The sequence below is a fragment of the Gorilla gorilla genome, chromosome 9, assembly GCF_029281585.2.
Source record: "Gorilla gorilla gorilla isolate KB3781 chromosome 9, NHGRI_mGorGor1-v2.1_pri, whole genome shotgun sequence".
NCBI lineage: Eukaryota > Metazoa > Chordata > Mammalia > Primates > Hominidae > Gorilla > Gorilla gorilla.
This window is the reverse complement of record NC_073233.2, coordinates 1,516,536-1,588,624: the sequence shown is the minus strand read 5'-3', so window position 1 is coordinate 1,588,624 and position 72,089 is coordinate 1,516,536.

Here is a 72,089-nt window from a genome sequence, read left to right as displayed (position 1 = left end):
GTTCTTAGAGATGGCGGTGTAGATATTTCCATGTTCATACAAATGGCGGTGTAGATATTTCCATGTTCATAGAGATGGCGGTGTAGATATTTCCATGTTTATACAGACAGCGGTGTAGATATATCCATGTTTATACAGATAGCAGTATAGATATTTCCATGTTTATACAGATGACGGTGTACATATTTCTATGTTTTTAGAGACGGCGGTCTAGATATTTCCATGTTTACAGAGATAGTGTTGTAGTTATTTCCAAGTTTGTAGAGATAGCTGTGTAGATATTTCCATGTTTATACGGATAGCGGTGTAGATATTTCCATGTTTATATAGATAGCGGTGTAGATATTTACATGTTTATAGAGATGGCTGTCTAGATATTTTCTTGTTTATACAGATAGGATTGCAGATATTTCCATGTTTACAGAGATAGCGGTGTAGATATTTCCAATTTTATAGAGATAGCGGTGTAGATGTTTCCAATTTTATACAGATAGAAGTGTAGATATTTCCATGTCCATACAGATAGCGGTGTAGATATTTCCACGTTTATAGAGATGGCGGTGTACATATTTCCGTGTTCATACAGAGGGCGTTGTAGACATTTCCATGTTTATAGAGATGGAGGTGTAGATATTTCCATGTTTATACAGATGTTTGTGCAGATATTTCCATGTTTATAGAGATGGCGGTGTAGATATTTCCATGTTTGTACAGACAGCGGTGTAGATATTTCCATGTTTACACAGATAGCGGTGTGGATATCTCCATGTTTCTACAGATAGCGGTGTAGATATTTCCATGTTTATACAGATAGCGGTGTAGATATTCCATCTTAATGCAGATTTCGGTGTAGATATTTCCATGTTCCTACAGATGGCGGTGTAGATATTTCCATGTTCATACAGATGGCGCTGTAGATATTTCCAAGTTTATAGAGATAGCGGTGTAGTTATTTCCATGTTTATAGATAAAGCTGTGTAGATATTTCCATGTACATGCAGATAGCTGTGTAGATATTTCCATGTTCATACAGATAGCAGTGTAGATAATTCCACCTTTATAGAGATGGAGGTGTAGATATTTCTACATTCATTCAGATTATGGTGTAGATATTAATATGTTTATAGAGATGGCGGTTTGGATATTTCCATGTTTACACAGATGGCGCTGTAGATATTTCTATGTTTATAGAGAAGTCGGTGTAGATATTTCCATGTTTATACAGAAAGCGGTGTAGATATTTCCATGTTTACACAGACAGCGGTGTAGGCCTTTCCATGTTTACACAGATATCGTTGTAGATATTTACATGTTTATAGAGATAGTGGTGTAATTATATCCATGTTTATACAGATAGCGCTGAAGATATTTCCATGTTTACACAGATGGCAGTGTGGATATTTCCATGTTTATACACATAGCGGTGTAGATATTTCCATCTTAATACAGATAGTGGTGTAGATATTTCCATGTTCCTAGAGATGGCGGTGTAGATATTTCCAAGTTCATACAGATGGTGGTGTAGACATTTCCATGTTTAGTCATATAGCATTGTAGATATTTACATGTTTATATAGATAGCGGTGTGGTTATTTCCATGTTTATACAGATAGCGGTGAAGATATTTCCATGTTTACACAGATAGCGGTGTGGATATTTCCATCTTTATACAGATAGCGGTGTAGATATTTCCATGTTTATACTGATAGCGGTGCAGATATTTCCATGTTTATACAGATAGCGGTGAAGATATTTCCATGTTTATACAGGTAGCGATGTAGATATTTCCAAGTATATAGAGATAGCGTTGTAAATATTTCCATGTTTATACAGATAGCGGTGTAGATATTTCCATCTTAATACAGATGGCGTTGTAGATATTTCCTTGTTCATACAGATGGCGGTGCAGATATTCCCATGTTCGTACAGATGGCGGTGTAGATATTTCCATGTTTATAGCGATGGCGGTTTAGATATTTCCATGTTTATTCAGATAGCGGTGTAGATATTTCCATCTTTATAGAGATAGCGGTGTAGATATTTCCACGTTTATACAGATGTCGGTGTAGATATTTCCATGTTTATAGAGATGGCGGTGTAGATACTTCTACGTTTATACAGGTGGCGGTGTAGATGCTTCCTTCTTTATATACATAGCGGTGTAGATATCTCCATGTTCATACAGATGGCGGTGTAGATATTTCCATGTTCGTACAGATGACGGTGTAGATATTTCCATGTTTATAGCGATGGCAGTGTAGTTATTTCCATGTTTATTCAGATAGCGGTGTAGATATTTCCATCTTTATACAGATAGCGGTGTAGATATTTCCATGTTTATAGAGATGGCGGTGTAGATATTTCTACGTTTATACAGGTGGCGGTGTAGATGCTTCCTTCTTTATATACATAGCGGTGTATACATCTCCATGTTCATACAGATGGCGGTTTATATATTTCCATCTTTATAGAGATGGCGGTATAGGTATTTCCATGTTTATAGAGATGGCGGTGAAGATATTTTCATGTTCCTACAGACGGCGGTGTAGATATTTCCATGTTTATAGATATGGCGGTGTAGATATTTCCACGTTTATAGAGATAGTGGTGTAGTTATTTCCAAGTTTATAGAGATAGCGGTGTAGATATTTCCATGTTTATACAGATAGCGGTGTAGTTATTTCCATGTTTATTCACAGAGCAGTGTAGATATTTACATGTTTGTAGAAATGGCGGTGTAGATATTTCGTTGTTCATACAGATAGCGGTGTAGATATTTCCATTCTTATAGACATAGCAGTGTAGATATTTCCATTTTTATACTAATAGCAGTGTGAATATTTCCAAGTTCATACAGACAGCGGTGTAGATATTTCCACCTTTATAGATATGGCGGTGTAGATATTTCCATGTTCATACGGTTGGCAGTGTAGATATTTCCATGTTTATACAGATGGCGGTGTATTTCCATGTTTACACAGATAGCGGTGTAGGTATTTCCATGTTTACACAGATAGCGGTGTAGACATTTCCATCTTTACACAGATAGCGTTGTAAATATTTACATGTTCATAGAGATAGCGGTGTAGTTATTTCCATGTTTATACAGAGAGCGGTGAAGATATTTCCATGTTTACACAGCAAGCGGTGCGGATATTTCCATGTTTATGCAAATACAAGTGTAGTTATTTCCATGTTTATAGAGATAGCAGTGTAGATATTTCCATTGATATACAGATAGCGGTGTAGATATTTCCATGTTCATACAGATAGCGGTGTAGATATTTCCATGTTCATACAGATGGCGGTGTAGATATTTACATGTTCATACAGATGGCGGTGTAGATATTTCCATATTCATACAGATGGCAGTGTAGATATTTCCATGTTCATACAGATAACGGTGTAGTTATTTCCATGTTCATACCAATAGCGGTGTAGATATTTCCATGTTCATACAGTTAGCGGTGTAGATATTTCCATGTTCATACAGATGGCGGTGTAGATATTTACATGTTCATACAGATGGCGGTGTGGATATTTCCATGTTTTTGCAGACAGAAGTGTAGATATTTCCATGTTTATACAGATAGCGGTGCGAATATTTCCATGTTTATACAGATAGTTGGGCAGATATTTCCATGTTTATACAGATAGCGGTGTTGATATTTCCATCTTAATACAGATGGCGGTGTAGATATGTCCATGTTCATACAGATGGCGGTGTAGATATTTCCATGTTCATACAGAGGGCAGTGTAGATATTTAGATGTTCATACAGATAGCGGTGTAGATATTTCCATGTTCATACAGATAGTAGTGTAGATATTTTCATGTTTATACCAATAGCGGTGTAGATATTTCCATGTTCATACAGTTAGCGGTGTAGATATTTCCATGTTCATACAGATGGCGGTGTAGATATTTCAAAGTTTATAGAGATAGCGCTGTAGATATTTCTATACTTATAGAGAAATCTGTGTAGATATTTCCATGTATATTCAGATAGCTGTGTAGATATTTCCATGTTCATGCAGATAGCGGTGTAGATATTTCCATATTCTTCCAGATGCCGGTGTACATATATCCATGTTCATACAGATGGCGATGAAGATATTTCCATGTTCATACAGATGGCGGTGTAGATATTTCCATGTTCATACAAATGGCGGTGTAGATATTTCCCTATTCATAGAGATAGCGGTGTAGATATTTCCATGTTCATACAAATAGCGGTGTAGATATTTCCATGTTCATAGAGATGGCGGTGTACATATTTCCATGTTTATGCAGATAGCGGTATAGATATTAAATGTTTATAGCGATGGTGGTGTAGATATTTCCATGTTTATTGAGATGGCGGTCTAGATATTTCCATGTTTATAGGGATAGAGGTGTAGTTATTTCCAAGTTTATAGAGACAGTGTTGTAGATATTTCCATGTTTATACAGATAGCGGTGTAGATATTTTCATGTTTACACAGATGGCGGTGTAGATATTTCCATGTTTACACAGATTGCGTTGTAGACATTTCCATGTTTACACAGATAGCGGTGTGGATATTTCCATGTTTATGCAGATAGCGGTGTAGATATTTCCATGTTTATAAAGATAGCGGTGCGGATATTTCCATGTTTGTACAGATAGTTGGGCAGATATTTCCATGTTTATACAGATAGCGGTGTAGATATTTGCATCTTAATACAGATGGCGGTGTAGGTATGTCCTTGTTCGTACAGATGGCGGTGTAGATATTTCCATGTTCATACTGATGGCGGTGTAGATATTTCGAAGTTTATGGAGACAGCGCTGTAGTTATTTCCATATTCATAGAGAAATCTGTGTAGATGTTTCCATGCATATGCAGACAGCTGTGTAGATATTTCCATGTTCATGCAGATAGCGGTGTAGATATTTCCATGTTCATCCAGATGCCGGTGTAGATATATCCATGTTCATACAGATGTCGGTGAAGATATTTCCATGTTCATACAGATGGCGGTGTAGATATTTCTATGTTCATACAAATGGCGGTGTAAATATTTCCAAGTTCATAGAGATGGCGGTGTAGATGTTTCCATGTTCATACAAATGGCGGTGTAGATATTTCCATATTCATAGAGATGGCGTTGTAGATATTTCCATGTTTATACAGATAGCGGTGAAGTTATTTCCATGTTTATAGAGATAGCGGTGTAGATAATTTCAATTTTATACAGACAGCTGGGTAGATATTTCTATGTTCATACAGATAGCGGTGTAGATATTTCCATCTTCATACAAATAGCGGGGTAAATATTTCTATGTTCATACAGATAGCATTGTAGATATTTCCATGTTCATACAGATAGCGGTGTAGATATTTCCATGTTCATACAAATGGCGGTGTAGATATTTACATGTTCATACAGATGGCGGTGAAGATATTTCCATGTTCGTACAGATGGCATTGTAGATATTTCCATGTTCATACAGGTGCCGGTGTAGATATTTCCATGTTCATACAGATGGCGGTGTAGATATTTCGAAGTTTATACAGATAGCGCTGTAGTTATTTCCATATTTATAGAGAAATATGTGTAGATATTTTCATGTATATGCAGATAGCTGTGTAGATATTTCCATGTTCATGCAGATAGCGGTGTAGATATTTCCATGTTCATCCAGATGCCGGTGTTGATATATCCATGTTCGTACAGATGGCGGTGAAGATATTTCAATGTTCATACAGATGGCGGTGTAGATATTTCCAGGTTCATACAAATGGCGGTGTAGATATTTCCATGTTCATAGAGATGGCGGTGTAGATATTTCCATGTTCATACAAATGGCGGTGTAGTTACTTCCATGTTCATAGACATGGCGGTTTAGATATTTCCATGTTTATACAGATAGCAGTGTAGCTATTTCCATGTTTATAGAGATAGTGGTGTAGATAATTTCAATATTATACAGATAGCTGTGTGGATATTTGCATGTTCATACAGATAGCGGTGTAGATATTTCCATGTTCATACACATAGCGTTGTAGATATTTCCATATTCATACAGAGAGCGGTGTAGATATTTACATGTTCATGCAGAATGCGGTGCAGATATTTTCATGTTCATACCAATAGCGGTGTAGATATTTCCGTGTCCATACAGTTAGCGTTGTAGATATTTCCATGTTCATACAGATGGCGGTGTAGATATTTACATGTTCATACAGATGGCGGTGTAGATATTTCCATGTTCGTACGGATGGCAGTGTAGTTATTTCCATGTTCATACTGGAGGCGGCGTAGATATTTCCATGTTTATACAGATAGCAGTGTAGTTATTTCCATGTTTATAGAGATAGCAGTGTAGATATTTCCATTGATATACAGATAGCTGTGTAGATATTTGCATGTTCATACAGATAGCGGTGTAGATATTTCCATGTTCGTACAGATAGCGGTTTAGATATTTCCATGTTCATACAGATAGCGGTGTAGATATTTCCATGTTCATACAGATAACGGTGTAGATATTTCCATGTTCATACAGATAGCGGTGTAGATATTTCCATGTTCATACAGTTAGCGGTGTAGATATTTCCATGTTCATACAGATGGTGGTGTAGATATTTACATGTTCATACAGATGGCGGTGTGGATATGTCCATGTTCGTACAGATGGCGGTGTAGATATTTCCATCTTCATGGAGATGGCGGTGTAGATATTTTCATGTTTATGCAGAGAGCGGTATAGATATTTCCATGTTTATACAGATGGTGGTGTAGACATTTCCATGTTTATAGAGAAGACGGTCTAGATATTTCCATGTTTATAGAGATAGTGGTGTAGTTATTTCCAAGTTTATAGAGACAGCGTTGTAGATATTTCCATGTATATACAGATAGCGGTGAAGATATTTCCCTATTTATACAGATAGCGGTGTAGATATTTCCATGTTTATACAGATAGCAGTGTAGATATTTGCATGTTCATAGAGATAGTGGTGTAGATAATTTCAATTTTATTCAGAGAGCAGTGTAGATATTTCAAGTTCATAAAGATAGCGGTGTAGATATTTCCACGTTTATAGATATGGCGGTGTAGATATTTCCATGTCCATACAGATGGCGGTGTAGATATTTCCATGTTTATGGGGATGGTGGAGTAGATATTTTCATGTTTTCGCAGATGGCGGTGTAGATATTTCCATGTTTACACAGATAGCGGTGTAGACATTTCCATGTTTACACAGAGAGCGGTGTGGATATTTCCATGTTTTTGCAGACAGAAGTGTAGATATTTCCATGTTTATACAGATAGCGGAGTAGATATTTCCATGTTTATAGAGATGGCGGTGTAGATATTTCCATGTTCCTACAGAGGGCGGTGTAGGTATTTCCATGTTCATACAGATGGCGGTGAAGATATTTGCATGTTCATCCAGATGTATGTGTACATATTTCCATGATAATACAGATGGTGGTGTAGATATTTCCATGTTCATACAGATTTCGTGGTAGATATTTCCAAGTTCATACAGATGGCGGTGAAGATATTTCCATGTTCATACAGACGGCGGTGTAGATATTTCAATGTTTATAGAGATTGCGGTGAAGATATTTCCATGTTTATACAGATGGCCGTGTAGATATTCCCATTTTTCTTCAGATGGCGGTGTAGATATTTCCATGTTCATACAGTTAGCGGTGTAGATATTTCCATGTTCATGCAGATGGCGGTGTAGATATTTCCATCTTTATAGAGATAGCGGTGTAGATATTTCCATGTTCATACAGATAGCGGTTTAGATATTTCCATGTTTATAGAGATGGCGGTGTAGATATTTCCAAGTTCATACAGATGGCAGAGTAGATATTTCCATTTTTATAGAGATGGTGGTGTAGATATTTCCATTTTTATACAGATGGCGGTGCAGATATTTCCATGTTTATAGAGATAACGGTGTAGATATTTCCATGTTTATGAACATAGCGGTGTAAATATTTCCATGTTTATAGAGACAGCGGTGTAGACATTTCCATGTTAATAGAGACAGCATTCTAGATATTTCCATGTTTCTACAGATAGCGGTGTAGATATTTCAATGTTCATACAGATAGTAGTGTAGATATCTCCATGTTTATAGAGATAGCGGTGTAGACACTTAGCTGTTTTACAGATAGCAGTGTTGATATTTCCAAGTTTATACAGATAGCGGTGTAGATATTTCCATGTTTATACAGATAGCGGTGTAGATATTTCCATGTTTATACAGATAGCGTTGTAGATATTTCTATGCTTATACACTTAGCGGTGTAGATATTTCCATGTTTATACAGATAGCGGTGAAGATATTTCCATGTTTATACAGGTAGCGATGTAAATATTTCCAAGTTTATAGAGATAGCGGTGTAATTATTTCCATGTTTATACAGATAGCGGTGTAGATATTTCCATCCTAATACAGATGGCATTGTAGATATTTCCTTGTTCATACAGATGGCGGTGCAGATATTCCCATGTTCGTACAGATGGCGGTGTAGATATTTCCATGTTTATAGCGATGGCGGTGTAGATATTTCCTTGTTTATTTAGATAGCGGTGTAGATATTTCCATCTTTATACAGATAGCGGTGTGGATATTTCCATGTTTATAGAGATGGCGGTGTAGATATTTCTACGTTTATACAGGTGGCGGTGTAGATGCTTCGTTCTTTATATACATAACGGTGTAGATATCTCCATGTTCATACAGATGGCGGTTTAGATATTTCCATCTTTATAGAGATGGCGGTGTAGGTATTTCCATGTTTATAGAGATGGCGGTGTAGATAATTTCATGTTCCTACAGATGGCGGTGTAGATATTTCCATGTTTATAGATATTGCGGTGTAGATATTTCCACGTTTATAGAGATAGTGGTGTAGTTATTTCCAAGTTTATAGAGATAGCGGTGTAGATATTTCCATGTTTATACAGATAGCGGTGTAGTTATTTCCATGTTTATTCACAGAGCAGTGTAGATATTTACATGTTTGTAGAAATGGCGGTGTAGATATTTCGTTGTTCATACAGATAGCGGTGTTGATATTTCCATTCTTATAGACATAGCAGTGTAGATATTTCCATTTTTATACTAATAGCAGTGTGAATATTTCCAAGTTCATACAGACAGAGGTGTAGATATTTCCACCTTTATAGATATGGTGGTGTAGATATTTCCATGTTCATACGGTTGGCAGTGAAGATATTTCCATGTTTATACAGATGGCAGTGTAGATATTTACATGTTTATACAGATGGCGGTGTAAGTATTTCCATGTTTGCACAGATAGCGGTGTAGGTATTTCCATGTTTACACAGATAGCGGTGTAGACATTTCCATCTTTACACAGATAGCGTTGTAAATATTTACATGTTCATAGAGATAGCGGTGTAGTTATTTCCATGTTTATACAGAGAGCGGTGAAGATATTTCCATGTTTACACAGCTAGCAGTGCGGATATTTCCATGTTTATGCAAATAGCAGTGTAGTTATTTCCACGTTAATAGAGACAGCAGTGTAGATATTTCCATTGATATACAGATAGCTGTGTAGATATTTGTATGTTCATAGAGATAGCGGTGTAGATATTTCCATGTTTATTCAGATAGCGGTGTAGATATTTTCATGTTCATACAGTTAGCGGTGTAGATATTTCCATGTTCATACAAATGGCGGTGTAGATATTTCCATGTTCATAGAGATGACGGTGTAGATATTTCCATGTTCATGCAAATGGCGGTGTAGATATTTCCATGTTCATAGAGATGGTGGTGTAGATCTTTCCATGTTTATACAGATAGCAGTGTAGTTATTTCCATGTTTATAGAGATAGCAGTGAAGATATTTCCATTGATATACAGATAGCGGTGTAGATATTTGCATGTTCACACAGATAGCGGTGTAGATATTTCCATGTTCATACAGTTAGCGGTGTAGATATTTCCATGTTCATACAGATGGCGGTGTAGATATGTACATGTTCATACAGATGGCGGTGTAGATATTTCCATGTTCATACAGATAGCGGTGTAGATATTTCCATGTTCATACAGATAGCGGTGTAGATATTTCCATGCTCATACCAATAGCGGTGTAGATAATTCCATGTTCATACAGTTAGCGGTGTAGATATTTCCATGTTCATACAGATGGCGGTGTAGATATTTACGTGTTCGTACAGATGGCGGTGTAGATATTTCCATGTTCGTACGGATGGCAGTGTAGATATTTCCATGTTCATATAGGTGGCGGTGTAGATATTTACATGTTTATACAGATAGCAGTGTAGTTATTTCCATGTTTATAGAGATAGCAGTGTAGATATTTCCATTGATATACAGATAGCTGTGTAGATATTTGCATGTTCATACAGATAGCGGAGTACATATTTCCATGTTTATACAGATAGCGGTGTAGATATTTCCATGTTCATACAGATTGCGGTGTAGTTATTTCCATGTTCATGCAGTTAGCGGTGTAGATATTTCCATGTTCTTACAGATGGCCGTGTAGATATTTACATGTTCATACAGATGGCGGTGTAGATATTTCCATGTTCATGCAGATGGTGGTGTAGATATTTCCATGTTCATAAAGATAGCGGTGTAGATATTTCCATGTTCATACAGATAGCGGTGTAGATATTTCCATGTTCAGTTAGCGGTGTAGATATTTCCATGTTCATACAGATGGCGGTGCAGATATTTACATGTTCATACAGATGGCGGTGTAGACATTTACATGTTCATACAGATGGCGGTGTAGATATTTCCATGTTCATACAGATGGCGGTGTAGATATTTCCATGTTCATACAGATAGCGGTGTAGTTATTTCCATGTTCATACCAATAGCGATGTAGATATTTCCATGTTCATACAGTTAGCGGTGTAGATATTTCCATGTTCATACAGATGGCGGTGTAGATATTTACATGTTCATACAGATGGCGGTGTAGATATTTCCATGTTCGTACGGAAGGCAGTGTAGATATTTCCATGTTCATATAGGTGGCGGTGTAGATATTTCCATGTTTATACAGATAGCAGTGTAGTTATTTCCATGTTTATAGAGATAACAGTGTGGATATTTCCATTGATATACAGATAGCTGTGTAGGTATTTCCACGTTCATACAGATAGCGGTGTAGATATTTCCATGTTCGTACAGATAGCTGTGTAGATATTTCCATGTTCATACAGATAGCGGTGTAGATATTTCCATGTTCATACAGATAACGGTGTAGATATTTCCATGTTCATACAGATAGCGGTGTAGATATTTCCATGTTCGTACAGATAGCTGTGTAGATATTTATATGTTCATACAGATAGCGGTGTAGATGTTTCCATGTTCATACAGATAACGGTGTAGATATTTCCATGTTCATACAGATAGCGGTGTAGATGTTTCCATGTTCATACAGATAGCGGTGTAGATATTTCCATGTTCATACGGTTAGCGGTGTAGATATTTCCATGTTCATACAGATGGCAGTGAATATATTTACATGTTCATACAGATGGCAGTGTAGATATTTCCATGTTCGTACAGATGGCGCTGTAGATATTTCCATGTTCATAGAGATGGCGGTGTAGATATTTCCATGTTTATGCAGATAGCGGTATAGATATTTCCATATTTATACAGATGGTGGTGTAGATATTTCCATGTTTATAGAGATGGCGGTCTAGATATTTCCATGTTTACAGAGATAGTGGTGTAGTTATTTCCAAGTTTATAGAGACAGCGTTGTAGATATTTCCATGTTTATACAGATAGCAGTGAAGATATTTCCATGTTTATACAGATAGCGGTGTAGATATTTCCATGTTTATACAGATAGCAGTGTAGATATTTCCATGTTTATAGAGATAGTGGTGTAGATAATTTCAGTTTATACCGAGAGCAGTGTAGATATTTCCAAGTTCATACAGATAGTGGTGTAGATATTTCCACGTTTATAGAGATGGCGGTGTAGATATTTCCACGGTCATGCAGATGGCGGTGTAGATATTTCCATGTTCATACAAATGGCGGTGTAGGTATTTCCATGTTCATAGAGATGGCGGTGTAGATATTTCCATGTTCATACAAATGGCGGTGTAGATATTTCCATGTTCTTAGAGATGGCGGTGTAGATATTTCCATGTTTATACAGATAGCAGTGTAGTTATTTCCATGTTTATAGAGATTACAGTGTAGATATTTCCATTGATATACAGATAGCTGTGTAGATATTTGCATGTTCATACAGATAGCGATGTAGATATTTACATGTTCATACAGATGGCGGTGTAGATATTTCCATGTTCATACAGATGGCGGTGTAGATATTTCCATGTTCATACAGGTGGCGGTGTAGATATTCCCATGTTTATACAGATAGCAGTGTAGTTATTTCCATGTTTATAGAGATAGCATTGAAGATATATCCATTGATATACAGATAGCTGTGTAGATATTTGCATGTTCATACAGATAGCGGTGTAGATATTTCCATGTTCGTACAGATAGCGGTGTAGATATTTCCATGTTCATACAGATAGCGGTGTAGATATTTCCATGTTCATACAGATAACGGTGTAGATATTTCCATGTTCATACAGATAGCGGTGTAGATACTTCCATGTTCATACAGTTAGCGGTGAAGATATTTCCATGTTCATACAGATGGCGGTGTAGATATTTACATGTTCATACAGATGGCGGTATAGATATTTCCATGTTCGTACAGATGGCGGTGTAGATATTTCCATGTTCATAGAGATGGCGGTGTAGATATTTCCATGTTTATACAGATAGCAGTGGAGTTATTTCCATGTTTATAGAGATAGCAGTGTAGATATTTCCATTGATATACAGATAGCTGTGTAGATATTTGCATGTTCATACAGATAGCGGAGTACACATTTCCATGTTTATACAGATAGCGGTGTAGATATTTCCATGTTCATACAGATAGCGGTGTAGTTATTTCCATGTTCATACAGTTAGCGGTGTAGATATTTCCATGTTCTTACAGATGGCCGTGTAGATATTTACATGTTCATACAGATGGCGGTGTAGATATTTCCATGTTCATACAGGTGGCGGTGTAGATATTTCCATGTTTATACAGATAGCAGTTTAGTTATTTCCATGTTTATAGAGATAGCATTGTAGATATATCCATTGATATACAGATAGCTGTGTAGATATTTGCATGTTCATACAGATAGCGGTGTAGATATTTCCATGTTCGTACAGATAGCGGTGTAGATATTTCCATGTTCATACAGATAGCGGTTTAGTTATTTCCATGTTCATACCGATAACGGTGTAGATATTTCCATGTTCATACAGATAGCGGTGTAGATACTTCCATGTTCATACAGTTAGCGGTGAAGATATTTCCATGTTCACACAGATGGCGGTGTAGATAATTACATGTTCATACAGATGGCGGTATAGATATTTCCATGTTCGTACAGATGGCGGTGTAGATATTTCCATGTTCATAGAGATGGCGTTGTAGATATTTCCATGTATATACAGATAGCAGTGGAGTTATTTCCATGTTTATAGAGATAGCAGTGTAGATATTTCCATTGAGATACAGATAGCTGTGTAGATATTTGCATGTTCATACAGATAGTGGAGTACATATTTCCATGTTTATACGGATAGCGGTGTAGATATTACCATGTTCATACAGATTGCGGTGTAGTTATTTCCATGTTCATATAGTTAGCGGTGTAGATATTTCCATCTTCTTACAGATAGCCGTGTAGATATTTACATGTTCATACAGATGGCGGTGTAGATATTTCCATGTTCATACAGATGGCGGTGTAGATATTTCCATGTTCATACAGATAGCGGTGTAGATATTTCCATGTTCATACAGATAGCGGTGTAAATATTTCCAAGTTCATACAGTTAGCGGTGTAGATATTTCCATGTTCATACAGATGGCGGTGCAGATATTTCCATGTTCATACAGATGGCGGTGTAGACATTTACATCTTCATACAGATGGCGGTGTAGATATTTCCATGTTCATACAGATGGCGGTGTAGATATTTCCATGTTCATACAGATAGCGGTGTAGTTATTTCCATGTTCATACCAACAGCGGTGTAGATATTTCCATGTTCATACAGTTAGCGGTGTAGATATTTCCATGTTCATACAGATGGCGGTGTAGATATGTACATGTTCATACAGATGGCGCTGTAGATATTTCCATGTTCATACAGATAGCGGTGTAGATATTTCCATGTTCATACAGATAGCGGTGTAGATATTTCCATGCTCATACCAATAGCGGTGTAGATAATTCCATGTTCATACAGTTAGCGGTGTAGATATTTCCATGTTCATACAGATGGCGGTGTAGATATTTACGTGTTCGTACAGATGGCGGTGTAGATATTTCCATGTTCGTACGGATGGCAGTGTAGATATTTCCATGTTCATATAGGTGGCGGTGTAGATATTTCCATGTTTATACAGATAGCAGTGTAGTTATTTCCATGTTTATAGAGATAGCAGTGTAGATATTTCCATTGATATACAGATAGCTGTGTAGATATTTGCATGTTCATACAGATAGCGGAGTACATATTTCCATGTTTATACAGATAGCGGTGTAGATATTTCGATGTTCATACAGATTGCGGTGTAGTTATTTCCATGTTCATGCAGTTAGCGGTGTAGATATTTCCATGTTCTTACAGATGGCCGTGTAGATATTTACATGTTCATACAGATGGCGGTGTAGATATTTCCATGTTCATGCAGATGGTGGTGTAGATATTTCCATGTTCATACAGATAGCGGTGTAGATATTTCCATGTTCATACAGATAGCGGTGTAGATATTTCCATGTTCAGTTAGCGGTGTAGATATTTCCATGTTCATACAGATGGCGGTGCAGATATTTACATGTTCATACAGATGGCGGTGTAGACATTTACATGTTCATACAGATGGCGGTGTAGATATTTCCATGTTCATACAGATGGCGGTGTAGATATTTCCATGTTCATACAGATAGCGGTGTAGTTATTTCCATGTTCATACCAATAGCGATGTAGATATTTCCATGTTCATACAGTTAGCGGTGTAGATATTTCCATGTTCATACAGATGGCGGTGTAGATATTTACATGTTCATACAGATGGCGGTGTAGATATTTCCATGTTCGTACGGAAGGCAGTGTAGATATTTCCATGTTCATATAGGTGGCGGTGTAGATATTTCCATGTTTATACAGATAGCAGTGTAGTTATTTCCATGTTTATAGAGATAGCAGTGTGGATATTTCCATTGATATACAGATAGCTGTGTAGGTATTTCCACGTTCATACAGATAGCGGTGTAGATATTTCCATGTTCGTACAGATAGCTGTGTAGATATTTCCATGTTCATACAGATAGCGGTGTAGATATTTCCATGTTCATACAGATAACGGTGTAGATATTTCCATGTTCATACAGATAGCGGTGTAGATATTTCCATGTTCGTACAGATAGCTGTGTAGATATTTATATGTTCATACAGATAGCGGTGTAGATGTTTCCATGTTCATACAGATAACGGTGTAGATATTTCCATGTTCATACAGATAGCGGTGTAGATGTTTCCATGTTCATACAGATAGCGGTGTAGATATTTCCATGTTCATACGGTTAGCGGTGTAGATATTTCCATGTTCATACAGATGGCGGTGAATATATTTACATGTTCATACAGATGGCAGTGTAGATATTTCCATGTTCGTACAGATGGCGCTGTAGATATTTCCATGTTCATAGAGATGGCGGTGTAGATATTTCCATGTTTATGCAGATAGCGGTGTAGATATTTCCATATTTATACAGATGGTGGTGTAGATATTTCCATGTTTATAGAGATGGCGGTCTAGATATTTCCATGTTTACAGAGATAGTGGTGTTGTTATTTCCAAGTTTATAGAGACAGCGTTGTAGATATTTCCATGTTTATACAGATAGCAGTGAAGATATTTCCATGTTTATACAGATAGCGGTGTAGATATTTCCATGTTTATACAGATAGCAGTGTAGATATTTCCATGTTTATAGAGATAGTGGTGTAGATAATTTCAGTTTATACCGAGAGCAGTGTAGATATTTCCAAGTTCATACAGATAGTGGTGTAGATATTTCCACGTTTATAGAGATGGTGGTGTAGATATTTCCACGGTCATGCAGATGGCGGTGTAGATATTTCCATGTTCATACAAATGGCGGTGTAGGTATTTCCATGTTCATAGAGATGGCGGTGTAGATATTTCCATGTTCATACAAATGGCGGTGTAGATATTTCCATGTTCTTAGAGATGGCGGTGTAGATATTTCCATGTTTATACAGATAGCAGTGTAGTTATTTCCATGTTTATAGAGATTACAGTGTAGATATTTCCATTGATATACAGATAGCTGTGTAGATATTTGCATGTTCATACAGATAGCGATGTAGATATTTACATGTTCATACAGATGGCGGTGTAGATATTTCCATGTTCATACAGATGGCGGTGTAGATATTTCCATGTTCATACAGGTGGCGGTGTAGATATTTCCATGTTTATACAGATAGCAGTGTAGTTATTTCCATGTTTATAGAGATAGCATTGAAGATATATCCATTGATATACAGATAGCTGTGTAGATATTTGCATGTTCATACAGATAGCGGTGTAGATATTTCCATGTTCGTACAGATAGCGGTGTAGATATTTCCATGTTCATACAGATAGCGGTGTAGTTATTTCCATGTTCATACAGATAACGGTGTAGATATTTCCATGTTCATACAGATAGCGGTGTAGATACTTCCATGTTCATACAGTTAGCGGTGAAGATATTTCCATGTTCATACAGATGGCGGTGGAGATATTTACATGTTCATACAGATGGCGGTATAGATATTTCCATGTTCGTACAGATGGCGGTGTAGATATTTCCATGTTCATAGAGATGGCGGTGTAGATATTTCCATGTTTATACAGATAGCAGTGGAGTTATTTCCATGTTTATAGAGATAGCAGTGTAGATATTTCCATTGATATACAGATAGCTGTGTAGATATTTGCATGTTCATACAGATAGCGGAGTACATATTTCCATGTTTATACAGATAGCGGTGTAGATATTTCCATGTTCATACAGATAGCGGTGTAGTTATTTCCATGTTCATACAGTTAGCGGTGTAGATATTTCCATGTTCTTACAGATGGCCGTGTAGATATTTACATGTTCATACAGATGGCGGTGTAGATATTTCCATGTTCATACAGGTGGCGGTGTAGATATTTCCATGTTTATACAGATAGCAGTTTAGTTATTTCCATGTTTATAGAGATAGCATTGTAGATATATCCATTGATATACAGATAGCTGTGTAGATATTTGCATGTTCATACAGATAGCGGTGTAGATATTTCCATGTTCATAGAGATAGCGGTGTAGATATTTCCATGTTCATACAGATAGCGGTGTAGTTATTTCCATGTTCATACCGATAACGGTGTAGATATTTCCATGTTCATACAGATAGCGGTGTAGATACTTCCATGTTCATACAGTTAGCGGTGAAGATATTTCCATGTTCACACAGATGGCGGTGTAGATAATTACATGTTCATACAGATGGCGGTATAGATATTACCATGTTCGTACAGATGGCGGTGTAGATATTTCCATGTTCATAGAGATGGCGTTGTAGATATTTCCATGTATATACAGATAGCAGTGGAGTTATTTCCATGTTTATAGAGATAGCAGTGTAGATATTTCCATTGAGATACAGATAGCTGTGTAGATATTTGCATGTTCATACAGATAGTGGAGTACATATTTCCATGTTTATACGGATAGCGGTGTAGATATTACCATGTTCATACAGATTGCGGTGTAGTTATTTCCATGTTCATATAGTTAGCGGTGTAGATATTTCCATCTTCTTACAGATAGCCGTGTAGATATTTACATGTTCATACAGATGGCGGTGTAGATATTTCCATGTTCATACAGATGGCGGTGTAGATATTTCCATGTTCGTACAGATAGCGGTGTAGATATTTCCATGTTCATACAGATAGCGGTGTAAATATTTCCAAGTTCATACAGTTAGCGGTGTAGATATTTCCATGTTCATACAGATGGCGGTGCAGATATTTCCATGTTCATACAGATGGCGGTGTAGACATTTACATGTCCATACAGATGGCGGTGTAGATATTTCCATGTTCATACAGATGGCGGTGTAGATATTTCCATGTTCATACAGATAGCGGTGTAGTTATTTCCATGTTCATACCGATAGCGGTGTAGATATTTCCATGTTCATACAGTTAGCGGTGTAGATATTTCCATGTTCATACAGATGGCGGTGTAGATATTTACATGTTCATACAGATGGCGGTGTAGATATTTCCATGTTCGTAAGGATGGCAGTGTAGATATTTCCATGTTCATATAGGTGGCGGTGTAGATATTTCCATGTTTATACAGATAGCAGTGTAGTTATTTCCATGTTTATAGAGATAGCAGTGTGGATATTTCCATTGATATACAGATAACTGTGTAGGTATTTCCATGTTCATACAGATAGCGGTGTAGATATTTCCATGTTCGTACAGATAGCTGTGTAGATATTTCCATGTTCATACAGATAGCGGTGTAGATATTTCCATGTTCATACAGATAACGGTGTAGATATTTCCATGTTCATACAGATAGCGGTGTAGATATTTCCATGTTCATACAGATGGCGGTGTAGATATTTCCATGTTCATACAGTTAGTGGTGTAGATATTTCCATGTTCATACAATTGGCGGTGTAGATATTTCCATGTTCATAGAGATTGCGGTGTAGATCTTTCCATGTTTATACAGATAGCAGTGTAGTTATTTCCATGTTTATAAAGATAGCAGTGTAGATATTTCCATTGATATACAGATAGCGGTGTAGATATTTCCATGTTCATACAGATAGCGGTGTAGATATTTCCATGTTCTTACAGTTAGCGGTGTAGATATTTCAATGTTTATAGAGATAGTGGTGTAGACAATTTCAATTTATACCGAGAGCAGTGTAGATATTTCCAAGTTCATACAGATAGCGGTGTAGATATTTACATGTTCATACAGATGGCGGTGTAGACATTTCCATGTTCATACAGATGGCGGTGTAGATATTTCCATGTTCATACAGATGGCGGTGTAGATATTTACATGTTCATACAGATGGCGGTGTAGACATTTCCATGTTCATACAGATGGCGGTGTAGATATTTCCATGTTCATAGAGATAGCGGTGTAGTTATTTCCATGTTCATACCAATAGCGGTGTAGATATTTCCATGTTCATACAGTAGGCGGTGTAGATATTTCCATGTTCATACAGATGGCGGTGTAGATATTTACATGTTCATACAGATGGCGGTGTAGATATTTCCATGTTCATATAGGTGGCGGTGTAGATATTTCCATGTTTATACAGATAGCAGTGTATTTATTTCCATGTTTACAGAGATAGCAGTGTGGATATTTCCATTGATATACAGGTAGCTGTGTAGGTATTTTCATGTTCATACAGATAGCGGTGTAGATATTTCCATATTCGTACAGATAGCGGTGTAGATATTTCCATGTTCATACAGATAGCGGTGTAGATATTTCCATGTTCATAGAGTTAGCGGTGTAGATATTTCCATGTTCATACAGATGGCGGTGTAGATATTTACATGTTCATACAGATGGCGGTGTAGATATTTCCATGTTCATACAGATACCGGTGTAGATATTTCCATGTTCATACAGATAGCGGTGCTGATATTTCCATGTTCATCCAGATGGCTGTGTAGATATATCCATGTTCGTACAGATGGCGGTGAAGATATTTCCAGGTTCATACAAATAGCAGTGTAAATATTTCCATGTTTATTCAGATAGTGGTGTAGATATTTCCATGTTCATACAGATAGCGGTGTAGCTATTTCCATGTTCATACAGACAGCGGTGTAGATATTTCCATCTTCATCCATATGGCTGTGTAGACATATCCATGTTCATACAGATGGTGGTGAAGATAATTCCATGTTCATACAGATAGCGGTGTGGATATTTCCATATTCATACAGATAGTGGTGTAGATATTTCCATGTTCATACAGATAGAGGGGCTGATATTTCCATGTTCATACAGATAGCGGTGCTGATATTTCCATGTTTATACAGGTAGCGTTGTAGATATTTCCATGTTTATACAGATAGCGGTGTAGATATCTCCATCTTAATACAGATGGCTATGTAGATATTTATATGTTCATAAAGATGGCCGTGCAGATATTTCCATGTTCATACAGATGGCGGTGTAGATATATCCTTGTTCATACAGATAGCGGTGTAGTTATTTCCATGTGTAAATAGATAGCGGTGTAGATATTTCCATGTATATGCAGATAGCAGTGTAGATATTTCCTTTTTCATGCAGATAGCCGTTTAGATATTTCCATGTTCAAACAGATAGCGGTGTAGATATTTCCAAGTTCATACAGATAGCGGTGTAGATATTTCCATGTTAATACAGATAGCGTTGAACTTGTATGCATGTTTACACAGATAGCGGTGTAGATATTTCCATGTTCATACAGATAGCGGTGTAGATATTTCCATGTTCATCCAGATGGCTGTGTAGATATATCCATGTTCATACAGATAGTGGTGTAGATATTTCCATGTTCATACAGATAGTGCTGTAGATATTTCCATGTTCATGCAGATAGCGGTGTAGCTTTTTCCATGTTCATACAGATAGCGCTGTAGATATTTCCATGTTCGTACAGATAGCGGTGTAGATATTTCCATGTTCATACAGATAGCGGTGCTTATATTTCCATGTTCATACAGGTAACGGTGTAGATATTTCCCTGTTTATACAGATAGCAGTGTAGATATTTCCATGTTTATACAGATAGTGGTGTAGATATTTCCATGTTCATACAGATAGCGGTGCTTATATTTCCATGTTTATACAGGTAGCGTTGTAGATATTTCCATGTTTATACAGATAACGGTGTAGATATTTCCATGTTTATACAGATAGCGGTGTAGATATTTCCAAGTTTATACAGATAGCGGTGTAGTTATTTCCATCTTAATACAGTTGGCGGTGTAGATATTTATATGTTCAAACAGATGGCGGTGCAGATATTTCCATGTTCATACAGATGGCGGTGTAGATATTTCCATGTTTATAGAGATAGCGGTGTAGCTATTTCCATGTTCATACAGATAGCGGTGTAGATATTTCCATGTTCGTACAGATAGCGGTGTAGATATTTCCATGTTCATACAGATAGCGGTGCTTATATTTCCATGTTTATACAGGTAGCGATGTAGATATTTCCATGTTTATACAGATAGCGGTGTACATATTTCCATGTTTATACAGATAGCGGTGTAGATATTTCCAAGTTTATACAGATAGCGGTGTAGATATTTCCAAGTTTATACAGATAGCGGTGTAGTTATTTCCATCTTAATACAGTTGGCGGTGTAGATATTTATATGTTCTTACAGATGGCGGTGCAGATATTTCCATGTTCATACAGATGGCAGTGTAGATATTTCCATGTTAATAGAGATAGCGGTGTAGCTATTTCCATGTTCATACAGATAGCGGTGTAGATATTTCCATGTTCATACAGATAGTGGTGTAGATATTTCCATGTTCATACAGATAGCGGTGTAGCTATTTCCATGTTCATACAGATAGCGGTGTAGATATTTCCATGTTCATCCAGATGGCTGTGTAGATATATCCATGCTCATACAGATGACGGTGAATGTAATTCCATGTTCATACAGATAGCGGTTTAGATATTTCCATGTTCATTCAGATAGTGGTGTAGATATTTCCATGTTCATACCGATAGAGGGGCTGATATTTCCATTCTCATACTGATAGCGGTGCTGATATTTCCATGTTTATACAGATAGCGGTGTAGACATTTCCATGTTTATACAGATAGCGGTGTAGATATTTCCATGTTCATACAGATAGCGGTGTAGATATTTCCATATTCGTACAGATAGCGGTGTAGATATTTCCATGTTCATACAGATAGCGGTGTAGATATTTCCATGTTCATAGAGTTAGCGGTGTAGATATTTCCATGTTCATACAGATGGCGGTGTAGATATTTACATGTTCATACAGATGGCGGTGTAGATATTTCCATGTTCATACAGATACCGGTGTAGATATTTCCATGTTCATACAGATAACGGTGTAGATATTTCTATGTTCACACAGATAGCGGTGTAGATATTTCCATGTTCATACAGATAGCGGTGAAGATATTTCCATGTTCATACAGATGTCGGTGTAGATATTTACATGTTCATACAGATGGCGGTGTAGATATTTCCATGTTCATACAGATGGCGGTGTAGATATTTACATGTTCATACAGATGGCGGTGTAGACATTTCCATGTTCATACAGATGGCGGTGTAGATATTTCCATGTTCATACAGATAGCGGTGTAGATATTTCCATGTTCATACAGATAGCGGTGTAGATATTTAAATGTTCATACAGTTAGCAGTGTAGATATTTGTATGTTCATACAGATGGCGTTGTACATATTTACATGTTGATACAGATGGCGGTGTAGATATTTCCATGTTCATACAGATAGCGGTGTAGATATTTCCATTTTCATACAGATAGCGGTGTAGATATTTCCATGTTCATACAGATGGCGGTGTAGGTATTTCCATGTTCATACAGTTAGCGGTTTAGATATTTCCATTTTCATACAGATGGCGGTGTAGATATTTACATGTTCATACAGATGGCGGTGTAGTTATTTCCATGTTCATACAGATAGCGGTGTAGATATTTCCATGTTCATACAGATAGCGGTGTAGATATTTCCATGTTCATACAGATAGCGGTGTAGATATTTCCATGTTCATACCAATAGCGGTGTAGACATCTCCATGTTCGTATATTTAGCGGTGTAGATATTTCCATGTTCATACAGATGGCGAAGATATTTCCATGTTCATACAGATAGCGGTGTAGATATTTCCATGTTCATACAGTTAGCGGTGTAGATATTTCCATGTTCATACAGATGGAAGTGTAGATATTTCCATGTTCATAGAGATGGCGGTGTAGATATCTCCATATTTATACAGATAGCAGTGTAGTTATTTCCATGTTTATAGAGATAGCAGTGTAGATATTTCCATTGATATACAGACAGCTGTGTAGATATTTGCATGGTCATACAGATAGCGGTGTAGATATTACCATGTTCGTAAAGATAGCGGTGCAGATATTTCCATGTTCATACAGATAGCGGTGTAGATATATCCATGTTCATACAGATAGCGGTATAGATATTTAAATGTTCATACAGTTAGCGGTGTAGATATTTGCATGTTCATACAGATGGCGGAGTAGATATTTTCTTGTTGATACAGATGGCGGTGTAGATATTTCCATGTTCATACAGATAGTGGTGTAGATATTTCCATGTTCATACAGATAGCGGTGTAGATATTTCCATGTTCATACAGATAGCGGTGTAGATATTTCCATGTTCATACCAATAGCGGTGTAGACATTTCCATGTTCAAATATTTAGCGGTGTAGATATTTCCATGTTCATACAGATGGCGGTGAAGATATTTACATGTTCATACAGATGGCGGTGTAGATATTTCCATGTTTGTACGGAGGGCAGTGTAGATATTTCCATGTTCATACAGTTGGCGGTGTAGATATTTCCATGTTTATACAGATAGCAGTGTAGTTATTTCCATGTTAATAGAGATAGCGGTGTAGATATTTCCATTGATATACAGATAACTGTGTAGATGTTTGCATGTTCATACAGATAGCGGTGTAGATATTTCCATGTTCATACAGTTAGCGGTTTAGATATTTCCATGTTCATGCAGATGGCGGTGTAGATATTTACATGTTCATACAGATGGCGGTGTAGTTATTTCCATGTTCATACAGATAGCAGTGTAGTTATTTCCATGTTTATAAAGATAGCAGTGTAGATATTTCCATTGATATACAGATAGCGGTGTAGATATTTCCATGTTCATACAGATAGCGGTGTAGATATTTCCATGTTCTTACAGTTAGCGGTGTAGATATTTCAATGTTTATAGAGATAGTGGTGTAGACAATTTCAATTTATACCGAGAGCAGTGTAGATATTTCCAAGTTCATACAGATAGCGGTGTAGATATTTACATGTTCATACAGATGGCGGTGTAGACATTTCCATGTTCATACAGATGGCGGTGTAGATATTTCCATGTTCATACAGATGGCGGTGTAGATATTTACATGTTCATACAGATGGCGGTGTAGACATTTCCATGTTCATACAGATGGCGGTGTAGATATTTCCATGTTCATAGAGATAGCGGTGTAGTTATTTCCATGTTCATACCAATAGCGGTGTAGATATTTCCATGTTCATACAGTAGGCGGTGTAGATATTTCCATGTTCATACAGATGGCGGTGTAGATATTTACATGTTCATACAGATGGCGGTGTAGATATTTCCATGTTCATATAGGTGGCGGTGTAGATATTTCCATGTTTATACAGATAGCAGTGTATTTATTTCCATGTTTACAGAGATAGCAGTGTGGATATTTCCATTGATATACAGGTAGCTGTGTAGGTATTTTCATGTTCATACAGATAGCGGTGTAGATATTTCCATATTCGTACAGATAGCGGTGTAGATATTTCCATGTTCATACAGATAGCGGTGTAGATATTTCCATGTTCATAGAGTTAGCGGTGTAGATATTTCCATGTTCATACAGATGGCGGTGTAGATATTTACATGTTCATACAGATGGCGGTGTAGATATTTCCATGTTCATACAGATACCGGTGTAGATATTTCCATGTTCATACAGATAGCGGTGCTGATATTTCCATGTTCATCCAGATGGCTGTGTAGATATATCCATGTTCGTACAGATGGCGGTGAAGATATTTCCAGGTTCATACAAATAGCAGTGTAAATATTTCCATGTTTATTCAGATAGTGGTGTAGATATTTCCATGTTCATACAGATAGCGGTGTAGCTATTTCCATGTTCATACAGACAGCGGTGTAGATATTTCCATCTTCATCCATATGGCTGTGTAGACATATCCATGTTCATACAGATGGTGGTGAAGATAATTCCATGTTCATACAGATAGCGGTGTGGATATTTCCATATTCATACAGATAGTGGTGTAGATATTTCCATGTTCATACAGATAGAGGGGCTGATATTTTCATGTTCATACAGATAGCGGTGCTGATATTTCCATGTTTATACAGGTAGCGTTGTAGATATTTCCATGTTTATACAGATAGCGGTGTAGATATCTCCATCTTAATACAGATGGCTATGTAGATATTTATATGTTCATAAAGATGGCCGTGCAGATATTTCCATGTTCATACAGATGGCGGTGTAGATATATCCTTGTTCATACAGATAGCGGTGTAGTTATTTCCATGTGTAAATAGATAGCGGTGTAGATATTTCCATGTATATGCAGATAGCAGTGTAGATATTTCCTTTTTCATGCAGATAGCCGTTTAGATATTTCCATGTTCAAACAGATAGCGGTGTAGATATTTCCAAGTTCATACAGATGGCGGTGTAGATATTTCCATGTTCATACAGATAGCGGTGTAGATATTTCCATTTTCATACAGATAGCGGTGTAGATATTTCCATGTTCATACAGATGGCGGTGTAGGTATTTCCATGTTCATACAGTTAGCGGTTTAGATATTTCCATTTTCATACAGATGGCGGTGTAGATATTTACATGTTCATACAGATGGCGGTGTAGTTATTTCCATGTTCATACAGATAGCGGTGTAGATATTTCCATGTTCATACAGATAGCGGTGTAGATATTTCCATGTTCATACAGATAGCGGTGTAGATATTTCCATGTTCATACCAATAGCGGTGTAGACATCTCCATGTTCATATATTTAGCGGTGTAGATATTTCCATGTTCATACAGATGGCGAAGATATTTCCATGTTCATACAGATAGCGGTGTAGATATTTCCATGTTCATACAGTTAGCGGTGTAGATATTTCCATGTTCATACAGATGGAAGTGTAGATATTTCCATGTTCATAGAGATGGCGGTGTAGATATCTCCATATTTATACAGATAGCAGTGTAGTTATTTCCATGTTTATAGAGATAGCAGTGTAGATATTTCCATTGATATACAGACAGCTGTGTAGATATTTGCATGGTCATACAGATAGCGGTGTAGATATTACCATGTTCGTAAAGATAGCGGTGCAGATATTTCCATGTTCATACAGATATCGGTGTAGATATATCCATGTTCATACAGATAGCGGTATAGATATTTAAATGTTCATACAGTTAGCGGTGTAGATATTTGCATGTTCATACAGATGGCGGAGTAGATATTTTCTTGTTGATACAGATGGCGGTGTAGATATTTCCATGTTCATACAGATAGTGGTGTAGATATTTCCATGTTCATACAGATAGCGGTGTAGATATTTCCATGTTCATACAGATAGCGGTGTAGATATTTCCATGTTCATACCAATAGCGGTGTAGACATTTCCATGTTCAAATATTTAGCGGTGTAGATATTTCCATGTTCATACAGATGGCGGTGAAGATATTTACATGTTCATACAGATGGCGGTGTAGATATTTCCATGTTTGTACGGAGGGCAGTGTAGATATTTCCATGTTCATACAGTTGGCGGTGTAGATATTTCCATGTTTATACAGATAGCAGTGTAGTTATTTCCATGTTAATAGAGATAGCGGTGTAGATATTTCCATTGATATACAGATAACTGTGTAGATGTTTGCATGTTCATACAGATAGCGGTGTAGATATTTCCATGTTCATACAGTTAGCGGTTTAGATATTTCCATGTTCATGCAGATGGCGGTGTAGATATTTACATGTTCATACAGATGGCGGTGTAGTTATTTCCATGTTCATACAGATAGCAGTGTAGTTATTTCCATGTTTATAAAGATAGCAGTGTAGATATTTCCATTGATATACAGATAGCGGTGTAGATATTTCCATGTTCATACAGATAGCGGTGTAGATATTTCCATGTTCTTACAGTTAGCGGTGTAGATATTTCAATGTTTATAGAGATAGTGGTGTAGACAATTTCAATTTATACCGAGAGCAGTGTAGATATTTCCAAGTTCATACAGATAGCGGTGTAGATATTTACATGTTCATACAGATGGCGGTGTAGACATTTCCATGTTCATACAGATGGCGGTGTAGATATTTCCATGTTCATACAGATGGCGGTGTAGATATTTACATGTTCATACAGATGGCGGTGTAGACATTTCCATGTTCATACAGATGGCGGTGTAGATATTTCCATGTTCATAGAGATAGCGGTGTAGTTATTTCCATGTTCATACCAATAGCGGTGTAGATATTTCCATGTTCATACAGTAGGCGGTGTAGATATTTCCATGTTCATACAGATGGCGGTGTAGATATTTACATGTTCATACAGATGGCGGTGTAGATATTTCCATGTTCATATAGGTGGCGGTGTAGATATTTCCATGTTTATACAGATAGCAGTGTATTTATTTCCATGTTTACAGAGATAGCAGTGTGGATATTTCCATTGATATACAGGTAGCTGTGTAGGTATTTTCATGTTCATACAGATAGCGGTGTAGATATTTCCATATTCGTACAGATAGCGGTGTAGATATTTCCATGTTCATACAGATAGCGGTGTAGATATTTCCATGTTCATAGAGTTAGCGGTGTAGATATTTCCATGTTCATACAGATGGCGGTGTAGATATTTACATGTTCATACAGATGGCGGTGTAGATATTTCCATGTTCATACAGATACCGGTGTAGATATTTCCATGTTCATACAGATAGCGGTGCTGATATTTCCATGTTCATCCAGATGGCTGTGTAGATATATCCAGGTTCGTACAGATGGCGGTGAAGATATTTCCAGGTTCATACAAATAGCAGTGTAAATATTTCCATGTTTATTCAGATAGTGGTGTAGATATTTCCATGTTCATACAGATAGCGGTGTAGCTATTTCCATGTTCATACAGACAGCGGTGTAGATATTTCCATCTTCATCCATATGGCTGTGTAGACATATCCATGTTCATACAGATGGTGGTGAAGATAATTCCATGTTCATACAGATAGCGGTGTGGATATTTCCATATTCATACAGATAGTGGTGTAGATATTTCCATGTTCATACAGATAGAGGGGCTGATATTTCCATGTTCATACAGATAGCGGTGCTGATATTTCCATGTTTATACAGGTAGCGTTGTAGATATTTCCATGTTTATACAGATAGCGGTGTAGATATCTCCATCTTAATACAGATGGCTATGTAGATATTTATATGTTCATAAAGATGGCCGTGCAGATATTTCCATGTTCATACAGATGGCGGTGTAGATATATCCTTGTTCATACAGATAGCGGTGTAGTTATTTCCATGTGTAAATAGATAGCGGTGTAGATATTTCCATGTATATGCAGATAGCAGTGTAGATATTTCCTTTTTCATGCAGATAGCCGTTTAGATATTTCCATGTTCAAACAGATAGCGGTGTAGATATTTCCAAGTTCATACAGATAGCGGTGTAGATATTTCCATGTTAATACAGATAGCGTTGAACTTGTATGCATGTTTACACAGATAGCGGTGTAGATATTTCCATGTTCATACAGATAGCGGTGTAGATATTTCCATGTTCATCCAGATGGCTGTGTAGATATATCCATGTTCATACAGATAGTGGTGTAGATATTTCCATGTTCATACAGATAGTGCTGTAGATATTTCCATGTTCATGCAGATAGCGGTGTAGCTTTTTCCATGTTCATACAGATAGCGCTGTAGATATTTCCATGTTCGTACAGATAGCGGTGTAGATATTTCCATGTTCATACAGATAGCGGTGCTTATATTTCCATGTTCATACAGGTAACGGTGTAGATATTTCCCTGTTTATACAGATAGCAGTGTAGATATTTCCATGTTTATACAGATAGTGGTGTAGATATTTCCATGTTCATACAGATAGCGGTGCTTATATTTCCATGTTTATACAGGTAGCGTTGTAGATATTTCCATGTTTATACAGATAACGGTGTAGATATTTCCATGTTTATACAGATAGCGGTGTAGATATTTCCAAGTTTATACAGATAGCGGTGTAGTTATTTCCATCTTAATACAGTTGGCGGTGTAGATATTTATATGTTCAAACAGATGGCGGTGCAGATATTTCCATGTTCATACAGATGGCGGTGTAGATATTTCCATGTTTATAGAGATAGCGTTGTAGCTATTTCCATGTTCATACAGATAGCGGTGTAGATATTTCCATGTTCGTACAGATAGCGGTGTAGATATTTCCATGTTCATACAGATAGCGGTGCTTATATTTCCATGTTTATACAGGTAGCGATGTAGATATTTCCATGTTTATACAGATAGCGGTGTACATATTTCCATGTTTATACAGATAGCGGTGTAGATATTTCCAAGTTTATACAGATAGCGGTGTAGATATTTCCAAGTTTATACAGATAGCGGTGTAGTTATTTCCATCTTAATACAGTTGGCGGTGTAGATATTTATATGTTCTTACAGATGGCGGTGCAGATATTTCCATGTTCATACAGATGGCAGTGTAGATATTTCCATGTTAATAGAGATAGCGGTGTAGCTATTTCCATGTTCATACAGATAGCGGTGTAGATATTTCCATGTTCATACAGATAGTGGTGTAGATATTTCCATGTTCATACAGATAGCGGTGTAGCTATTTCCATGTTCATACAGATAGCGGTGTAGATATTTCCATGTTCATCCAGATGGCTGTGTAGATATATCCATGCTCATACAGATGACGGTGAATGTAATTCCATGTTCATACAGATAGCGGTTTAGATATTTCCATGTTCATTCAGATAGTGGTGTAGATATTTCCATGTTCATACCGATAGAGGGGCTGATATTTCCATTCTCATACTGATAGCGGTGCTGATATTTCCATGTTTATACAGATAGCGGTGTAGACATTTCCATGTTTATACAGATAGCGGTGTAGATATTTCCATGTTCATACAGATAGCGGTGTAGATATTTCCATATTCGTACAGATAGCGGTGTAGATATTTCCATGTTCATACAGATAGCGGTGTAGATATTTCCATGTTCATAGAGTTAGCGGTGTAGATATTTCCATGTTCATACAGATGGCGGTGTAGATATTTACATGTTCATACAGATGGCGGTGTAGATATTTCCATGTTCATACAGATACCGGTGTAGATATTTCCATGTTCATACAGATAACGGTGTAGATATTTCTATGTTCACACAGATAGCGGTGTAGATATTTCCATGTTCATACAGATAGCGGTGAAGGTATTTCCATGTTCATACAGATGTCGGTGTAGATATTTACATGTTCATACAGATGGCGGTGTAGATATTTCCATGTTCATACAGATGGCGGTGTAGATATTTACATGTTCATACAGATGGCGGTGTAGACATTTCCATGTTCATACAGATGGCGGTGTAGATATTTCCATGTTCATACAGATAGCGGTGTAGATATTTCCATGTTCATACAGATAGCGGTGTAGATATTTAAATGTTCATACAGTTAGCAGTGTAGATATTTGTATGTTCATACAGATGGCGTTGTACATATTTACATGTTGATACAGATGGCGGTGTAGATATTTCCATGTTCATACAGATAGCGGTGTAGATATTTCCATTTTCATACAGATAGCGGTGTAGATATTTCCATGTTCATACAGATGGCGGTGTAGGTATTTCCATGTTCATACAGTTAGCGGTTTAGATATTTCCATTTTCATACAGATGGCGGTGTAGATATTTACATGTTCATACAGATGGCGGTGTAGTTATTTCCATGTTCATACAGATAGCGGTGTAGATATTTCCATGTTCATACAGATAGCGGTGTAGATATTTCCATGTTCATACAGATAGCGGTGTAGATATTTCCATGTTCATACCAATAGCGGTGTAGACATCTCCATGTTCATATATTTAGCGGTGTAGATATTTCCATGTTCATACAGATGGCGAAGATATTTCCATGTTCATACAGATAGCGGTGTAGATATTTCCATGTTCATACAGTTAGCGGTGTAGATATTTCCATGTTCATACAGATGGAAGTGTAGATATTTCCATGTTCATAGAGATGGCGGTGTAGATATCTCCATATTTATACAGATAGCAGTGTAGTTATTTCCATGTTTATAGAGATAGCAGTGTAGATATTTCCATTGATATACAGACAGCTGTGTAGATATTTGCATGGTCATACAGATAGCGGTGTAGATATTACCATGTTCGTAAAGATAGCGGTGCAGATATTTCCATGTTCATACAGATAGCGGTGTAGATATATCCATGTTCATACAGATAGCGGTATAGATATTTAAATGTTCATACAGTTAGCGGTGTAGATATTTGCATGTTCATACAGATGGCGGAGTAGATATTTTCTTGTTGATACAGATGGCGGTGTAGATATTTCCATGTTCATACAGATAGTGGTGTAGATATTTCCATGTTCATACAGATAGCGGTGTAGATATTTCCATGTTCATACAGATAGCGGTGTAGATATTTCCATGTTCATACCAATAGCGGTGTAGACATTTCCATGTTCAAATATTTAGCGGTGTAGATATTTCCATGTTCATACAGATGGCGGTGAAGATATTTACATGTTCATACAGATGGCGGTGTAGATATTTCCATGTTTGTACGGAGGGCAGTGTAGATATTTCCATGTTCATACAGTTGGCGGTGTAGATATTTCCATGTTTATACAGATAGCAGTGTAGTTATTTCCATGTTAATAGAGATAGCGGTGTAGATATTTCCATTGATATACAGATAACTGTGTAGATGTTTGCATGTTCATACAGATAGCGGTGTAGATATTTCCATGTTCATACAGTTAGCGGTTTAGATATTTCCATGTTCATGCAGATGGCGGTGTAGATATTTACATGTTCATACAGATGGCGGTGTAGTTATTTCCATGTTCATACAGATAGCGGTGTAGATATTTCCATGTTTATAGAGATAGCAGTGTAGATATTTCCATTGATATACAGATAGCTGTGTAGATATTTGCATGTTCATACAGATAGCCGTGTAGGTATTTCCATGTTTATTCAGATAGCCGTGTAGATATTTCCATATTCGTACAGTTAGCAGTGTAGATATTTCCATGTTCATATAAATGGCGGTGTAGATATTTGCATGTTTATACAGATAGCAATGTAGATATTTCCATGTTTATAGAGATAGCAGTGTAGATATTTCCATTGATATACAGATAGCTGTGTAGATATTTGCATGTTCCTACACATAGCGGTGTAGATATTTCAATGTTCATACAGATAGCGGTGTAGATATTTCCATATTCGTACAGAGAGCGGTGTAGATATTTCCATGTTCATACAGATAGCGGTGTAGATATTTCCATGTTCATACAGATGGCGGTGTAGATATTTCCATGTTCATACAGTTAGTGGTGTAGATATTTCCATGTTCATACAATTGGCGGTGTAGATATTTCCATGTTCATAGAGATTGCGGTGTAGATCTTTCCATGTTTATACAGATAGCAGTGTAGTTATTTCCATGTTTATAAAGATAGCAGTGTAGATATTTCCATTGATATACAGATAGCGGTGTAGATATTTCCATGTTCATACAGATAGCGGTGTAGATATTTCCATGTTCTTACAGTTAGCGGTGTAGATATTTCAATGTTTATAGAGATAGTGGTGTAGACAATTTCAATTTATACCGAGAGCAGTGTAGATATTTCCAAGTTCATACAGATAGCGGTGTAGATATTTACATGTTCATACAGATGGCGGTGTAGACATTTCCATGTTCATACAGATGGCGGTGTAGATATTTCCATGTTCATACAGATGGCGGTGTAGATATTTACATGTTCATACAGATGGCGGTGTAGACATTTCCATGTTCATACAGATGGCGGTGTAGATATTTCCATGTTCATAGAGATAGCGGTGTAGTTATTTCCATGTTCATACCAATAGCGGTGTAGATATTTCCATGTTCATACAGTAGGCGGTGTAGATATTTCCATGTTCATACAGATGGCGGTGTAGATATTTACATGTTCATACAGATGGCGGTGTAGATATTTCCATGTTCATATAGGTGGCGGTGTAGATATTTCCATGTTTATACAGATAGCAGTGTATTTATTTCCATGTTTACAGAGATAGCAGTGTGGATATTTCCATTGATATACAGGTAGCTGTGTAGGTATTTTCATGTTCATACAGATAGCGGTGTAGATATTTCCATATTCGTACAGATAGCGGTGTAGATATTTCCATGTTCATACAGATAGCGGTGTAGATATTTCCATGTTCATAGAGTTAGCGGTGTAGATATTTCCATGTTCATACAGATGGCGGTGTAGATATTTACATGTTCATACAGATGGCGGTGTAGATATTTCCATGTTCATACAGATACCGGTGTAGATATTTCCATGTTCATACAGATAGCGGTGCTGATATTTCCATGTTCATCCAGATGGCTGTGTAGATATATCCATGTTCGTACAGATGGCGGTGAAGATATTTCCAGGTTCATACAAATAGCAGTGTAAATATTTCCATGTTTATTCAGATAGTGGTGTAGATATTTCCATGTTCATACAGATAGCGGTGTAGCTATTTCCATGTTCATACAGACAGCGGTGTAGATATTTCCATCTTCATCCATATGGCTGTGTAGACATATCCATGTTCATACAGATGGTGGTGAAGATAATTCCATGTTCATACAGATAGCGGTGTGGATATTTCCATATTCATACAGATAGTGGTGTAGATATTTCCATGTTCATACAGATAGAGGGGCTGATATTTCCATGTTCATACAGATAGCGGTGCTGATATTTCCATGTTTATACAGGTAGCGTTGTAGATATTTCCATGTTTATACAGATAGCGGTGTAGATATCTCCATCTTAATACAGATGGCTATGTAGATATTTATATGTTCATAAAGATGGCCGTGCAGATATTTCCATGTTCATACAGATGGCGGTGTAGATATATCCTTGTTCATACAGATAGCGGTGTAGTTATTTCCATGTGTAAATAGATAGCGGTGTAGATATTTCCATGTATATGCAGATAGCAGTGTAGATATTTCCTTTTTCATGCAGATAGCCGTTTAGATATTTCCATGTTCAAACAGATAGCGGTGTAGATATTTCCAAGTTCATACAGATAGCGGTGTAGATATTTCCATGTTAATACAGATAGCGTTGAACTTGTATGCATGTTTACACAGATAGCGGTGTAGATATTTCCATGTTCATACAGATAGCGGTGTAGATATTTCCATGTTCATCCAGATGGCTGTGTAGATATATCCATGTTCATACAGATAGTGGTGTAGATATTTCCATGTTCATACAGATAGTGCTGTAGATATTTCCATGTTCATGCAGATAGCGGTGTAGCTTTTTCCATGTTCATACAGATAGCGCTGTAGATATTTCCATGTTCGTACAGATAGCGGTGTAGATATTTCCATGTTCATACAGATAGCGGTGCTTATATTTCCATGTTCATACAGGTAACGGTGTAGATATTTCCCTGTTTATACAGATAGCAGTGTAGATATTTCCATGTTTATACAGATAGTGGTGTAGATATTTCCATGTTCATACAGATAGCGGTGCTTATATTTCCATGTTTATACAGGTAGCGTTGTAGATATTTCCATGTTTATACAGATAACGGTGTAGATATTTCCATGTTTATACAGATAGCGGTGTAGATATTTCCAAGTTTATACAGATAGCGGTGTAGTTATTTCCATCTTAATACAGTTGGCGGTGTAGATATTTATATGTTCAAACAGATGGCGGTGCAGATATTTCCATGTTCATACAGATGGCGGTGTAGATATTTCCATGTTTATAGAGATAGCGGTGTAGCTATTTCCATGTTCATACAGATAGCGGTGTAGATATTTCCATGTTCGTACAGATAGCGGTGTAGATATTTCCATGTTCATACAGATAGCGGTGCTTATATTTCCATGTTTATACAGGTAGCGATGTAGATATTTCCATGTTTATACAGATAGCGGTGTACATATTTCCATGTTTATACAGATAGCGGTGTAGATATTTCCAAGTTTATACAGATAGCGGTGTAGATATTTCCAAGTTTATACAGATAGCGGTGTAGTTATTTCCATCTTAATACAGTTGGCGGTGTAGATATTTATATGTTCTTACAGATGGCGGTGCAGATATTTCCATGTTCATACAGATGGCAGTGTAGATATTTCCATGTTAATAGAGATAGCGGTGTAGCTATTTCCATGTTCATACAGATAGCGGTGTAGATATTTCCATGTTCATACAGATAGTGGTGTAGATATTTCCATGTTCATACAGATAGCGGTGTAGCTATTTCCATGTTCATACAGATAGCGGTGTAGATATTTCCATGTTCATCCAGATGGCTGTGTAGATATATCCATGCTCATACAGATGACGGTGAATGTAATTCCATGTTCATACAGATAGCGGTTTAGATATTTCCATGTTCATTCAGATAGTGGTGTAGATATTTCCATGTTCATACCGATAGAGGGGCTGATATTTCCATTCTCATACTGATAGCGGTGCTGATATTTCCATGTTTATACAGATAGCGGTGTAGACATTTCCATGTTTATACAGATAGCGGTGTAGATATTTCCATGTTCATACAGATAGCGGTGTAGATATTTCCATATTAGTACAGATAGCGGTGTAGATATTTCCATGTTCATACAGATAGCGGTGTAGATATTTCCATGTTCATAGAGTTAGCGGTGTAGATATTTCCATGTTCATACAGATGGCGGTGTAGATATTTACATGTTCATACAGATGGCGGTGTAGATATTTCCATGTTCATACAGATACCGGTGTAGATATTTCCATGTTCATACAGATAACGGTGTAGATATTTCTATGTTCACACAGATAGCGGTGTAGATATTTCCATGTTCATACAGATAGCGGTGAAGATATTTCCATGTTCATACAGATGTCGGTGTAGATATTTACATGTTCATACAGATGGCGGTGTAGATATTTCCATGTTCATACAGATGGCGGTGTAGATATTTACATGTTCATACAGATGGCGGTGTAGACATTTCCATGTTCATACAGATGGCGGTGTAGATATTTCCATGTTCATACAGATAGCGGTGTAGATATTTCCATGTTCATACAGATAGCGGTGTAGATATTTAAATGTTCATACAGTTAGCAGTGTAGATATTTGTATGTTCATACAGATGGCGTTGTACATATTTACATGTTGATACAGATGGCGGTGTAGATATTTCCATGTTCATACAGATAGCGGTGTAGATATTTCCATTTTCATACAGATAGCGGTGTAGATATTTCCATGTTCATACAGATGGCGGTGTAGGTATTTCCATGTTCATACAGTTAGCGGTTTAGATATTTCCATTTTCATACAGATGGCGGTGTAGATATTTACATGTTCATACAGATGGCGGTGTAGTTATTTCCATGTTCATACAGATAGCGGTGTAGATATTTCCATGTTCATACAGATAGCGGTGTAGATATTTCCATGTTCATACAGATAGCGGTGTAGATATTTCCATGTTCATACCAATAGCGGTGTAGACATCTCCATGTTCATATATTTAGCGGTGTAGATATTTCCATGTTCATACAGATGGCGAAGATATTTCCATGTTCATACAGATAGCGGTGTAGATATTTCCATGTTCATACAGTTAGCGGTGTAGATATTTCCATGTTCATACAGATGGAAGTGTAGATATTTCCATGTTCATAGAGATGGCGGTGTAGATATCTCCATATTTATACAGATAGCAGTGTAGTTATTTCCATGTTTATAGAGATAGCAGTGTAGATATTTCCATTGATATACAGACAGCTGTGTAGATATTTGCATGGTCATACAGATAGCGGTGTAGATATTACCATGTTCGTAAAGATAGCGGTGCAGATATTTCCATGTTCATACAGATAGCGGTGTAGATATATCCATGTTCATACAGATAGCGGTATAGATATTTAAATGTTCATACAGTTAGCGGTGTAGATATTTGCATGTTCATACAGATGGCGGAGTAGATATTTTCTTGTTGATACAGATGGCGGTGTAGATATTTCCATGTTCATACAGATAGTGGTGTAGATATTTCCATGTTCATACAGATAGCGGTGTAGATATTTCCATGTTCATACAGATAGCGGTGTAGATATTTCCATGTTCATACCAATAGCGGTGTAGACATTTCCATGTTCAAATATTTAGCGGTGTAGATATTTCCATGTTCATACAGATGGCGGTGAAGATATTTACATGTTCATACAGATGGCGGTGTAGATATTTCCATGTTTGTACGGAGGGCAGTGTAGATATTTCCATGTTCATACAGTTGGCGGTGTAGATATTTCCATGTTTATACAGATAGCAGTGTAGTTATTTCCATGTTAATAGAGATAGCGGTGTAGATATTTCCATTGATATACAGATAACTGTGTAGATGTTTGCATGTTCATACAGATAGCGGTGTAGATATTTCCATGTTCATACAGTTAGCGGTTTAGATATTTCCATGTTCATGCAGATGGCGGTGTAGATATTTACATGTTCATACAGATGGCGGTGTAGTTATTTCCATGTTCATACAGATAGCGGTGTAGATATTTCCAGGTTCATACAGATAGCGGTGCAGATATTTCCATGTTCATACAGATAGCGGTGTAGATATTTCCATGTTCATACCAATAGCGGTGTAGACATTTCCATGTTCATATATTTAGCAGTGTAGATATTTCCATGTTCATACAGATGGCGAAGATACTTCCATGTTCATACAGATAGCGGTGTAGATATCTCCATGTTCATACAGTTAGCGGTGTAGATATTTCCATGTTCATACAGATAGCGGTGTAGATATTTCCATGTTCATACAGATAACGGTGTAAATATTTCCATGTTCATACAGATAGCGGTGTAGATATTTCCATGTTCATACAGTTAGCGGTGTAGACATTTCCATGTTCATACAGATGGCGGTGTAGATATTTACATGTCCATACAGATGGCGGTGTAGATATTTACATGTTCATACAGATGGCGGTATAGATATTTCCATGTTCGTACAGATGGCATTGTAGATATTTCCATGTTTATAAACATGGCGGTGTAGATATTTCCATGTTCATACAGATGGCGGTGTAGATATTTCCATGTTTATAGGGATGGCGGTGTAGATATTTTCATGTTTACACAGATGGCGGTGTCGATATTTCCATGTTTACACAGAGAGCAGTGTGGATATTTCCATGTTTACGCAGATAGCAGTGTAGATATATCCATGTTTATACAGATAGCGGTGTGCATATTTCCATCTTTATACAGATAGTTGGGCTGATATTTCCATGTTTATACAGATAGCGGTGTTGATATGTCCATCTTAATACAGATGGCGGTGTAGATATGTCCATGTTTGTACAGATGGCGGTGTAGATATTTCCATGTTCATACAGATAGCGGTGTAGATATTTCCATGTTCATAGCAATAGCGGTGTAGACATTTCCATCTTCATACATTTAGCGGTGTAGATATTTCCATGTTCACACAGATGGCGGTGAAGATATTTACATGTTCATACAGATGGCGGTGTAGATATTTCCATGTTTGTACGGATGGCAGTGTAGATATTTCCATGTTCACACAGGTGGCGGTGTAGATATTTCCATGTTTATACAGATAGCAGTGTAGTTTTTTCCATGTTAATAGAGATAGCGGTTTAGATATTTCCATTGATATACAGATAGCTCTGTGGATATTTGCATGTTCATACAGATAGCGGTGTAGATATTTCCATGTTCGTACAGATAGCGGTGTAGCTATTTCCATGCTCATACAGATAGCGGTGTAGGAATTTCTATGTTCATACAGATAACGGTGTAGATATTTCCATGTTCATACAGTTAGCGGTGTAGGTATTTCCATGTTCATACAGATGGCGGTGTAGATATTTACATGTTCATACAGATGGCGGTATAGATATTTCCATGTTCGTACACATGGCGGTGTAGATAATTCCATGTTCATAGAGATGGCGGTGTAGATATTTCCGTGTTTATGCAGATATCGGTATAGATATTTCCATGTTTATATAGAAGGTGGTGTAGATATTTCCATGTTTATAGAGATGGTGGTCTAGATATTTCCATGTTTACAGAGATAGTGGTTTAGTTATTTCCAAGTTTATAGAGACAGCGTTGTAGATATTTCCATGTTTATACAGATAGCGGTGAAGTTATTTCCATGTTTATACAGATAGCGGTGTAGATATTTCCATGTTAAAACAGATAGCAGTGTGGATATTTCCATGTTTATAGAGATAGTGGTTTAGATAATTTCAATTTTATACAGAGAGCAGTGTAGATATTTCCAAGTTCATACAGATAGCGGTGTAGATATTTCCACGTTTATAGAGATGGCGGTGTAGATATTTCCATGTTTATGCAGATAGCTGTGTAGATATTTCCATGTTTATACAGATAGCGGTGTAGATATTTCCATGTTTATGCAGATAGCTGTGTAGATATTTCCATGTTTATACAGATAGCGGTGCGGTATTTCCATGTTTATACAGATAGTTGGGCAGATATTTCCATGTTTATACAGATAGCGGTGTAGATATTTCCATCTTAATACAGATTGCGGTGTAGATCAGTCCATGATCGTACAGATGGTGGTGTAGATATTTCCATGTTCATACAGATGGCGGTGTAGATATTTCGAAGTTTATAGAGATAGCGATGAAGTTATTTCCATATTTATAGAGAAATCTGTGTAGATATTTCCATGTATATTCAGATAGCTGTGTAGATGTTTCCATGTTCATGCAGATTACGCTGTAGATATTTCCATTTTCATCCAGATGCCGGTGTACATATATCCATGTTCATACAAATGGCGGTGAAGATATTTCCATGTTCATACAGATGGCGGTGTAGGTATTTCCATGTTCATACAAATGGCGGTTTAGATATTTCCATGTTCATAGAGATGGCGGTGTAGATATTTCCAGGTTCATACAAATGGCGGTGTAGATATTTCCATGTTCATACAGATAGCGGTGTAGATATTTCCATGTTCGTGCAGATAACGGTGTAGATATTTCCATGTTCATACAGATAGCGGTGTAGATATTTAAATGTTCATACAGTTAGCGGTGTAGACATTTCTATGTTCATACAGATGGCGGTGTAGATATTTACATGTTCCTACAGATGGCGGTATAGATATTTCCATGTTCGTACAGATGGCGCTGTAGATATTTCCATGTTTATAGACATGGCGGTGTAGATATTTCCATGTGCATACAGATGGCGGTGTAAATATTTCCATGTTTATAGGGATGGCGGTGTAGATATTTTCATGTTTACACAGATGGCGGTGTAGATATTTCCATGTTTACACAGATAGCGGTGTAGACAATTCCATGTTTACACAGAGAGCAGTGTGGATATTTCCATGTTTATGCAGATAGCAGTGTAGATATATCCATGTTTATACAGATAGCGGTGCGGATATTTCCATGTTTATACAGATAGTTGGGCTGATATTTCCATGTTTATACAGATAGCGGTGTTGATATGTCCATCTTAATACAGATGGCGGTGTAGATATGTCCATGTTTGTACAGATGGCGGTGTAGATATTTCCATGTTCATACAGATAGCGGTGTAGATATTTCCATGTTCATACCAATAGCGGTGTAGACATTTCCATGTTCATACATTTAGCGGTGTAGATATTTCCATATTCACACAGATGGCGGTGAAGATATTTACATGTTCATACAGATGGCGGTGTAGATATTTCCATGTTTGTACGGATGGCAGTGTAGATATTTCCATGTTCACACAGGTGGCGGTGTAGATATTTCCATGTTTATACAGATAGCAGTGTAGTTATTTCCATGTTAATAGAGATAGCGGTTTAGATATTTCCATTGATATACAGATAGCTGTGTGGATATTTGCATGTTCATACAGATAGCGGTGTAGATATTTCCATGTTCGTACAGATAGCGGTGTAGCTATTTCCATGTTCATACAGATAGCGGTGTAGGAATTTCTATGTTCATACAGATAACGGTGTAGATATTTCCATGTTCATACAGTTAGCGGTGTGGGTATTTCCATGTTCATACAGATGGCGGTGTAGATATTTACATGTTCATTCAGATGGCGGTATAGATATTTCCATGTTCGTACAGATGGCGGTGTAGATAATTCCATTTTCATAGAGATGGCGGTGTAGGTATTTCCATGTTTATGCAGATATCGGTATAGATATTTCCATGTTTATACAGAAGGTGGTGTAGATATTTCCATGTTTATAGAGATGGCGGTCTAGATATTTCCATGTTTACAGAGATAGTGGTTTAGTTTTTTCCAAGTTTATAGAGACAGCGGTGTAGATATTTCCATGTTTATACAGATAGCGGTGAAGTTATTTCCATGTTTGTACAGATAGCGGTGTAGATATTTCCATGTTAAAACAGATAGCAGTGTAGATATTTCCATGTTTATAGAGATAGTGGTGTAGATAATTTCAATTTTATACAGAGAGCAGTGTAGATATTTCCAAGTTCATACAGATAGCGGTGTAGATATTTCCATCTTAATACAGATTGCGGTGTAGATCAGTCCATGATCGTACAGATGGTGGTGTAGATATTTCCATGTTCATACAGATGGCGGTGTAGATATTTCGAAGTTTATAGAGATAGCGATGAAGTTATTTCCATATTTATAGAGAAATCTGTGTAGATATTTCCATGTATATTCAGATAGCTGTGTAGATGTTTCCATGTTCATGCAGATTACGCTGTAGATATTTCCATTTTCATCCAGATGCCGGTGTACATATATCCATGTTCATACAAATGGCGGTGAAGATATTTCCATGTTCATACAGATGGCGGTGTAGGTATTTCCATGTTCATACAAATGGCGGTTTAGATATTTCCATGTTCATAGAGATGGCGGTGTAGATATTTCCAGGTTCATACAAATGGCGGTGTAGATATTTCCATGTTCATACAGATAGCGGTGTAGATATTTCCATGTTCGTGCAGATAACGGTGTAGATATTTCCATGTTCATACAGATAGCGGTGTAGATATTTAAATGTTCATACAGTTAGCGGTGTAGACATTTCTATGTTCATACAGATGGCGGTGTAGATATTTACATGTTCCTACAGATGGCGGTATAGATATTTCCATGTTCGTACAGATGGCGCTGTAGATATTTCCATGTTTATAGACATGGCGGTGTAGATATTTCCATGTGCATACAGATGGCGGTGTAAATATTTCCATGTTTATAGGGATGGCGGTGTAGATATTTTCATGTTTACACAGATGGCGGTGTAGATATTTCCATGTTTACACAGATAGCGGTGTAGACAATTCCATGTTTACACAGAGAGCAGTGTGGATATTTCCATGTTTATGCAGATAGAAGTGTAGATATATCCATGTTTATACAGATAGCGGTGCGGATATTTCCATGTTTATACAGATATTTGGGCTGATATTTCCATGTTTATACAGATAGCGGTGTTGATATGTCCATCTTAATACAGATGGCGGTGTAGATATGTCCATGTTTGTACAGATGGCGGTGTAGATATTTCCATGTTCATACAGATAGCGGTGTAGATATTTCCATGTTCATACCAATAGCGGTGTAGACATTTCCATGTTCATACATTTAGCGGTGTAGATATTTCCATATTCTCACAGATGGCGGTGAAGATATTTACATGTTCATACAGATGGCGGTGTAGATATTTCCATGTTTGTACGGATGGCAGTGTAGATATTTCCATGTTCACACAGGTGGCGGTGTAGATATTTCCATGTTTATACAGACAGCAGTGTAGTTATTTCCATGTTAATAGAGATAGCGGTTTAGATATTTCCATTGATATACAGATAGCTGTGTGGATATTTGCATGTTCATACAGATAGCGGTGTAGATATTTCCATGTTCGTACAGATAGCGGTGTAGCTATTTCCATGTTCATACAGATAGCGGTGTAGGAATTTCTATGTTCATACAGATAACGGTGTAGATATTTCCATGTTCATACAGTTAGCGGTGTGGGTATTTCCATGTTCATACAGATGGCGGTGTAGATATTTACATGTTCATTCAGATGGCGGTATAGATATTTCCATGTTCGTACAGATGGCGGTGTAGATAATTCCATGTTCATAGAGATGGCGGTGTAGGTATTTCCATGTTTATGCAGATATCGGTATAGATATTTCCATGTTTATACAGAAGGTGGTGTAGATATTTCCATGTTTATAGAGATGGCGGTCTAGATATTTCCATGTTTACAGAGATAGTGGTTTAGTTTTTTCCAAGTTTATAGAGACAGCGGTGTAGATATTTCCATGTTTATACAGATAGCGGTGAAGTTATTTCCATGTTTGTACAGATAGCGGTGTAGATATTTCCATGTTAAAACAGATAGCAGTGTAGATATTTCCATGTTTATAGAGATAGTGGTGTAGATAATTTCAATTTTATACAGAGAGCAGTGTAGATATTTCCAAGTTCATTCAGATAGCGGTGTAGATATTTCCATCTTAATACAGATTGCGGTGTAGATCAGTCCATGATCGTACAGATGGTGGTGTAGATATTTCCATGTTCATACAGATGGCGGTGTAGATATTTCGAAGTTTATAGAGATAGCGATGAAGTTATTTCCATATTTATAGAGAAATCTGTGTAGATATTTCCATGTATATTCAGATAGCTGTGTAGATGTTTCCATGTTCATGCAGATTACGCTGTAGATATTTCCATTTTCATCCAGATGCCGGTGTACATATATCCATGTTCATACAAATGGCGGTGAAGATATTTCCATGTTCATACAGATGGCGGTGTAGGTATTTCCATGTTCATACAAATGGCGGTTTAGATATTTCCATGTTCATAGACATGGCGGTGTAGATATTTCCAGGTTCATACAAATGGCGGTGTAGATATTTCCATGTTCATAGAGATGGCGGTGTAGATATTTCCATGTTTATGCAGATAGCAGTGTAGTTATTTCCATGTTTATAGAGATACCAGTCTGGATATTTCCATTGATATACAGATAGCTGTGTAGATATTTGCATGTTCATACAGATAGCGGTGTAGATATTTCCATGTTCATACAGATAGCGGTGTAGATATTTCCATGTTCATACAGATAGCTGTGTAGATATTTCCATGTTAATACAGATAGCGGTGTAGATATTTCAATGTTCATACAGATAGCGGTGTAGATATTTAAATGTTCATACAGTTAGCAGTGTAGATATTTGTATGTTCATACAGAAGGCGGTGTAGATATTTACATGTTGATACAGATGGCGGTGTAGATATTTCCATGTTCATACAGATAGCGGTGTAGATATTTCCATGTTCATACAGATAGCGGTGTAGATATTTCCATGTTCATACAGATACCGGTGTAGATATTTCCATGTTCATACAGTTAGCGGTTTAGATATTTCCATGTTCATACAGATGGCGGTGTAGATATTTACATGTTCATACAGATGGCGGTGTAGTTATTTCCATGTTAATACAGATAGCGGTGTAGATATTTCCATGTTCATACAGTTAGCGGTTTAGATATTTCCATGTTCATACAGATGGCGGTGTAGATATTTCCATGTTCATACCAATAGCGGTGTAGACATTTCCATGTTCATATATTTAGCGGTGTAGATATTTCCATGTTCATACAGATGGCGAAGATATTTCCATGTTCATACAGATACCGGTGTAGATATTTCCATGTTCATACAGTTAGCGGTGTAGATATTTCCATGTTCATACAGTTAGCGGTGTAGATATTTCCATGTTCATACAGATGGAAGTGTAGATATTTCCATGTTCATAGAGATGGTGGTGTAGATATCTCCATATTTATACAGATAGCAGTGTAGTTATTTCCATGTTTATAGAGATAGCAGTGTAGATATTTCCATTGATATACAGACAGCTGTGTAGATATTTGCATGGTCATACAGATAGCGGAGTAGATATTTCCATGTTCGTAAAGATAGCGGTGCAGATATTTCCATGTTCACCCAGATAGCGGTGTAGATATTTCCATGTTCATACAGATAGCGGTATAGATATTTAAATGTTCATACAGTTAGCGGTGTAGATATTTGCATGTTTATACAGATGGCGGAGTAGATATTTTCTTGTTGATACAGATGGCGGTGTAGATATTTCCATGTTCATACAGATAGCGGTGTAGATATTTCCATGTTCATACAGATAGCGGTGTAGATATTTCCATGTTCATACCAATAGCGGTGTAGACATTTCCATGTTCATACATTTAGCGGTGTAGATATTTCCATGTTCATACAGATGGCGGTGAAGATATTTACATGTTCATACAGATGGCGGTGTAGATATTTCCATGTTTGTACGGATGGCACTGTAGTTATTTCTATGTTCATACAGTTGGCGGTGTAGATATTTCCATGTTTATACAGATAGCAGTGTAGTTATTTCCATGTTAATAGAGATAGCGGTGTAGATATTTCCATTGATATACAGATAACTGTGTAGATGTTTGCATGTTCATACAGATAGCGGTGTAGATATTTCCATGTTCGTACAGATAGCGGTGTAGCTATTTCCATGTTCATACAGATAGCGGTGTAGATATTTCTATGTTCATACAGATAACGGTGTAGATATTTCCATGTTCATACAGACAGCGGTGTAGATATTTCCATGTTCATACAGATAGCGGTGTAGATATTTCCATGTTTATACAGAGAGCGGTGTAGATATTTCCATGTTCATACAGACAGCGGTGTAGATATTTCCATGTTCATACAGATAGCGGTGCTTATATTTCCATGTTTATACAGGTAGCGGTGTAGATATTTCCATGTTTATACAGATAGCGGTGTAGATATTTCCATGTTCATACAGTTAGCGGTGTAGGTATTTCCATGTTCATACAGATGGTGGTGTAGATATTTACATGTTCATACAGATGGCAGTATAGATATTTCCATGTTCTTACAGATGGCGGTGTAGATATTTCCATGTTCATAGAGATGGCGTTGTAGATATTTCCATGTTTATGCAGATAGCGGTATAGATATTTCCATGTTTATACAGATGGTGGTGTAGATATTTCCATGTTTATAGAGATGGCGGTCTAGATATTTCCATGTTTATAGAGATAGTGGTGTAGTTATTTCCAAATTTATAGAGACAACGTTGTAGATATTTGCATGTTTATACAGATAGCGGTGAAGATATTTCCATGTTTATATAGATAGCGGTGTAGATATTTACATGTTCATACAGATGGCGGTTTAGTTATTTCCATGTTCATAGAGATCGCGGTGTAGATATTTCCATGTCCATACAGATAGCGGTGTAGATATTTCCATGTTCATACAGATAGCGGTGTAGATATTTCCATGTTCATACCAATAGCGGTGTAGACATTTCCATGCTCATATATTTAGCGGTGTAGATATTTCCATGTTCATACAGATGGCGAGGATATTTCCATGTTCATGCAGATAGCGGTGTAGATATTTCCATGTTCATACAGTTAGCGGTGTAGATATTTCCATGTTCATACAGTTAGCGGTGTAGATATCTCCATGTTCATACAAATGGCGGTGTAGATATGTCCATGTTTGTACAAATGGCGGTGTAGATATTTCCATGTTCATACAGATAGCGGTGTAGATATTTCGAAGTTTACAGAGATAGCGCTGTAGTTATTTCCATATTTATAGAGAAATCTGTGTAGATATTTCCATGTATATTCAGATAGCTGTGTAGATATTTCCATGTTCATGCAGTTAGCGGTGTAGATATTTCCATGTTCATCCAGTTGCCGGTGTACATATATCCATGTTCATACAGATGGCGGTGAAGATATTTCCATGTTCATACAGATGGAGGTGTAGATATTTCCATGTTCATGCAAATGGCGGTGTAGATATTTCCATGTTCATAGAGATGGCGGTGTAGATAATTCCATGTTCATACAAATGGCGGTGTAGATATTTCCATGTTCATAGAGATGGCGGTGTAGATAGTTCCATATTTATACTGATAGCAGTGTAGTTATTTCCATGTTTATAGGGATAGCAGTGTAGATATTTTCATTGATATACAGATAGATGTGTTGATACTTGAATGTTCATACAGATAGCGGTGTAGATATTTCCATGTTCATACAGATAGCGGTGTAGATATTTCCATGTTCATACAGATAGCGGTGTAGATATTTCCATTTCCATACAGATAGCGGTGTAGATATTTCCATCTTCATACAGTTTGCGGTGTAGATATTTCCATGTTCATACAGTTTGCGGTGTAGATATTTCCATGTTCATACAGATTGCGGTGTAGATATTTACATGTTCATACAGATTGCGGTGTAGACATTTCCATGTTCATACAGATAGCGGTGTAGATATTTCCATCTTCATACCAATAGCGGTGTAGATATTTCCATGTTCATACAGTTAGCAGTGTAGATATTTCTATGTTCATACAGATGGCGGTGTAGATATTCACATGTTCATACAGATGGCGGTGAAGATATTTCCATGTTGGTACGGATGGCAGTGTAGATATTTCCATGTTCATACAGGTGGCGGTGTAGATATTTCCATGTTTATACAGATAGCAGTGTAGTTATTTCCATTGATATACAGATAGCTGTGCAGATATTTGCATGTTCATACAGATACCGGTGTAGATATTTCCATGTTCGTACAGATAGCGGTGTAGATATTTCCATGTTCATACAGATAGCAGTGTAGATATTTCCATGTTCATACAGATAACGGTTTAGATATTTCCATGTTCATACAGATAGCAGTGTAGATATTTCCATGTTCATACAGTTAGCGGTGTAGATATTTCCATGTTCATACAGATGGCAGTGTTGATATTTACATGTTCATACAGATGGCGGTATAGATATTTCCATGTTCGTACAGATGGCGGTGTAGATATTTCCATGTTCATAGAGATGGCGGTGTAGATATTTCCATGTTTTTGCAGTTAGCGGTATAGATATTTCCATGTTTATACAGATGGTGGTGTAGATATTTCCATGTTTATAGAGATGTCGGTCTAGATATTTCCATGTTTACAGAGATAGTGGTGTAGTTATTACCAAGTTTATAGAGACAGCGTTGTAGATATTTCCATGTTTATACAGATAGCAGTGAAGATATTTCCATGTTTATACAGATAGCGGTGTAGATATTTCCATGTTATACAGATAGCAGTGTAGATATTTCCATGTTTATAGAGATAGTGTTGTAGATAATTTCAATTTCATACAGAGAGCAGTGTAGATATTTCCAAGTTCATACAGATAGCGGTGTAGATATTTCCACGTTTACAGAGATGGCGGTGTAGATATTTCCATGTTCATACAGAGGACGGTGTAGATATTTCCATGTTTATAGGGATGGCGGTGTAGATATTTTCATGTTTACACAGATGGCAGTGTAGATATTTCCATGTTTACACAGATGGCGGTGTAGACATTTCCATGTTTACACAGATAGCGGTGTGGATAATTCCATGTTTATGCAGATAGCAGTGTAGATATTTCCATGTTTATACAGATAGCGGTGCGGATATTTCCATGTTTATTCAGATAGCGGTGCGGATATTTCCATGTTTATACAGATAGTTGGGCAGATATTTCCATGTTTATACAGATAGCGGTGTTGATATTTCCATCTTAATACAGATGGCCGTGTAGATATGTCCATGATCGTACAGATGGCGATGTAGATATTTCCCTGTTCATACAGATGGCGGTGTAGATATTTCGAAGTTTATAGAGATAGCGATGTAGTTATTTCCATATTTATAGAGAAATCTGTGTAGATATTTCCATGTATATTCAGATAGCTGTGTAGATGTTTCCATGTTCATGCAGATTACGGTGTAGATATTTCCATGTTCATCCAGATGCCGGTGTACGTATATCCATGTTCATACAAATGGCGGTGAAGATATTTCCATGTTCATACAGATGGCGGTGTAGGTATTTCCATGTTCATACAAATGGCGGTGTAGATATGTCCATGTTCATAGAGATGGCGGTGTAGATATTTCCATGTTCATACAAATGGCGGTGTAGATATTTCCATGTTCATGCAGATTACGGTGTAGATATTTCCATGTTCATCCTGATGCCGGTGTAAAAATATCCATGTTCATACAAATGGCGGTGAAGATATTTCCATGCTCATACAGATGGCGGTGTAGGTATTTCCATGTTCATACAAATGGCGATGTAGATATTTCCATGTTCATAGAGATGGCGGTGTAGATATTTCCAGGTTCATACAAATGGCGGTGTAGGTATTTCCATGTTCATACAGATGGAAGTGTAGATATTTCCATGTTCATAGAGATGGCGGTGTAGGTATCTCCATATTTATACAGATAGCAGTGTAGTTATTTCCATGTTTATAGAGATAGCAGTGTAGATATTTCCATTGATATACAGACAGCTGTGTAGATATTTGCATGGTCATACAGATAGCGGTGTAGATATTACCATGTTCGTAAAGATAGCGGTGCAGATATTTCCATGTTCATACAGATATCGGTGTAGGTATTTCCATGTTCATACAGATAGCGGTATAGATATTTAAATGTTCATACAGTTAGCGGTGTAGATATTTGCATGTTCATACAGATGGCGGAGTAGATATTTTCTTGTTGATACAGATGGCGGTGTAGATATTTCCATGTTCATACAGATAGTGGTGTAGATATTTCCATGTTTATACAGATAGCGGTGTCGATATTTCCATGTGCATACAGATAGCGGTGTAGATATTTCCATGTTCATACCAATAGCGGTGTAGACATTTCCATGTTCATACATTTAGCGGTGTAGATATTTCCATGTTCATACAGATGGCGGTGAAGATATTTACATGTTCATACAGATGGCGGTGTAGATATTTCCATGTTTGTACGGATGGCAGTGTAGATAGTTCCATGTTCATACAGGTGGCGGTGTAGATATTTCCATGTTTATACAGATAGCAGTGTAGTTATTTCCATGTTAATAGAGATAGCGGTGTAGATATTTCCATTGATATACAGATAACTGTGTAGATGTTTGCATGTTCATACAGATAGCGGTGTAGATATTTCCATATTCATACAGTTAGCGGTTTAGATATTTCCATGTTCATACAGATGGCGGTGTAGATATTTACATGTTCATACATATGGCGGTGTAGTTATTTCCATGTTCATACAGATAGCGGTGTAGATATTTCCATGTTCATACAGATAGCGGTGTAGATATTTCCATGTTCATACAGATAGCGGTGTAGATATTTCCATGTTCATACCAATAGCGGTGTAGACATTTCCATGTTCATATATTTAGCGGTGTAGATATTTCCATGTTCATACAGATGGCGAAGATATTTCCATGTTCATACAGATAGCGGTGTAGATATTTCCATATTCATACAGTTAGCGGTGTAGATATTTCCATGTTCATACAGATGGAAGTGTAGATATTTCCATGTTCATAGAGATGGCGGTGTAGATATCTCCATATTTATACAGATAGCAGTGTAGTTATTTCCATGTTTATAGAGATAGCAGTGTAGATATTTCCATTGATATACAGACAGCTGTGTAGATATTTGCATGGTCATACAGATAGCGGTGTAGATATTACCATGTTCATAAAGATAGCGGTGCAGATATTTCCATGTTCATACAGATAGCGGTGTAGATATTTCCGTGTTCATACAGATAGCGGTATAGATATTTAAATGTTCATACAGTTAGCGGTGTAGATATTTGCATGTTTATACAGATGGCGGAGTAGATATTTTCTTGTTGATACAGATGGCGGTGTAGATATTTCCATGTTCATACAGATAGCGGTGAAGATATTTCCAGGTTTATACAGATAGTGGTGTAGATACTTCCATGTTTATACAGATTGCAGTGTAGATATTTCCATGTTTATACAGATAATGTTGTAGATAATTTCAATTTTATACAGAGAGCAGTGTAGATATTTCCAGGTTCATACAGATAGCGGTGTAGATATTTCCACGTTTATAGAGATGGCGGTGTAGATATTTCCACGTTCATACAGATGGCGATGTAGATATTTCCATGTTTATAGGGATTGCGGTGTAGATATTTCCATGTTCATATAGATAGCGGTGTAGATATTTCCATCTTAATACAGCTGGCGGTGTAGATATGTCCATGTTTGTACAGATGGCGGTGTAGATATTTCCATGTTCTTACAGATGGCGGTGTAGATATTTCAAAGCTTATAGAGATAGCGCTGTAGTTATTTCCATATTTATAGAGAAATCTGTGTAGATATTTCCGTGTATATGCAGATAGCTGTGTAGATATTTCCATGTTCATGCAGATAGCGGTGTAGATATTTCCATGTTCATCCAGATGCCGGTGTACATTTATCCATGTTCATACAGATGGCGGTGAAGATATTTCCATGTTCATACAGATGGTGGTGTAGGTATTTCCATGTTCATACAAATGGCGGTGTAGATATTTCCATGTTCATAGACATGGCGGGGTAGATATTTCCAGGTTCATACAGATGGCGGTGTAGATATTTCCATGTTCATAGAGATGGCCGTGTAGATATTTCCATGTTTATACAGATAGCAGTGTAGTTATTTCCATGTTTATAGAGATACCAGTGTGGTTATTTCCATTGATATACAGATAGCTCTGTAGATATTTACATGTTCATACAGATAGCGGTGTAGATATTTCCATGTTCATAGAGATAGCGGTGTAGATATTTGCATGTTCATATAGATAGCGGTGTAGATATTTCCATGTTCATACAGATAGCGGTGTAGATATTTCCATGTTCATACAGATAGCGGTGTAGATAATGCCATGTTCATACAGTTAGCGGTGTAGATATTTCCATGTTCATACAGATGGCGGTGTAGATATTTCCATGTTCATACAGATAGCGGTGTAGAGATTTCCATGTTCATACAGATAGCGGTGTAGACATTTCCATGTTCATACAGATAGCGGTCTAGATATTTCCAGGTTCATACCAATAGCGGTGTAGACATTTGCATGTTCATTCAGTTAGCGGTGTAGATATTTCCATGTTCATACAGATGGCGGTGTAGATATTTACATGTTCATACAGATGGCGGTGTAGATATTTCCATGTTTGTACGGATGGCATTGTAGATATTTCCATGTTCATACAGGTGGCGGTGTAGATATTTCCATGTTTATACAGATAGCAGTGTAGTTATTTCAATGTTAATAGGGATAGCAGTGTAGATATTTTCATTGATATACAGATAGCTGTGTAGATATTTGAATGTTCATACAGATAGCGGTGTAGATATTTCCATGTTCATACAGACAGCGGTGTAGATATTTCCATGTTCTTATAGTTAGCGGTGTAGATATTTCCATGTTCATACAGATGGCGGTGTAGATATTTCCATGTTCATACAGTTAGCGGTGTAGATATTTCCATGTTCATACAGATGGCGGTGTAGATATTTACATGTTCTTACAGATGGCGGTATAGATATTTCCATGTTCTTACAGATGGCGGTGTAGATAATTCCATGTTCATAGAGATGGAGGTGTAGATATTTCCATGTTTATGCAGATAGCGGTATAGATATTTCCATGTTTATACAGATGGTGGTGTAGGTATTTCCATGTTTATAGATATGGCGGTCTAGATATTTCCATGTTTACAGAGATAGTGGTGTAGTTATTTCCAAGTTTACAGAGACAGCGTTGTAGATATTTCCATGTTTATACAGATAGCGGTGAAGATATTTCCAGGTTTATACAGATAGCGGTGTAGATACTTCCATGTTTATACAGATTGCAGTGTAGATATTTCCATGTTTATAGAGATAATGTTGTAGATAATTTCAATTTTATACAGAGAGCAGTGTAGAAATTTCCAGGTTCATACAGATAGCGTTGTAGATATTTCCACGTTTATAGAGATGGCGGTGTAGATATTTCCATGTTCATACAGATGGCGATGTAGATATTTCCATGTTTATAGGGATGGCGGTGTAGATATTTCCATGTTCTTATAGATAGCGGTGTAGATATTTCCATCTTAATACAGCTGGCGGTGTAGATATGTCCATGTTTGTACAGATGGCGGTGTAGATATTTCGAAGTTTATAGAGATAGCGCTGTAGTTATTTCCATATTTATAGAGAAATCTGTGTAGTTATTTCCGTGTATATGCAGATAGCTGTGTAGATATTTCCATGTTCATGCAGATAGCGGTGTAGATATTTCCATGTTCATCCAGATGCCAGTGTACATTTATCCATGTTCATACAGATGGCGGTGAAGATACTTCCATGTTCATACAGATGGTGGTGTAGGTATTTCCATGTTCATACAAATGGCGGTGTAGATATTTCCATGTTCATAGATATGGCAGGGTAGATATTTCCAGGTTCATACAGATGGCGGTGTAGATATTTCCATGTTCATAGAGATGGCCGTGTAGATATTTCCATGTTTATACAGATAGCAGTGTAGTTATTTCCATGTTTATAGAGATACCAGTGTGGATATTTCCATTGATATACAGATAGCTCTGTGGGTATTTACATGTTCATACAGATAGAGGTGTAGATATTTCCATGTTCATAGAGATAGCGGTGTAGATATTTGCATGTTCATTTAGATAGCGGTGTAGATATTTCCATGTTCATAAAGATAGCGGTGTAGATATTTCCATGTTCATACAGAGAGCGGTGTAGATAATGCCATGTTCATACAGTTAGCGGTGTAGATATTTCCATGTTCATACAGATGGCGGTGTAGATATTTCCATGTTCGTACAGATAGCGGTGTAGCTATTTCCATGTTCATACAGATGGCGATGTAGATATTTACATGTTCATACAGATGGCGGTGTAGATATTTCCATGTTTGTACGGATGGCATTGTAGATATTTCCATGTTCATACAGGTGGCGGTGTAGATATTTCCATGTTTATACAGATAGCAGTGTAGTTATTTCAATGTTAATAGGGATAGCAGTGTAGATATTTTCATTGATATACAGATAGCTGTGTAGATATTTGAATGTTCATACAGATAGCGGTGTAGATACTTCCATGTTTATACAGATTGCAGTGTAGATATTTCCATGTTTATAGAGATAATGTTGTAGATAATTTCAATTTTATACAGAGAGCAGTGTAGAAATTTCCAGGTTCATACAGATAGCGGTGTAGATATTTCCACGTTTATAGAGATGGCGGTGTAGATATTTCCATGTTCATACAGATGGCGATGTAGATATTTCCATGTTTATAGGGATGGCGGTGTAGATATTTCCATGTTCTTATAGATAGCGGTGTAGATATTTCCATCATAATACAGCTGGCGGTGTAGATATGTCCATGTTTGTACAGATGGCGGTGTAGATATTTCCATGTTCATACAGATGGCGGTGTAGATATTTCAAAGTTTATAGAGATAGCGCTGTAGTTATTTCCATATTTATAGAGAAATCTGTGTAGTTATTTCCGTGTATATGCAGATAGCTGTGTAGATATTTCCATGTTCATGCAGATAGCGGTGTAGATATTTCCATGTTCATCCAGATGCCAGTGTACATTTTTCCACGTTCATACAGATGGCGGTGAAGATACTTCCATGTTCATACAGATGGTGGTGTAGGTATTTCCATGTTCATACAAATGGCGGTGTAGATATTTCCATGTTCATAGATATGGCGGGGTAGATATTTCCAGGTTCATACAGATGGCGGTGTAGATATTTCCATGTTCATAGAGATGGCCGTGTAGATATTTCCATGTTTATACAGATAGCAATGTAGTTATTTCCATGTTTATAGAGATACCAGTGTGGATATTTCCATTGATATACAGATAGCTCTGTAGGTATTTACATGTTCATACAGATAGCGGTGTAGATATTTCCATGTTCATAGAGATAGCGGTGTAGATATTTGCATGTTCATATAGATAGCGGTGTAGATATTTCCATGTTCATACAGATAGCGGTGTAGATATTTCCATGTTCATACAGAGAGCGGTGTAGATAATGCCATGTTCATACAGTTAGCGGTGTAGATATTTCCATGTTCATACAGATAGCGGTGTAGATATTTCCATGTTCATACAGATAGCGGTGTAGATATTTCCATGTCCATACAGATAGCGGTGTAGATATTTCCATGTTCATACAGTTAGCGGTGTAGATATTTCCATGTTCATACAGATGGCGGTGTAGATATTTCCATGTTCATACAGATGGCGGTGTAGGTATTTCCATGTTCATACAGATAGCGTTGTAGATATTTCCATGTTCATACAGATAGCGGTGTAGATATTTCCATGTTCATACCAATAGCGGTGTAGATATTTCCATGTTCATACAGTTAGCGGGGTAGATATTTCCATGTTCATACAGATGGCGGTGTAGATATTTACATTGTCATACAGATGGCGGTGTAGATATTTCCATGTTTATAGGGATGGCGGTGTAGATATTTTCATGTTTACACAGATGGCGGTGTAGATATTTCCATGTTTACACAGATAGCGGTGTAGACATTTCCATGTTTACACAGATAGCGGTGTGGATATTTCCATGTTTATGCAGATAGCAGTGTAGATATTTCCATGTTTATACAGATAGCGGTGCGGATATTTCCATGTTTATTCAGATAGCGGTGCGGATATTTCCATGTTTATACAGATAGTTGGGCAGATATTTCCATGTTTATACAGATAGCGGTGTAGATATTTCCATCTTAATTCAGATGGCGGTGTAGATATGTCCATGATCGTACAGATGGCGGTGTAGATATTTCCATGTTCATACAGATGGCGGTGTAGATATTTCGAAGTTTATAGAGATAGCGATGTTATTTCCATATTTATAGAGAAATCTGTGTAGATATTTCCATGTATATTCAGATTGCTGTGTAGATAATTCCATGTTCATGCAGATTACGGTGTAGATATTTCCATGTTCATCCAGATGGCGGTGTACATATATCCATGTTCATACAAATGGCGGTGAAGATATTTCCATGCTCATACAGATGGCGGTGTAGGTTTTTCCATGTTCATACAAATGGCGGTGTAGATATTTCCATGTTCATAGAGATGGTGGTGTAGATATTTCCAGGTTCATACAAATGGCGGTGTAGATATTTCCATGTTCATAGAGATGGCGGTGTAGATATTTCCATGTTTATACAGATAGCAGTGTAGTTATCTCCATGTTTATAGAGATACCATTCTGGATATTTCCATTGATATACAGATAGCAGTGTAGATATTTGCATGTTCATACAGATAGCGGTGTAGATATTTCCATCTTCATACAGATAGCGGAGTAGATATTTCCATGTTCATACAGATAGCGGTGTAGATATTTCCATGTTAATACAGATAGCGGTGTAGATATTTCCATGTTCATACAGATAGCGGTGTAGGTATTTAAATGTTCACACAGTTAGCGGTGTAGAGATTTCCATGTTCATACAGATGGCGGTGTAGATATTTACATGTTCATACAGATGGCGGTGTAGATATTTCCATGTTTGTACGGATGGCAGTGTAGATATTTCCATGTTCATACAGGTGGCGGTGTAGATATTTCCATGTTTATACAGATAGCAGTGTAGTTGTTTCCATGTTAATAGAGATAGCGGTGTAGATATTTCCATTTATATAGAGATAGCTGTGTAGATATTTGCATGTTCATACAGATAGCGGTGTAGATATTTGAATGTTCGTACAGATAGCGGTGTAGCTATTTCCATGTTCATACAGATAGCGGTGTACATATTTCTATGTTGATACAGATAACGGTGTAGATATTTCCATGTTCATACAGACAGCCGTGTAGATATTTCCATGTTCATAAAGATAGCGGTGTAGATATTTCCATGTTCATACAGAGAGCGGTGTAGATAATGCCATGTTCATACAGTTAGCGGTGTAGATATTTCCATGTTCATACAGATGGCGGTGTAGATATTTCCATGTTCGTACAGATAGCGGTGTAGGTATTTCCATGTTCATACAGATGGCGAAGTAGATATTTACATGTTCATACAGATGGCGGTGTAGATATTTCCATGTTTGTACGGATGGCATTGTAGATATTTCCATGTTCATACAGGTGGCGGTGTAGTTATTTCCATGTTTATACAGATAGCAGTGTAGTTATTTCAATGTTCATAGGGATAGCAGTGTAGATATTTTCATTGATATACAGATAGCTGTGTAGATATTTGAATGTTCATACAGATAGCGGTGTAGATACTTCCATGTTTATACAGATTGCAGTGTAGATATTTCCATGTTTATAGAGATAATGTTGTAGATAATTTCAATTTTATACAGAGAGCAGTGTAGAAATTTCCAGGTTCATACAGATAGCGGTGTAGATATTTCCACGTTTATAGAGATGGCGGTGAAGATATTTCCATGTTCATACAGATGGCGATGTAGATATTTCCATGTTTATAGGGATGGCGGTGTAGATATTTCCATGTTCTTATAGATAGCGGTGTAGATATTTCCATCATAATACAGCTGGCGGTGTAGATATGTCCATGTTTGTACAGATGGCGGTGTAGATATTTCCATGTTCATACAGATGGCGGTGTAGATATTTCGAAGTTTATAGAGATAGCGCTGTAGTTATTTCCATATTTATAGAGAAATCTGTGTAGTTATTTCCGTGTATATGCAGATAGCTGTGTAGATATTTCCATGTTCATGCAGATAGCGGTGTAGATATTTCCATGTTCATACAGATAGCGGTGTAGATATTTCCATATTCATACAGTTAGCGGTGTAGATATTTCCATGTTCATACAGATGGCGGTGTAGATATTTCCATGTTCATACAGATGGCGGTGTAGGTATTTCCATGTTCATACAGATAGCGTTGTAGATATTTCCATGTTCATACAGATAGCGGTGTAGATATTTCCATGTTCATACCAATAGCGGTGTAGATATTTCCATGTTCATACAGTTAGCGGGGTAGATATTTCCATGTTCATACAGATGGCGGTGTAGATATTTACATTGTCATACAGATGGCGGTGTAGATATTTCCATGTTTATAGGGATGGCGGTGTAGATATTTTCATGTTTACACAGATGGCGGTGTAGATATTTCCATGTTTACACAGATAGCGGTGTAGACATTTCCATGTTTACACAGATAGCGGTGTGGATATTTCCATGTTTATGCAGATAGCAGTGTAGATATTTCCATGTTCATACAGATGGCGGTGTAGGTATTTCCATGTTCATACAAATGGCGGTGTAGATATTTCCATGTTCATAGAGACGGCGGTGTAGATATTTCCAGGTTCATACAAATGGCGGTGTAGGTATTTCCATGTTCATAGAGATGGCGGTGTAGATATTTCCATGTTTATACAGATAGCAGTGTAGTTATTTCCATGTTTATAGAGATACCATTCTGGATATTTCCATTGATATACAGATAGCTGTGTAGATATTTGCATGTTCATACAGATAGCGGTGTAGATATTTCCATGTTCATACAGATAGCTGTGTATATATTTCCCTGTTCATACAGATAGCGGTGTAGATATTTCCATGTTAATACAGATAGCGGTGTAGATATTTAAATGTTCATAGAGATGGCAACGATATTTCCATGTTCATGCGGATAGCGGTGTAGATATTTCCATGTTCATACAGATAGCGGTGTAGATATTTCCATGTTCATGCGGATAGCGGTGTAGATATTTCCATGTTCATACAGATGGCGGTGAAGATATTTACATGTTCATACAGATGGCGGTGTAGGTATTTCCATGTTCATACAGATGGCGGTATAGATATTTCCATGTTCGTACAGATGGCGGTGTAGATATTTCCATGTTCATAGAGATGGCGGTGTATATATTTCCATGTTTATGCAGATAGCGGTATAGATATTTCCACGTTTATACAGATGGTGGTGTAGATATTTCCATGTTTATAGAGATGGCAGTCTAGATATTTCCATGTTTACAGAGATAGTGGCGTAGTTATTTCCAAGTTTATAGAGACAGCGTTGTAGATATTTCCATGTTTATACAGATAGCGGTGAAGATATTTCCATGTTTATACAGATAGCGGTGTAGATATTTCCATGTTTATACAGATAGCAGTGTAGATATTTCCATGTTTATAGAGGTAGTGGTGTAGATAATTTCAATTTAATACAGAGAGCAGTGTAGGTATTTCCAAGTTCATACAGATAGCGGTGTAGATATTTCCACGTTTATAGAGATGGCGGTGTAGATATTTCCATGTTCATACAGAGGACGGTGTAGATATTTCCATGTTTATTGGGATGGCGGTGTAGATATTTTCATGTTTACACAGATGGCGGTGTAGATATTTCCATGTTTACACAGATAGCGGTGTAGACATTTCCATGTTTACACAGATAGCGGTGTGGATATTTCCACGTTTATTCAGATAGCAGTGCGGATATTTCCATGTTTATACAGATAGTTGGGCAGATATTTCCATGTTTATACAGATAGCGGTGTAGATATTTCCATCTAAATGCAGATGGCGGTGAAGATATGTCCATGTTTGTACAGATGGCGGTGTAGATATTTCCATGTTCATACAGATGGCGGTGTAGATATTTCGAAGTTTATAGAGATAGCGCTGTAGTTATTTCCATATTTATAGAGAAATCTGTGTAGATATTTCCATGTATATTCAGATAGCTGTGTAGATAGATCCATGTTCATGCAAATAGCGGTGTAGATATTTCCATGTTCATCCAGATGCCGGTGTACATATATCCATGTTCATATAGATGGCGGTGAAGATATTTCCATGTTCATACAGATGGTGGTGTAGATATTTCCATGTTCATACTAATGGCGGTGTAGATATTTCCATGTTCATAGAGATGGCGCTGTAGATAATTCCATGTTCATACAAATGGCGGTGTAGATATTTCCATGTTCATAGAGATGGCGGTGTTGATATTTCCATATTTATAGAGATAGCAGTGTAGTTATTTCCATGTTTATAGAGATAGTAGTGTAGATATTTCCATTTATATACAGATAGCTGTGTAGATATTTGCATGTTCATAGAGATAGCGGTGTAGATATTTCCATGTTCATACAGATAGCGGTGTAGATATTTCCATGTTCATACAGATAGCGGTGTAGATATTTCCATGTTCATACAGATAGCGGTGTAGATATTTCCCTGTTCATACAGATAGCGGTGTACATATTTCCATGTTCATACAGTTTGCGGTTTAGGTATTTCCATGTTCATACAGATGGCGGTGTAGATATTTACATGTTCATACAGATGGCGGTGTAGTTATTTCCATGTTCATACAGATAACGGAGTAGATATTTCCATGTTCATACAGATAGCGGTGTAGATATTTCCATGTTCATTCAGATAGCGGTGTAGATATTTCCAAGTTCATACAGAGGGCGGTTTAGATATTTCAAAGTTTATAGAGATAGCGCTGTAGTTATTTCCATATTTACAGAGAAATCTGTGTAGATATTTCCATGTATATGCAGATAGCTGTGTAGATATTTCCATCTTCATACAGATAGCGGTGTAGATATTTCCATGTTCATAGAGATAACGGTGTAGATATTTACATGTTCATACAGATAGTGGTACAGATATTTCCATGTTCATACAGTAAGCGGTGTAGATATTTCCATGTTCATACAGATGGCAGTGTAGATATTTACATGTTCATTCAGATGTCGGTGTAGATATTTCCATGTTCGTACAGATGGCGTTGTAGATATTTCCATGTTCATAGAGATGGCGGCGTAGATATTTCCATGTTTATGCAGATAGCGGTATAGATATTTCCATGTTTATACAGATGGTGGTGTAGATATTTCCATGTTTACACAGATGGCGGTCTGGATATTTCCATGTTTATAGAGATAGTGGTGTAGTTATTTCAAAGCTTATAGAGACAGCATTGTAGATATTTCCATGTTTACACAGATAGCGGTGAAGTTATTTCCATGTTTATACAGATAGCGGTGTAGATATTTCCATGTTTATACAGATAGCGGGGTAGATATTTCCATGTTTATAGACATACTGGGGTAGATAATTCCAATTTTATACAGATAGCAGTGTAGATATTTCCAAGTTCATACAGATAGCAGTGTAGATATTTCCACGTTTATAGAGATGGCGGTGTAGATATTTCCATGTTCATACAGATGGCGGTGTAGATATTTCCATGTTTATATAGATGGCGGTGTAGATATTTTCATGCTTACACAGATGGCATTGTAGATATTTCCATGTTTACACACATAGCGGTGTAGGCATTTCTATGTTTACACAGATAGCGGTGTGGATATTTCCATGTTTATGCAGATAGCGGTGTAGATATTTCCATGTTTATACAGATAGCGGTGCGGTTATTTCCATGTTTATCCAGATAGTCGTGCAGATATTTCCATGTTTATACAGATATCGGTGTAGATATTTCCTTCTTAAAACAGATGGAGGTGTAGATATGTCCATGTTCGTACAGATGGCGGTGTAGATATTTCCATGTTCATGCAGATGGCGGTGTAGATATTTCGAAGTTTATAGAGATAGCGCTGTAGTTATTTCCATATTTACAGAGAAATCTGTGTAGATATTTCCATGTATATGCAGATAGCTGTGTAGATATTTCCATGTTCATGCAGATAGCGGTGTAGATATTTCGATGTTCATCGAGATGCCGGTGTACATATATCCATGTTCATACAGATAGCGGTGTAGCTATTTCCATTTTCATACAGATAGCGGTGTAGATATTTCCATGATAATTCAGATAGTGGTGTAGGTATTTCCATGTTCAAACAGATAGCGGTGTAGATATTTCCATGTTAATTCAGTTAGTGGTGTAGATATTTCCATGTTCATACAGAGGGCGGTGTAGATATTTCCATGTTCATACAGATAGCGGTGTAGATATTTCCATGTACGTACGGATGGCAGTGTAGATATTTCCATGTTCATAGAGATGGCGGTGTAGATATTTCCATGTTAATACAGATAGCAGTGTAGTTATTTCCATGTTTATAGTGATAGCAGTGTAGATATTTCCATTGATATACAGATAGCTGTGTAGATATTTGCATGGTCATACAGATAGCGGTGTAGATATTTCCATGTTCGTACAGATAGCGGTGTAGATATTTCCACGTTGATACAGATAGCGGTGTAGATATTTCCATGTTCCTACAGATAACGGTGTAGATATTTCCATGTTCATACAGATAGCGGTGTAGATATTTCCAAGTTCATACAATTAGCGGTGTAGATATTTCCATGTTCATACAGATGGCGGTGTAGATATTTACATGTTCATACAGATGGCGGTGTAGATATTTCCATGTTCATACAGATAGCGGTGTCGATATTTCCATGTTCGTACGGATGGCAGTGTAGATATTTCCATGTTCATAGAGACGGCGGTGTAGATATTTCCATGTTAATACAGATAGCAGTGTAGTTATTTCCATGTTTATAGAGATAACAGTGTAGATATTTCCATTGATATACAGATAGCTGTGTAGATAATTTCATGGTCATACAGATAGCGGTGTAGATATTTCCATGTTCGTACAGATAGCGGTGTAGATATTTCCACGTTGATACAGATAGCGGTGTAGATATTTCCATGTTCCTACAGATAACGGTGTAGATATTTCCATGTTCATACAGATAGCGGTGTAGATATTTCCATTTTCATACAGTTAGCGGTGTAGATATTTCCATGTTCATACATATGGCGGTGTAGATATTTACATGTTCATACAGATGCGGGAAAGATATTTCCATGTTCGTACAGATCGCGGTGTAGATATTTCCATGTTCATAGAGATGGCGGTGTAGATATTTCCATGATAATGCAGATAGCGGTATAGATATTTCCATGTTTATACAGATGGTGGTGTAGATATATCCATGTTTATAGAGATGGCGGTCTAGATATTTCCATGTTTATAGAGATAGTGGTGTAGTTATTTCCAAGTTTATAGAGACAGCATTGTAGATATTTCCATGTTTTTACAGATAGCGGTGATGTTATTTCCATGTTTATACAGATAGCGGTGTAGGTATTTCCATGTTTATAGAGATAGTGCTGTAGATAATTCCAATTTTATACAGATAGCAGAGTAGATGTTTCCAAGTTCATAGAGATAGCAGTGTAGATATTTCCACGTTTATAGAGATGGCTGTGTAGATATTTCCATGTTCATACAGATGGCGGTGTAGATATTTCCATGTTTATAGAGATGACGGTGTAGATATTTTCAGGTTTAAACAGATGGCAGTGTAGATATTTCCATGTTTACACAGATAGCGGTGTAGACATTTCCATGTTTACACAGATAGCGGTGTGGATATTTTCATGTTTGTGCAGATAGCGGTGTTGATATTTCCATCTTCATACAGATAGCGGTGTAGATATTTCCATGTTCATACCAATAGCGGTGTAGATATTTCCATGTTCATACAGTTAGCGGTATAGGTATTTCCATGTTTATACAGATGGTGGTGTAGATATTTCCATGTTTATGCAGATGGCGGTATAGATATTACCATGTTTATACAGATGGTGGTGTAGATATTTCCATGTTCATACAGATGGCGGTGCATATATTTCGAAGTTTATAGAGATAGCGCTGTAGTTATTTCTATATTTATATAGAAATCTGTGTAGATATTTCCATGTACATTCAGATAGCTGTGAAGATATTTCCATGTTCATGCAGATTGCGGTGTAGTTATTTCCATGTTCATCCAGATGCCGGTGTAGATACATCCATGTTCATGGAGATGGCGGTGAAGATATTTCCATGTTCATACAGATAGCTGTGTAGATATTTCCATGTTCATTGTGATGGCGGTGTAGATATTTCCATGTTGATACAGATAGCAGTGTAGTTATTTCCATGTTTATAGAGATAGCAGTGTAGATATTTCCATTGATATACAGATAGCGGTGTAGATATTTCCATGTTCATACAGATAGCAGTGTAGATACTTCCATGTTCATACAGAGAGCGGTGTAGATATTTCCATGTTCATACAGAGAGCGGTGTAGATATTTCCATGTTCATACAGATAGCTGTGTAGATATTTCCATGTTCATTCAGATAGCTGTGTAGATATTTCCATTTTCATACAGATAGCGGTGCAGATATTTCCAAGTTCATACAGTTAGCGGTGTAGATATTTCCATGTTCATACAGATGGCGGTGTAGATATTTCCATGTTCATACAGATGGCGGGGTAGATATTTCCATGTTCATACGGATGGCAGTGTAGATATTTCCATGTTCATACAGGTGGCGGTGTAGATATTTCTATGTTTATTCAGAGAGCAGTTTAGTTATTTCCATGTTTACAGAGAAAGCAGTATAGATATTTCCAATGATATACAGATAGCTGTGTAGATATTTGCATGTTCATACAGATAGCAGTGTAGATATTTCCATGTTCATACAGATAGCGGTGCAGATATTTCCATGTTCATACAGAGAACGGTGTAGATATTTCCATGTTCATACAGACAGCGGTGTAGATATTTTCATGTTCATACAGATAGCAGTGTAGGTATTTCCACGTTCATACAGTTAGCGGTGTAGATATTTCCATGTTCATACAGGTGGCGGTTTAGATATTTACATGTTCATACAGATGGCGGTGTAAATATTTCCAAGTTCTTACAGATGGCGGTGTAGATATTTCCATGTTCATACAGATGGTGGTGTAGGTATTTCCATGTTCATACAAATGGCGGTGTAGATATTTCCATGTTCATAGAGATGGCGGTGTAGATATTTCCAGGTTCATACAAATGGCGGTGTAGATATTTCCATGTTCATAGAGATGGCCGTGTAGATATTTCCATGTTTATACAGATAGCAGTGTAGTTATTTCCATGTTTATAGAGATACCAGTGTGGATATTTCCATTGATATACAGATAGCTGTGTAGATATTTACATGTTCATACAGATAGCGGTGTAGATATTTCCATGTTCATACAGATAGCGGTGTAGATATTTCCATGTTCATACAGATAGCGGTGTAGATATTTCCATGTTCATACAGATAGCGGTGTAGATATTTCCATGTTCATACAGATAGCGGTGTAGATATTTCCATGTTCGTACAGTTAGCGGTGTAGATATTTCCATGTTCACACAGATGGCGGTGTAGATATTTACATGTTCATACAGATGGCGGTGTAGATATTTCCATGTTCATACAGATAGCGGTGTAGCTATTTCCATGTTCATGCAGATAGCGGTGTAGATATTTCCATGTTCATCCAGATGCCGGTGTACATATATCCATGTTCATATAGATGGCGGTGAAGATATTTCCATGTTCATACAGATGGTGGTGTAGATATTTCCATGTTCATACTAATGGCGGTGTAGATATTTCCATGTTCATAGAGATGGCGCTGTATATATTACCATGTTCATACAAATGGCGGTGTAGATATTTCCAAGTTCATAGAGATGGCGGTGTTGATATTTCCATATTTATAGAGATAGCAGTGTAGTTATTTCCATGTTTATAGAGATAGTAGTGTAGATATTTACAGATAGCTGTGTAGATATTTGCATGTTCATTGAGATACCGGTGTAGATATTTCCATGCTCATACAGATAGCGGTGTAGATATTTCCATGTTCATACAGATATCGGTGTAGATATTTCCATGTTCATACAGATAGTGGTGTAGATATTTCCATGTTCATACAGATAGCGGTGTACATATTTCCATGTTCATACAGTTAGCGGTTTAGATATTTCCATGTTCATAAAGATGGCGGTGTAGATATTTACATGTTCATAGAGATGGCGGTGTAGGTATTTCCATGTTCATACAGATAGCGGTGTAGATATTTCCATGTTCATACAGATGGCGGTGTAGATATTTCCATGTTCATACAGATAGCGGTGTAGATATTTCCATGTTCATACCAATAACGGTGTAGACATTTCCATGTTCATATATTTAGCGGTGTAGATATTTCCATGTTGATACAGATGGCAGTGTAGATATTTCCATGTTCATAGAGATGGCGCTGTAGATATTTCCATATTTATACAGATAGCAGTGTAGTTATTTCCATGTTAATAGAGATAGCAGTGTAGATATTGCCATTGATATACAGATAGCTGTGTAGATATTTGCATGGTCATACAGATAGCGGTGTAGATATTTCCATGTTCGTACAGATAGCGGTGTAGATATTTCCATGTTCATACAGATGGCGGTGTAGACATTTCCATGTTCATACAGATAGCGGTGTAGAGATTTCCATGTTCATACATATAGCGGTGTAGATATTTCCATGTTGATACAGATAGCGGTCTAGATATTTTCAGGTTCATACCAATAGCGGTGTAGACATTTCCATGTTCATACAGTTAGCGGTGTAGATATTTCCATGTTCATACAGATGGCGGTGTAGATATTTACATGTTCATACAGATGGCGGTATAGATATTTCCATGTTCGTGCAGATGGCGGTGTAGATATTTCCATGTTTATACAGATAGCAGTGTAGTTATTTCCATGTTTATAGAGATAGCAGTGTAGATATTTCCATTGATATACAGATAGCTGTGTAGATATTTGCATGTTCATACAGAGAGCGGAGTAGATATTTCCATGTTTGTACAGATAGCGGTGTAGATATTTCCATGTTCATACAGATAGCGGTGTAGTTATTTCCATGTTCATACAGTTAGCGGTGTAGATATTTCCATGTTCTTACAGATGGCGGTGAAGATATGTCCATGTTTGTACAGATGGCGGTGTAGATATTTCCATGTTCATACAGATGGCTGTGTAGATATTTCGAAGTTTATAGAGATAGCGCTGTAGTTATTTCCATATTTATAGAGAAATCTGTGTAGATATTTCCATGTATATTCAGATAGCTGTGTAGATAGATCCATGTTCATGCAGAGAGCGGTGTAGATATTTCCATGTTCATCCAGATGCCGGTGTACATATATCCATGTTCATATAGATGGCGGTGAAGATATTTCCATGTTCATACAGATGGTGGTGTAGATATTTCCATGTTCATACTAATGGCGGTGTAGATATTTCCATGTTCATAGAGATGGCGCTGTATATATTACCATGTTCATACAAATGGCGGTGTAGATATTTCCAAGTTCATAGAGATGGCGGTGTTGATATTTCCATATTTATAGAGATAGCAGTGTAGTTATTTCCATGTTTATAGAGATAGTAGTGTAGATATTTACAGATAGCTGTGTAGATATTTGCATGTTCATTGAGATACCGGTGTAGATATTTCCATGCTCATACAGATAGCGGTGTAGATATTTCCATGTTCATACAGATAGCGGTGTAGATATTTCCATGTTCATACAGATAGTGGTGTAGATATTTCCATGTTCATACAGATAGCGGTGTATATATTTACATGTTCATACAGTTAGCGTTTTAGATATTTCCATGTTCATAAAGATGGCGGTGTAGATATTTACATGTTCATAGAGACGGCGGTTTAGGTATTTCCATGTTCATACAGATAGCGGTGTAGATATTTCCATGTTCATACAGATGGCGGTGTAGATATTTCCATGTTCATACAGATAGCGGTGTAGATATTTCCATGTTCATACCAATAACGGTGTAGACATTTCCATGTTCATATATTTAGCGGTGTAGATATTTCCATGTTCATACAGATGGCAGTGTAGATATTTCCATGTGCATAGAGATGGCGGTGTAGATATTTCCATATTTATACAGATAGCAGTGTAGTTATTTCCATGTTAATAGAGATAGCAGTGTAGATATTGCCATTGATATACAGATAGCTGTGTAGATATTTGCATGGTCATACAGATAGCGGTGTAGATATTTCCATGTTCGTACAGATAGCGGTGTAGATATTTCCATGTTCATACAGATAGCGGTGTATATATTTCCATGTTCATACAGATAACGGTGTAGATATTTCCATGTTCATACAGATAGCGGTGTAGATATTTCCATGTTCATACAGTTAGCGGTGTAGATATTTCCATGTTCATAGAGATGGCGGTGTAGATATTTCCATGTTTATGCAGATAGCGGTATGGATATTTCCATGTTTATACAGACGGTGGTGTAGATATTTCCATGTTTATAGAGATTGCGGCGTAGATATTTCCATGTTCATACAGGTGGCGGTGTAGATATTTCCATGTTTATACAGATAGCAGTGTAGTTATTTCCATGTTTACAGAGATAGCAGTGAAGATATTTCCATTGATATACAGATAGCTGTGTAGATATTTGCATGTTCATACAGATAGCAGTGTAGACATTTCCATGTTCATACAGATAGCGGTGTAGATATTTCCATGTTCATACAGAGAGCGGTGTAGATATTTCCATGTTCATACAGATAGCGGTGTAGGTATTTCCATTTTCCTACAGATAGCGGTGTAGGTATTTCCATGTTCATACAGTTAGCGGTGTAGATATTTCCATGTTCATACAGATGGCGGTCTAGATATTTATATGTTCATACAGATGGCGGTGTAAATATTTCCAAGTTCTTACAGATGGCGGTGTAGATATTTCCATGTTCATGGAGATGGCGTTGTAGATATTTCCATGATAATGCAGATAGCGGTATAGATATTTCCATGTTTATACAGATGGTGGTGTAGATATTTCCATGTTTATAGAGATGGCGGTCTAGATATTTCCATGTTTATAGAGATAGTGGTGTAGTTATTTCCAAGTTTATAGAGACAGCATTGTAGATATTTCCATGTTTTTACAGATAGCGGTGATGTTATTTCCATGTTTATACAGATAGCGGTGTAGGTATTTCCATGTTTATAGAGATAGTGCTGTAGATAATTCCAATTTTATACAGATAGCAGAGTAGATGTTTCCAAGTTCATAGAGATAGCAGTGTAGATATTTCCAAGTTTATAGAGATGGCTGTGTAGATATTTCCATGTTCATACAGATGGCGGTGTAGATATTTCCATGTTTATAGAGATGACGGTGTAGATATTTTCAGGTTTAAACAGATGGCAGTGTAGATATTTCCATGTTTACACAGATAGCGGTGTAGACATTTCCATGTTTACACAGATAGCGGTGTGGATATTTTCATGTTTGTGCAGATAGCGGTGTTGATATTTCCATCTTCATACAGATAGCGGTGTAGATATTTCCATGTTCATACCAATAGCGGTGTAGATATTTCCATGTTCATACAGTTAGCGGTATAGGTATTTCCATGTTTATACAGATGGTGGTGTAGATATTTCCATGTTTATGCAGATGGCGGTATAGATATTACCATGTTTATACAGATGGTGGTGTAGATATTTCCATGTTCATACAGATGGCGGTGTATATATTTCGAAGTTTATAGAGATAGCTCTGTAGTTATTTCTATATTTATATAGAAATCTGTGTAGATATTTCCATGTACATTCAGATAGCTGTGAAGATATTTCCATGTTCATGCAGATTGCGGTGTAGTTATTTCCATGTTCATCCAGATGCCGGTGTAGATACATCCATGTTCATAGAGATGGCGGTGAAGATATTTCCATGTTCATACAGATAGCTGTGTAGATATTTCCATGTTCATTGTGATGGCGGTGTAGATATTTCCATGTTTATACAGATAGCAGTGTAGTTATTTCCATGTTTATAGAGATACCAGTGTGGATATTTCCATTGATATACAGATAGCTGTGTAGATATTTACATGTTCATACAAATAGCGGTGTAGATATTTCCATGTTCATACAGATAGCGGTGTACATATTTCCATGTTCATACAGATAGCGGTGTAGATATTTCCATGTTCATACAGATAGCGGTGTAGCTATTTCCATGTTCATGCAGATAGCGGTGTAGATATTTCCATGTTCATCCAGATGCCGGTGTACATATATCCATGTTCATATAGATGGCGGTGAAGATATTTCCATGTTCATACAGATGGTAGTGTAGATATTTCCATGTTCATACTAATGGCGTTGTAGATATTTCCAAGTTCATAGAGATGGCGGTGTTGATATTTCCATATTTATAGAGATAGCAGTGTAGTTATTTCCATGTTTATAGAGATAGTAGTGTAGATATTTACAGATAGCTGTGTAGATATTTGCATGTTCATTGAGATACCGGTGTAGATATTTCCATGCTCATACAGATAGCGGTGTAGATATTTCCATGTTCATACAGATAGCGGTGTAGATATTTCCATGTTCATACAGATAGTGGTGTAGATATTTCCATGTTCATACAGATAGCGGTGTACATATTTCCATGTTCATACAGTTAGCGGTTTAGATATTTCCATGTTCATAAAGATGGCGGTGTAGATATTTACATGTTCATAGAGATGGCGGTGTAGGTATTTCCATGTTCATACAGATAGCGGTGTAGATATTTCCATGTTCATACACATAGCGGTGTAGATATTTCCATGTTCATACAGATAGCGGTGTAGATATTTCCATGTTCATACCAATAACGGTGTAGACATTCCCATGTTCATATATTTAGCGGTGTAGATATTTCCATGTTGATACAGATGGCAGTGTAGATATTTCCATGTTCATAGAGATGGCGGTGTAGATATTTCCATATTTATACAGATAGCAGTGTAGTTATTTCCATGTTAATAGAGATAGCAGTGTAGATATTGCCATTGATATACAGATAGCTGTGTAGATATTTGCATGGTCATACAGATAGCGGTGTAGATATTTCCATGTTCGTACAGATAGCGGTGTAGATATTTCCATGTTCATACAGATGGCGGTGTAGATATTTCCATGTTCATACAGATAGCGGTGTAGAGATTTCCATGTTCATACATATAGCGGTGTAGATATTTCCATGTTGATACAGATAGCGGTCTAGATATTTTCAGGTTCATACCAATAGCGGTGTAGACATTTCCATGTTCATACAGTTAGCGGTGTAGATATTTCCATGTTCATACATTTGGCGGTGTATAAATTTACATGTTCATACAGATGGCGGTATAGATATTTCCATGTTCGTGCAGATGGCGGTGTAGATATTTCCATGTTTATACAGATAGCAGTGTAGTTATTTCCATGTTTATAGAGATAGCAGTGTAGATATTTCCATTGATATACAGATAGCTGTGTAGATATTTGCATGTTCATACTGAGAGCGGAGTAGATATTTCCATGTTTGTACAGATAGCGGTGTAGATATTTCCATGTTCATACAGATAGCGGTGTAGTTATTTCCATGTTCATACAGTTAGCGGTGTAGATATTTCCATGTTCTTACAGATGGCGGTGAAGATATGTCCATGTTTGTACAGATGGCGGTGTAGATATTTCCATGTTCATACAGATGGCTGTGTAGATATTTCGAAGTTTATAGAGATAGCGCTGTAGTTATTTCCATATTTATAGAGAAATCTGTGTAGATATTTCCATGTATATTCAGATAGCTGTGTAGATAGATCCATGTTCATGCAGATAG